This window comes from Arachis ipaensis, chromosome B9 (assembly GCF_059453495.1).
Source record: "Arachis ipaensis isolate K30076 ecotype BB chromosome B9, ASM5945349v1, whole genome shotgun sequence".
Lineage (NCBI taxonomy): Eukaryota > Viridiplantae > Streptophyta > Magnoliopsida > Fabales > Fabaceae > Arachis > Arachis ipaensis.
In genome coordinates this window covers 11,322,875-11,377,653 of record NC_142444.1, presented here as the reverse complement: position 1 = coordinate 11,377,653, position 54,779 = coordinate 11,322,875, and the positions used below count along the sequence as shown (strand labels likewise).

The window sequence follows — 54,779 nt, the reverse complement described above, 5'->3', positions numbered from 1 at the left end:
ATTTTTCTATAGTTAAATTGTACTCTTTTCATTTTTTAATATATGTTTCAAACATAAAACACATGAATTAAGAAAAATAAAAAATATTTACGTAGCAATACAAATTATATTATTTATGACTAAACAAGAGAAGAAAATATAGAAAAAAAAATAATTTTTAATTAACATTATATTTATTCTTATTTTTAAAGTGATATAATTATTAAAAATAAAGATTAAAAAACTAGTGCCTAAATATTGTAAGATCAGACAAATATTTTGAAAATTTAAAAAATATATATTGAATGAAATATTTGAAAATATTAATGATTTTGAATTTTATTAATAACAATGCATGAAATATTATTAATTTAATTATAAATGAAAAGACGGCATTTTATGTAAATAAACACTTAAAAAGAAAGGGGGAAAAAAACTATTCTCCGTCCTATATATGTATTGCTTAGAAGAAAATAAAAAAGTGATATAAACTAAGAGATTTTTTTTTCTCTTGCTTGATTAAAGACAAAAAGCAAGAAAGAAAAAAGTTGTAACCAGTGGCGGAACTTGAAACAAAATTTTGGGGGGCCACATAGAAGATAATTGTCAAAATGTTTTTGATATAGACCCCATTTAAGATAAGTTCGTCTAATCTCATCTCTCTAGTTTGGGTGATATTGCCAAATTTAAAGCCGTTTTTTAGGGTCTCGTTCCAAAAAATTAAGGTCAAACTCATCAGATGTAATTTTTTAAACTTTTGAAGGTTTTATCTTATTTTTTTCGTGATTCATTAAAGTAGAAGAACTACAAGTGTTAATATTATAAAAATTATATGTTCTCCTTCTTAAATATTAGCATTCCTCTTAAAAAATGCATCAATTCTTTGATTTTTTATTATTATTTTATATAAAAATTTGAATATATATCCTGTAGAATATGTAAAGAAAAAGTTAGAATGACAAATATTAAAATTTATAATATTTATTGAAATTTTTTTATCAATTTATACAAATACAATAATATTAATACTTATTGAATATTTTATTATTTTTTATCATATAAAAATTAAATTAAATAAATAGTAAAATATAAAATAATATTAAATTAAATAAATAAAAAATATTTATTTTTTTATATTTGAACTTAAAAGTAAAAAGAGTGCTGCTTATTGAACTTATTAGGTACTTTAAGTCATAATAAAGTATTTAAACCAATTGAATTATTTTTTATCTTTTGAAAAAGTACTATTAATTTTTTTATAAAAAGTTTGGGGGCCATGGCCCCCCCTTGTCTGAACTAAGCTCCGCCACTGGTTGTAACGAAAATATAATCTTTTTTTCAATAATTTTTTTAATGTGTATGGTTATTATTTTAAAATAAGTTTATTGCAAAAATATTAAATAACATTTTGTGGATAAATAAATGGTATATTTTTAGAAACTATACTGAGCTTATAAATTTTATTTATATTCAGATGTAAGATGCATTATTTTGAATTTTTTACTTAATATTTTTAATTTTTAACTGTGTTATATATATTATTTTTAAAGATCAAATTTGTATTAGGTAATATTTTATTGATTGTTCTGAAAATTTTTGTATAATAGATATTGAAATTAAATACGTTAGAAACAGAACTTATTCATTTATTAAATTTCCTTCTCCCTGAAAATAATTTAACATTGTGATTAAATGAGTTAAACGTTAGTCACATCTTTAATCCTCATGAAACTTGACTTTCAAAAACAGTAATTTGTCTGGTATTAACTTTAGAAAAGGAGTTTAGAAATATTTTTGAATTACAACATATGTCCCTTTCTTCTACTCTAAATAGATTTAAAATCTCCCATTTATTGGTACTTTTAAGATTAGTTGTGATGCTAGTTATCTTGGTTCGGATGATAGTATTGGTTTTGCTTGTGTTATTAGATATTGTAATATAGGAGTTGGCAAATGAGATGTTTGAGAATGATTGAGAATAATAGTACTTTTTAAGGGGCATTGTTTGTTATTTGGAGAGGATATCTCTTAGTATGGGATGTGGGTCAACAAGATGTTGTTTGTGAGAGGGATTGTGTGAAAGCGTTTAATCTTGCTACTAATCACCAAAATGGTTTTGGGTTTATTGATCCATTGGTGCTCAAAATAAGAGATATCATGCATTGAAATTAGTATGTTAACTTCCGTTTGATTATGAGAGATGCAAACACGGTGGCAGACATTATGACAAAAATAACGATAAAGCTACAACTTTCTTATGTTGAGCTTTTTTCACCTTAGAAGGAATTTAAAAGTAGTTTTAAACAGGACTATTCATTTATTTAAACAATTCTTTTATTTTATTTTATTTGTTTTGTTTTTTTATTAATTTATTTAAGACACACAAAAAAAAAAAACGAGTTAAACGTTGATTCTGTAAAATAATGTATTGAATTGTTGATGGATGAAGACACTAAGTTGTTTCCTTCTTCAAAGTAGACAAACAAATTCATTTTGTTTTGTCATCTAGTCTTTATATATATATATATATATATATATATATATATATATATATATATATACACGATATAACTCAGCATCATTATCTCATAGTACTAGGGACCATTATGGGATTTCGACGATAGATTGGTGTGTGGTCAAAAATTGCATAGTATTGTCGTCCACATACCTACATAGATTTAATGATAATGAATTTAATTTCAATAAAGTAAAAACAAGAACGATAACAATAATAATAAATAAAAATAAAATTAGTAGAATTAAAAAATATTAAAATTTAAAATTATAAAAAATATTAAGAATTCAATTTTTAAAATTTTAAAGATGAAAATAATTTATATGTATGTTTTTAAAAACTAATTTTACGATAAATAAATTTATGATAAATCATATTGTTAGAGTATGACAAGGTTTTGAAAATCGGACTGGTCATCAAACTGTTTTAGTTACTGATTTTTTTTTGGTGACTGTTTTAGTTACTGATTTATTAATTTATTAGTATAACCATTGTTAAACCGAAAAATCGTTTTAAAATAAAATAATAAATAATTATAGAACAATTTTCATCAACACAATTAAAAACAATCAATAAATTATCAAAACAATAAAAATTATAGAACATAAAACATGTTTATTGCTATAATATAAAATTACAGAATATATTTGTTTAATAATTAATACATTGATATTATTATACGTTTTTAAAGTATTCAATCAAATGTATTTTCAAATGATGGTAAAAATTTATAAATAGAATCGTGTAAACTATGTTTAAAAAGATAGCACAAAGAAATTAAATCTTATAAGATTAATTAATATCAAACAATAAAAATGCACTACATATAATCAATGATAATCGGCATAACTTGAAAACCTGCCATGTATTCTCCTTTTTTTTTTTTTCATAGATACAAGTAACAATTATAAGGGATAGAAAACAAAGAAGTTAATCAAGTCAGAAACATTAATCCTAAAATTTGAAGCAAATGCCTCTCGACTAACTGGCTGCAATTGCACCAAGAATTAATCGAGAAAGAAACACAAGTGGATTAAGAGGCTTCTTCACATCCTCTACCTTTAGACCAAGCTGCATAACAAACTAAATTAACAAACACAAGAAAATATTATTAAAGTAAAGGAGATGAAGAAATTAGGTATTACCTTGAAGGGAGAGTCTCCGCAAAATGGCTTCACACTAATCAGAGAGCAACCCATGATCAAACCATGCCTCCGCACACCACGGTACCACTTTGGACCTATCCTTTTAAGCTTGACGTCTTTGAAGCCAGCATTTTTAAACCATTCAATGTAGTCTTCCTCCTTTGGGACCAATAATGCATGCTGGCGAGATTGAAAATTATCACGTCTGAGCGATTGCTGGTAAGATTTTCATCAACAAAATTTCAAAAAACAGCAACAAATAATCAACAAAAACTAAATCAAAAACCATAACTGAAATCAACAAGGCAACACTGCACTAGCAGCAGCTCTCAAAGGATAAACACAATCAAAAACACTATTACCAACAGCACAACATACTGAACAGAGCCCGGAATCAAGAACAATTAGCAACAAAATTAAAAAATAGCAACAAATAATCACCCTAAACCTGAAATCAATAAATCTATCAAAAAAAAAAAAAATTCAAACACAGCATACTCAGAAATTAAAAAAAGCAGCAGCAGAGTAACAATCCATTTTAACCAATAATTTCAACACACAAAATCAATGATTATATTTACATTCACATTCAGAAATCAGTCTCACTAAACAGGGCATCAAAGGAAGAGCTGAAAAACCCTGTGGGCAGTGACACTAACCTTTGACAGAGAGCAGGACGACAAAGAGACGACAACGAGCGCCGAAACAAACCACAGACGACGAACCACACGACGGCGAGCAGCTTGAATCCTCAAATAGAGAAGCCACGGGAGATGGGGACGACGTGCCGAGCTAGAAGAGGATGGGTTCGGTACAGGGGGAAGGAGGAGGGAGTGGAGACGCTGACAACCACGGACAGCGGCGGCAGAACCATTGAAGAAGCTAGGGTTTTAATTTGGGTAATTTTTGAACGGGCTATTCTGAGTGAGTGAGGTGAATCACGAAGGAGGGGGTGCTGGGGAAGGGGTGGGTGGGTAAGGGTAACGCGTTGGGAGCGTTTCTTCTTCTTTTTTTTTTTTTTAACCTAGACCCAAAGTGACATCGTTTATAAAGAACCGGCCAGTTTTCGATTCGGTTCAACTGTCTGGTTCTCTGTCGGTTTAACGGTTTTTATACGGATTTTAATTCGACGGTTTTAGGTTTTCATTGTCGGTTTCAGGTTGGACCGGTTAAACTAGCCGGTTCGATCCAGTTTTCATAACCATGGAGTATAATTAGGATCAATTAAGGTCAGTTAGTATCATTTATATTTATATAGCATATTTGTGTATTTATTGTAGGATTTTGTACTTTTATTACTTTGATTCTTCTAGCACTTATATATACCTTTGTACATTGTACCTTTCGACTTACACTCAATAATACACTCTTCAGAATACTCTCTTGTTTCTAACATAGTATAAAGAGCATATGTTCTTTTTTTTCCATGAAAATTCATTCATAGTCCTTTGTTTTTTTCTTTTGGCAGCGATCTTTGCCCTCGTTTTTTTATCCTTTCTCAATGTTTTGGTTCGTCACCGACGTTGCCACTGTGTTCGTCTCTCACGATTCCAACGCATCCAGAATCATTGCCGGACTTCGCCGAACATGCCGCCACGCACCGCCTGAAGTCCCCTGTTCGTTTGAGCTAGGTTCTTCTTCTTCCAGACGCCTCCAACATTATTGGATCAACGGCTCTACATCGCACCACATGTCACGCCAGACACCTCCACAGATCCGCTATTCGACCCGCGCCTCTGCTGACCCAACCTGACCAACTTCACGACCCGCGTGCCACCTCTTTGCCGCGTCAGCACTAAAGCGTTTTCCTCCTCCTATCACGCGTTGCCACGTGGCCTTTCCTACTGACATGGCATCTGACATGGCAGACAGTGGGACCTTCCCTAAGGTTTTTTGGTGAGTTATTTCCGATTCTATCCTCCATTTTTTCGTTTTTTACCCCAAATTTACAGTTTTCTCTCATGTCTTTGATCTCTGTATCTATTATTATAGAAAAATTAGATGTTTTTGCTGCCACAGACAGAAAGAATAAATTATGTCGAAACTGTGTCAACTCAAGTATAATTTTTGTCCCAATTTTTCTAAGAATGTGTCTGCTTCTGTTGTTGCTGCTACTACTGAATCTACCAACTCTGCAACCTTGAATGTGATCCACTAGCAAGACCACTGAAAGATAACATGAAGGCATAAATCAGTGCAGTGGCAAGAAAGAAGAGAGCCTTAGACGTTCTTTTTTCCTTGAATGAAAATTGAACAAGCACAGTAATATCTTAAAACCTTTTACTACCAAGTTCAATACATGAATACCATGTATAATAAACAAATCCTTTCTCTTCGTGAAGAGAAATAAACTATGGAGAAGTTTGAAGACCAGGGAATTAAGACAGTGACATAAATATATTCTCTAATTATAAGTCCGGTCATATGAAAAATGATGAAACTCTCGATTACAAATGAAAGAAACAGGAGATCAGAATTTGTTAGAACTCACCAAATTATGAAGCAGCTTCTGATTGCGCGAAGGAAGCTGACGGCGAGACTCGAAGCAAGAAGACGACGAGCCCCAGGATCTGCTGCTTCTGCCACCGGCGATGAAGAGCGCAACGAAGGCGCGTGACTGTGTGCAAGACAATGACGAGACAGAGAGCAACGGCGACGACCACTCTCGGAGACGAGAAGAAGGACGACGACCTTGATTATGAGACCAGAGACGAGAAAGAGAGCTTGAGTGCGACGCCGAGACAGATGAAAGAGATCGAGTTCCAACGGGAGAGAGAGAGAAAAGGAAGAGGAGAGAAGAACATATCCAAGGGAGTGTTTTTGAAATCCAGTTGAACGAACACTTTCGTTTTTTTTTTCCCAAATATGTTTTTGTTTTATTGTTTAAATTATTTAAAAATATAAAGTTAGGATTACTTAAATTCTAAAATTTGACTCATTTAAAAAAATATTTTTGTCTAATCAAATAAAGTAAAAATATTTAAGACATTTTATAAAATTAAATAAAAAATATTTTTTATTTTTATTTAATTAAAAGGGTGTTATAGTAATAAAAAAGATCAATTGAATTAAGAGAAACCATAACATTGGGGCTATGCCGGATTCTTTCCAACATTAGGCCCGTGTGTGATAAACATTTAATGCTTGTGATTATATAGAAAATCATGCCATTTATATGCATTCATTGGCTGCTTTGGCTTATCTTTTGTTGGCCCCAAATATTTTTCTATTAATTGTATAATTATAAACCTAAGAAAATATTTAAGCTAATACAAATACGGTAAAATGCACAAAATAATGATATTTGATCAAATTTTTGTGGATGACTAAAAAGTGTTGTTTTTTCGCATATGCATCATAAGCCAGTATTCAATGGTAGTACTTTGGCTGAAGTCCACGGTGGGAATCTTTTCTGCCAGCAATTCTATAATCTTCTTTGTTCGTCCAAGCATTTCAACTGCATCTCTAACACTATCCTTTCTCTCTGCAACAGTGCTGTTGGAGCACTTGGCCGATATAGCATAGGGTAAGTTAGTGAAATATGCACCCAATATATCAGATATCGTTCCTGTTAGTTCTTCAAACAATATCTCACTCCTAAGATCTTCAATGCTTCCATAATTTAATAAAACAGTTTGGCTTATTCTATACATTGCATTAGATGCCAATACTTCAATAGGCCATGATGAAGGTGGTTCTCTATTGCATATGTCTCTATACTTGGTTTTATACTTGCCATACCTTTTCCCTGCATCTTCAGCTAGTGTCTCTAATGTCTCCCTGGGGCTTTTACTTTGATGGGAGAGTTTATAAAGGTCCACATCTAGCCACTTACCATATAGATCAACTCCATGCCACATAGTTTTCGCTGCTCTCTTGACTTTGATCAATTTCCCTTTTTTGTCAATGTTACACTCTATGAACTTCACATAGTAGAGCCCTTCACTTAGGGCTCCTATGAACTTCTTCACTAAAAGCATGTCCATGTTTGGAAGTGCCCAACCATATGGTGTAGTTTTCTCATTGTGCAAAGAGGAAACTTGGTCATTGTGAAATGTTGTCACCCTCTTAAATCCTTCCAAGATAGAACTCTTCTCTGTTATTAGTTCAATGACATGTTTTGGCTCCTTTTTCTCTCCTACATGAAACAATTGATTAGTTGTTTTGTGAATGTCTTTCATCATCACCTCAACTAATTCTTCCTCTCCTTCAAGATGTAGAACAAAACGCCTTAGATCTGGGCCAGACTGTGGCTCTGTTATTGAGCTAGTACTTGAGACATTACTGCAATAATCACGAGCTGCTAACATAAAGTACAAGAGGATTGTGGAAATGAACTGGGTCACTTTGTTGATCAGCACAATCCCTTTCTGTAGCTTAATTAATAACCGGAACAAAAGCACTTTTGCATCATGGGCCTTCTTTCTGAACCATTTGTTATGAATATGAAAGCCAAGAGGCCTTTCTTTCATTAGAAATAGACTCTCAGTCCAGTACCCTTCTACATGGAATCTCCTATTTGTATTGTTGCTCCTAAGTCTAGAAGCTTTCCTTATATATCTTAGAGCCTTGAACCACGTAACTGTAGTAGCAATAGTTCCTACTACCACTGCGGCAGTCTGAACTATGAGAATTAATAAAGTGGACCATTGGTAGTCGCTAGCCTTGCAGTTATGAGTTAACTATATATGTATGATGGAACTGATTGAACTTGAGAAGGGGGTTGGAATCAAGTTGGCTCAAAACTTAATGTTTCAGGCTCTGTTTTCATGGAAGCTAGTTTTGCAGGAGATTTTTTCGTTTTGTCTCATACTCAGAAAAGAAACAGGGAAGAGAAGAAAAGAAAGAGGCCAGCATGTATCCTGATTCAGATTCTAAGTGCCATAAATTCTACGTCCAGTCTCCACCACGAACCATGGTGGAATTTTCACTATAATCCACTTATTACAATTACCAATACTATTGAATTATAACCTAATTCAACTAGTATCTACCACTAAGCTTTCTTCACCAAAGCTCAGCTACCCAAAGTGATGTCCCAACTTGGAAGGAGAATCTAACCAGATTCAAACTTACCAAGTGCTAACCCAACTTGATAAGGAGAACTAATCCTAGTTCAACAACTCAATTACAAAGAAATTCAGTGGCTCTTTCATGCACCTTTTGCCTTTTCTCTCATGATTTTTTCACTCACATTTTCAACATTTTTCTCAATACAAAAGATTACTTAAGATAGCCATAACAAAGAAAATAAAAAATTTTGCACTAGTAGAAGAAAAAGAATTCAGCTCAAGTGTGAATAGATGATGCTCTGAATTTGCTCTCTTTTTCTTCCCTTCAAATGTAGGAATGAGGTTGGTTTTTTATCTTCAGCTTGTTCTCCAATTTGTCTCTTCCATTTTCTTGTCCCAGCTAACCGTTAGGGCTGTCTCTGCTGGCATGCAGTCCTTCTTCACCTTGCTCCACTAACTCTGCTGGTTGAGGAACCTGTCCACCACCTCTGCTGTCCTTGGCTATGCTTTGTTTTTTGGCATGCATGTCTTTCTCCCTCTGCTCCATTATCTCTGCTGTCCAAGGAGTTACACCACTACCTCTGCTCTTCTTGCAAGTTTGTGTTTTGCTCTCCATTTCTGAATGTTATTTTTGCTATTGTCCTTGGAATGAGAGTTACCCCAGCTGTCCTTGTTTTTATCTTGGTGTTAGAGCTATCCCATATTGTTGACAGATGTCCTTCCTTTTCTTTATTTTGTTCGGTGCTTTCTTCTCTAGGCTCATGGGGATTAATTTGTTGTTCATTAGCAAATAATGGGCTAGAGTGTTAGAGCTGTATCAATTAGAGATGCTAAAGCAATACTAGAATGGGCTGAAGCAACATTTGATTTGGCCTGCATCACTTAGCATACATATTAAACACATTTGGGCTTTAACCCAAGAAATGTTTGTTATCATTTATAAACCCAAAATTCAAACTTAGCTAAAAAATCTCCCCCTTGATGACAAACATGATAAAAGAGGATAATTGAATTTAAAATATTAATTTAAATGAATTAAGAGCACTTCCCTTCTCTGACCATCTGAGATGTGTGTTGTGCTCCCCCCTCACTGTTAGCATATCTCCCCCTTAATCATGGCTTTCCTCTTCAGGTGGATACAATTTAAAACAGCCAAGGCAATATATTATAGTAACAATGACTCTAAACACAAAGCAATTAACACCAACCATAACACACAGCACAGGGCAAATTAAAGATAAGCATAGTAATAAGTAATAAGCATCAAGCTTCTTGTCCTTAACCATCATTGTCCTTAACCTAAGCCAATGCTAACATGCTATCTTTTCTTTTCTCCCCCTTTTGTCATCAAGGTGGGAAAAGAGCCTGCAAAAATTGTTAGTGGCTATCAAAAAAGTCAGTAAGCAATAAATTAGTTTGGTGTTACAGTCATCCAATTGAAATAGGAAAAGTTTAAAGAAAAGCAGTCAAAAGCATAGATGAGATTAAATGTGCTAGGCATCAGAGTCAGAATCATCGGAGGCTTCATCAACATCATCCTCCTCATTGTCAGTAAGGCCAGCTTCTATGTCCTCGACAAAATCCCTCAGAATCCGAATCCTCCCCTTGGTTTTCTTGAGTGCATTTTCTTCCATGACTTGATTCCTGTTGCACTCGGCTCCATGGGTGATGAGAAGTTCTGTGAGATTGACGAGCTCTTGGAGCACATTTTTCATTATGCCGGTGAGAGCTCTGATCTTGGTGGAGTTTGATGGGGGAATCATGGGATCCTCATCATGGGATGGAACATCAGTGCCATCATTAGTGTTGTGGCGCCTGGGTGCTGTTTTCTTTACTGCATCAGCCCTTTTGATGTATGAGTTACATTCCTTAGAAATCTCAGCCCCAAAATCAACATTATAGTATTGAAAATTTTTTGTGAAAAGCATTGCATAGGGTAAAGCATTTTTAGTGCTGATACAAGCATGCATGTACCGCACTAACAAGTAAGCAAAAGAAATTGGGATTTTAGAGAGAAGAGAAAATAAAACCAGTGTATCACAAAAAGATACTTGCTGAAAAGAGCCGCTCTGAGGCAGAATTATATGGTTTATAATCCTATGCAACTGGGTACGGATTGGACCACGAGACTTATGAGTAGGAGTGGTACCTTCTAGGAGAGGAATATTGACGCACACAGTACTTAGGGCTTCAAAATAAGACACATTGAGGGTTTCGTCCCACTTACCCGACGTGTAAACATCAAGTCCGGTGTTCTGATAATCTAGGGCTTTGCTTATGTGATACTTGTCAAGAATGATCACTTTACCTTTAACAAAAGAGGCGATTCTCCCTTCTTTGTAGGACAAGTTACTGTAGAACTGTTTGACTAGGTCAGGATAAATTTTCTCATGAATGCACAGGATGGGAATCCATCCTTGACATGCAAACAGAGGAGTAAAGTTGAGATATTTCCTACGAAGTTTATCTAAATTGACAAGCTTAGAAGGACAGAGAGTATGCTTGTATATGTCTTTGCAGAAGAACAGATTGTTCATGAGGGAATTAAAATGGCGACGATCAAACGACTCTTTGGGAAAGTCAGCATAGAAAGATTTGTAGGCAATAGGGTTGGAAAGTTTTGGTTTAGAAACAGGACGAAGATGAAAGTCAATAACTATACCGTGGGTATGGCGAGCCTGGGAGCAGGGAAGCTCTTCGTCTTCTTCATGAAAGGGTCTCTTACACTGGGAAGAACTGCGTTGAGATGAGCTGGGTTGAGAGACATTTGGAGGAGTTGGAGTGGGGCAAGGAGTAACGCCAGGTCGGTGAGCCATGGTCTTTGTGCGTGCCATTTCAGGAATAGTATTGTGAAGAGATAAAGGAGGAAAGTTGATGGGAGATTGTGATGGTGAAGATTGAGAATGCAGAAAGATTGGAGAGGAATGATCAGGACGAGAGGTATGAGTACCACTGTGAGAGCCTCTGCGGACAGCTTTTTTCTTACGAGCCATACTTATAGAGCATTGGTAAGTTGCAGAAGGTGAAGAAGTGGAGAGAGTGGTGTGTGTGAAAGGGTGCAGGTAGTGGCAAGTTAAAATAGGCCTTGGGTAATGTAAAGGTTTCATCTTGAAAATGGATAAAAATTAAAACTTTGAAAACCTTTTAATTTTGACAGTTGAAACTTCCGCAAATTCAACTTTGAAAGATTAATTAAAATGAAATGCAATTTTAAATCAGGCCCAATAAAAATGAAATGCAAATGTTAGATAATGGGACCAAGAAAATTCATAGAGTGCAAGACTGGAAAGGGCCCAAGGGTTTCAATATGGGAGGCCCATATGAAGGTAGGGAAGCTAGCACTCCAGGTCTAGCAAATCACACTAACTTTCAACAAGTCCAGGAAGCATCATAAGGAGTTAATGAAGCCAACTCATCATCTGCCCAAAATAATCTCATCCCGACCTATGAGAAAAAAATGCTTAAACCAGAACAGCAGAAAAATTAAGAGAAATTAGTTGAATCAAGAATGTTCGGAGCAATTCATAACTTGCAGAACCTCTCTTTTATCAATGGTTTAGTGAAAATATCAGCTAGGTGAATCAAGAATGCTCGGAGCAATTCGTAACTTGCAGAACCTCTCTTATATAATGAAATCTAACTTCAATGTGCTTTGTTCTTGAGTACAAAACAGAGTTTTTTGAAATATTTATAGCACTCATGTTGTCACAAAATAATGGAGTATTAGATACTTTTAGCTTATAATCAGCTAACTGAGTTTTCAACCATAATAATTGATAGCAACAAGAAGAGGCTGGAATATGCTTAGCTTCGGCAGTGGATAGTGCCATTGTTGCTTGCTTCTTGCTTGACCGTACATTGAGTGATTTGCCAAGGAAGCAACACATGCCACTTGTGCTTCTTCTATCAATTCTATCCCCAGCAAAATCTGCATCACAATAATCCACTAATTGAAAAGAATCAGTTTTGGGATACCATAAACCATAATTAGTGGTACCAAGCACATATCGGATGATCCTCTTGACAGCTGAGAGATGAAATTCCTTAGGCTTTGATTGGAATATTGAGCACACACCAACACTTTGTATAATGTCAGGCCTTGAGGAGCTTAGATACATCAAAGAACCAATCATTCCTCTGTAACATGTCTCATCAACATCTCTAGCATGTTCATCTTTGTCAAGCTTGATGTTAGGATGCATAGGGGTTTCCATTGGCTTGGCACACTCCAGCCCAAATTTCTTGACAAGTTCCTTTGCATATTTCTCTTGATGAACAAAAATGCCCTCTACAGTTTGCTTGATTTTTAATCCTAGGAAGAAGGTTAATTCTCCCATCATTCTCATATCAAATTCACTTGTCATTAGCTTAGTAAAATCTGCACACAAAGCCTCATCAGCTGAACCAAAACTGATATCATCAATATAGACTTGCACAAGAATAAAATTATCATGGAAATTCTTAATAAACAGAGTGGTATCCGTGGCTCCTCTTTGAAAATTATTTTTCAATAAGAATGAGTTAAGCCTTTACCCTTGTCTTAAATCATATAAGGCTTTAGCTAGTTTGAAAACATAGATAGGAAAAGTTTTGTTTTCAAATCCAGGAGGTTGAGCCACATAGACCTCTCTATCTATTATACCATTGAGGAATGCACACTTTACGTCCATTTGGAATAGCTTGAAGCTGCAATGAGCAGCATATGCTAGGAGCAATCTGATGACTTCCATTCGAGATACAGGTGCAAAGGATTCATCGAAATCAATCCCTTCCTCTTGATCATAGCCTTGAAAAACCAATCTTATGCTTTGTTTCAGACAATGGTTCCATTTTCACCCAATTTGTTTCTGAAAATCTACTTTGTGCCCGTGACTTTCTTTCTATTTGAGTGAGGTACTAAGGTCCAGACTTGATTCTTCTCAAACTATTGCAATTCTTCCTTCATGGCTAATACCCAAAATGGATCAACAAGTTCTTTTTGGATATTTTGAGGTTCCATCTTTGATATAAGAGCTAAGTTGTTGGATTCAGCTCTTTTCAAAGATGATCTAGTAGATATTTTTTTGGAGGGATCACCTATAATGAATTTTTTAGGATAATTTCTCAGAAATTTTCATTCCCTAGGCCTTCTGACTTGAATTGATGATTCAGGTTCCTCTTAATCTACAAAGGCATCAGCATCAGGATTTTCTACTGCAATAGGAGATAATTCCAAATTGTCTCCTGCAAAATCAGTATTTTCATGCCCAGTAGAAGCAGTTTCTTGAGGACTTGAGATTTGTTGAACTGTCTCAGTATTCTTGGACAATTCAGCTTCAAAACCTAGACTATCATCAATGCAAACACTAGGAACAGAATTATACTCACAGAAAGTGACATGCATGATCTCTGGTGCACGAAATTGTGATCTCAGGCAACGGCGCCAGAAACTCTGTACGCACATCTTAATAAATCATTTTTCATTCACATCTTCGATACAACTAACCAGAAAGTGCACTGGGTCGTCCAAGTAATAAACCTTACGTGAGTAAGGGTCGATCCCACGGAGATTGTTGGTATGAAGCAAGCTATGGTCACCTTGTAGATCTCAGTCAGGCGGATATAAAATAGTTATGGAGTTTTCGAAATTCATATAATAAAATAAGGATAGAAATACTTATGTAAATCATTGGTGAGAATTTCAGATAAGCGCATAGAGATGCTTTCGTTCCTCTGAACCTCTGCTTTCCTACTGTCTTCATCCAATCAATCCTACTCCTTTCCATGGCTGGCTTTATGTAAGGACATCACCGTTGTCAATGGCTACTTTTAATCCTCTCTGGAAAATGGTCCGATGCGCTGTCACTGCATGGCTAATCGTCTGGAGGCATCACCCTTGCCAATGGCTGCATCCTATCCTCTCTGTGAAAATGGTCCGATGCGCTGTCACTGCATGGCTAATCATCTGGAGGGTCTCGATCATACTGGAATAGGATTTACTATCCTTTTGCGTCTGTCACTACGCCCAGCACTCGCGAGTTTGAAGTTCGTCACAGTCATTCAATCCCAGAGTCCTACTCGGAATACCACAGACAAGGTTTAGACTTTCCGGACTCTCATGAATGCCGCCATCAATCTAGCTTATACCACGAAGATTCTGATTAAGAGATCTAAGAGATACTCATTCAATCTAAGGTAGAACGAAAGTGGTTGTCAGGCACGCGTTCATAAGGAATGATGATGATTGTCACGTTCATCACATTCAGGTTGAAGTGCGAATGAATATCTTAGAAGCGGAATAAGTTGAATTGAATAGAAAAACAGTAGTACTTTGCATTAATCTTTGAGGAACAGCAGAGCTCCACACCTTAATCTATGGAGTGTAGAAACTCTACCGTTAAAAATACATAAGAGAAAGGTCCAGGCATGGCCAAATGGTCAGCCCCTATGATCTAAGAACTAGGCGTCCAAAGATGTCAAATACAATAGTAAAAAGTTCTATTTATAATAAACTAGCTACTAGGGTTTACAGAAGTAAGTAATTGATGCATAAATCCACTTCCGGGGCCCACTTGGTGTGTGCTTGGGCTGAGCTTGAATGTTACACATACAGAGGCTCTTTTTGGAGTTGAACGCCAGGTTGTAACGTATTTCTGGCGTTCAACTCTGGTTTGTGACGTGTTTCTGGCGTTTAACTCCAGACAGCAGCGTAGAACTGGCGTTCAACGCCCTTTTACATCGTCTAAACTTGGCCAAAGTATGGACTATTATATATTTCTGGAAAGCCCTGGATGTCTACTTTCCAACGCAATTGGAAGCGCGCCATTTTGAGTTCTGTAGCTCCAGAAAATCCACTTTGAGTGCAGGGAGGTCAGAATCCAACAGCATCAGCAGTCCTTCTTCAACCTCTGAATCTGATTTTTGCTCAAGTCCCTCAATTTCAGTCAGAAAATACCTAAAATCACAGAAAAACACACAAACTCATAGTAAAGTCCAGAAATGTGAATTTAACATAAAAACTAATGAAAACATCCCTAAAAGTAACTAGATTCTACTAAAAACATACTAAAAACAATGCCAAAAAGCGTATAAATTATCCGCTCATCACAACACCAAACTTAAATTGTTGCTTGTCCCCAAGCAACTGAAAATCAAATAGGATAAAAATAAGAAAATATACTATAAATTCCAAACTATCAATGAAACATAGCTCCAATCAGATGAGCGGGACTTGTAGCTTTTTGCCTCTTGAATAGTTTTGGCATCTCGCTTTATTCATTGAAGTTCAGAATGATTGGCATCTATAGGAACTCAGAGTTCAGATAGTGTTATTGATTCTCTTAGTTCAGTATGATGATTCTTGAACACAGCTATTTTATGAGTCTTGGCCGTGGCCCTAAGCACTTTATTTTCCAGTATTACCACCGGATACATAAATGCCACAGACACATAATTGGGTGAACCTTTTCAGATTGTGACTCAGCTTTGCTAAAGTCCCCAATTAGAGGTGTCCAGGGTTCTTAAGCACACTCTTCTTTTGCTTTGGACCTTGACTTTAACCGCTCAGTCTCAAGTTTTCACTTGACACCTTCACGCCACAAGCACATGGTTAGGGACAGCTTGGTTTAGCCGCTGAGGCCAGGATTTTATTCCTTTAGGCCCTCCTATCCACTGATGCTCAAAGCCTTGGGATCCTTTTTATTTACCCTTGCCTTTTGGTTTTAAGGGTTATTGGCTTTTTGCTCTTGCCTCTTGGTTTTAAGAGCTTTTGGCTTTTTCTGCTTGCTTTTTCTTTTTCTCTTTTTTTTTTTGCCTATATTTTTTTTCTGCAAGCTTTGTTCTTTGCTGCTTTTTCTTGCTTCAAGAATCATTTTTATGATTTTTCAGATTATCAAATAACATGTCTTCTTATCATCATTCTTTCAAGAGCCAACATATTTAACATTCTTAAACAACAACTTCAAAAGACATATGCACTGTTCAAACATTCATTCAGAAAACAAAAAGTATTGTCACCACATCAATATAATTAAACTAAGTTCAAGGATAAATTCGAAACTCATGTACTTCTTGTTCTTTTGAATTAAAACATTTTTCATTTAAGAGAGGTGATGGATTCATAGGACATTCATAACTTTAAGACATAGTTACTAAATACTAATGATCATGTAATGAAGACACAAACATGGATAAGCACTTAACATAGAGAAAACGAAAAACAGAGAATAAGAACAAGGAATGAGTCCACCTTAGTGATGGTGGCGTTTCCTTCTTGAGGAACCAATGATGTCCTTGAGCTCTTCTATGTCTCTTCCTTGTCTTTGTTGCTCCTCCCTCATTGCTTTTTGATCTTCTCTTATTTCATGAAGGATGATGGAGTGCTCTTGATGTTCCACCCTTAGTTGTCCCATGTTGGAACTTAATTCTCCTAGGGAGGTGTTGATTTGCTCCCAAAAATTCTGTGGAGGAAAGTGCATCCCTTGAGGTATCTCAGGGGTTTCTTGATGATGAGCTTCTTCATGTGACTGTTGAGATCCATGAATGTGCTCTCTTGTTTGCTCCATCCTTTTCTTAGTGATGGGCTTGTGAGATGAATCTTTCCATCTCCCATGGCTCAGAGGTGGAAGCAATTGTCTTCCCTTTCCTCTTCTTGAGGTTTCTCTGGCCTTAGGTGCCATTAATGGTAATGGAAAAACAAAAAGCTTATGCTTTTACCACACCAAACTTAGAATATTGCTCGCCCTCGAGCAAGAGAAGAAAGAATAGATGAAGAAGAAGAAGATATGGAGGAGATGGAGGGATGTGTGTATTCGGTCATATGGGTGGGATTGGGTGGGAAAGAGATTTTGAATTTTTAAGGTAGGTGGGGTGTATGGATGTGAGTGGTAAAGTAGTGATAGGGAAGAGGGATTGAGGTGATTGGTGAAGAGTTTTGGGGAAGAGTGTTTATGGGATGGTGTGAAAGAGGGGAGAGAAGAAGTGAGTGGAGGTAGGTGGGGATCCTGTGGGGTCCACAAATCTTGAGGTGATCCTGTGGGGTCCACAGATCCTGAGGTGTTCAAGGATTTACAACCTTGCACTAAATTAGGCATACAAAATGCCCTTGCACACAACTCTGGGCGTTCAGCGCCAGATTGGTGCTTGTTCTGGGCGTTGAACGCCCATTTGTTGTCCATTTCTGGTGTTGAACGCCAGAACCATGCTTGTTCTGGGCGTTCAGTGCCAGCTCTTCTCCAGGGTGCAATTCTGGCGTTCAAACGCCCAGATGCTACCCATTTTGGGCGTTCAGCGCCAGAGCCATGCTCTGTTCTGGCGTTGAACGCCAGCCAGGTGCTTCTTACTGGCGTTTAAACGCCAGTAAGGTCTTCCTCCAGGGTGTGATTTTTCTTCTGCTGTTTTTGATTCCGTTTTTAAATTTTTATATTTATTTTTTGACTCCACATGATCATGAACCTAATAAAACATGAAAAACAATGAAAATTAGATGAATAAACATTGGGTTGCCTCCCAACAAGCGCTTCTTTAATGTCAATAGCTTGACAGTGGGCTCTCATGGAGCCTCACAGATGTTCAGAGCATTGTTGAGACTCCCCAACACCAAACTTAGAGTTTGGATATGGGAGTTCAACACCAAACTTAGAGTTTGGTTGTGGCCTCCCAACACCAAACTTAGAGTTTGACTGTGGGGGCTCTGGTTGACTCTGTTTTGAGAGAAGCTTTTGATGCTCCCTCTCCATGTTTACAGAAGGGTAACCTTAAGTTGTAAACACAAGGGAGTCCTCATTCAATTGAAGGACTAATTCACCTCTGTCAACATCAATCACAGCTTTTGCTGTGGCTAGGAAAGGTCTTCCAAGGATGATGGATTCATCCTCATCCTTCCCAGTATCAAGGATTATGAAATCAGCAGGGATGTAAAGGCCTTCAACCTTTACTAACACGTCCTCTACTTGTCCATAAGCCTGTTTTATTGAATTGTCTGCCATCTCTAATGAGATTTTAGTAGCTTGCACCCCATAGATTCCCAGTTTCTCTATTACAGAGAGGGGCATGAGGTTTATCCCTGAACCAAGGTCACACAGAGCCTTTTCAAAGATCATGTTGCCTATGGTACAAGGTATTATGAACTTTCCAAGATCCTGTTTCTTCTGAGGCAATGTCAGTTGATCCAGATCACTTAGTTCATTGGTGAACAAGGGAGGTTCATCTTCCCAAGTCTCAATACCAAATAATTTGGCATTTAGCTTCATGTTTATGAGCTAGAAAAAACACCCAACCAAACCTAGTATAGTCATCTACAATAACCATTCCATAACTTTTTTCTCCAAGACTGAGTCCTAGTTGGTCCAAACAAATCAAGATGCAACAGCTCCAATGGTTTCTTAGTTGAGACTTCTTCCTTGAGTTTAAAAGATGTTTTTGTTTGTTTACCCATTTGACAAGCATCACAAGTGATGTCCTTATCAAATTTAATCTTAAGAAGACCTCTTACTAAGCCCTTTTTAACAAGCTTAGAGATTTGGAACATACTAGCATGTCCTAATCTCTTATGCCACATCCATTTTTCATATTCCATTGAAAAAAAAAAAAAAACACATCACATTTTGAACTTTAAGATCATCTAGTGTGAGACCATAAACATTGTCACTTCTTTTGGCAACAAATAAAATGGCCCATGTTTTCTCATTAATGACCCTACAATCAGATTTCCTAAAGGTTACAACATATCCAAGGTCACACAAATGACTTATGCTTAATAGATTATGCTTTAACCCATCTACTAAAAGGACACTATCAATGCAAGTAGAGAAATCTTTGCCAACCTTACCAATGGCAATTATTTTACCTTTACCATTATCTCCGAAAGTGACAAATCCTCCATCATACTTGTTGAGTTTAATGAAGAAAGTATCCTTTCCGGTCATATGCTTTGAACATCCACTATCAAGATACCACATGTCCAATTTCTTCTTAGATGTAAGGCAAACCTGCATGTTCTTCAACTAACCTTAGGTATCCAAATCCATTTGGATCCTTTGATGTGAAATCTTCTTAGTTGCCCAAGAGCATTAAAATCATGAACAACTTTATATAATTTATTATCATTACCAAAAGACCTTAGAAAGATGAAGCATTGTTGAGGATCATAACCTATTCTATTGCACTTGTAGCAATAGTTCTTGCTCACTGATTTTTAAGGTTTGCTGAAAATTTTTTGTTTGAAAATCTTGGAAGAGGAAGCTTCAGATTTTTTAACATTTTGTTTGTAAACAGCCTTACTTTCCTCTTTGAATCCAAGTCCAGATTTTTCACCACCAAATCTTTGACTAGCAAGTAATTTATCAAGATTTTGGGAACCTTGAACAAATTTTGCTAAGTCTTCATTCAGGTTTTTAACTTGTTCATTCAGCTTTTTATTTTCAGCAATCAAATCAGTGGAGGCAGTGACCGTATGCTTGAGTTTGAATTTGTTTAATTCAGCTCTTAAAACCTTGTTTTCTTCTTTTAAAGAGTTTTCATCACAAGCTTCGATTGCCTTGATTTTTTTCAATAGAAAATCATTTTCAGCTCTTAATGCCTTATTATCTTTCTTGCACTTAGCATACTTATCTAAGAGTTTCTTAGAGTTCACAGTAATGTCTTTGATATTGTAGTGCAATTCATCAATAGATAGGTTAGAGAGATCTACCTCATCTTCATCGTCGTGATCAACCATCAAGCATAGTTGAGCCTCTTGATCTGAGTCTTCTGAGCTGGTGTCGTTCTCCAAGTCTTCCCATGTTGCCATCAACACTTTCTTTTTGTCTTTCTTTGATTTTTCGCCTTTCTTTAGTTGTGGGAAATTTGACTTGAAATGACCTGGTTCTTTGCAGTGGTGACATATGAACTTGGCTTGAACTTTCTTGAAGTCTTTGGTTGAAGAACTTCCTTTGCCTTTGTTTTTGAATTTTAGTAATCTTCTCATTTTTCTTGCAAAGAGCACCATTTCTTCATCTGAAAAACTGTCAACAGATTCTTCTTATTTGGCTGTCATTCTTGATTTCAGTGCTACACTTTTCTTTTGTCATCTTTTTTTGAGACATGTGAGTAGTTTCATAAGCCAGTAGCTTGCTTCTTAACTCATCATAGGTGATTTTGATAAAATCATTCCTTTCAGAGATGGCTGTGCTTTTTACTTCCCATTTCTTAGTAAGACTCCTCAAAATCTTCCTTACCAAGGTTTCTTCAAAAGAGCTCTTCCCCATGGCATCCATATTGTTGATGATTATTGAGAACCTTTCAAACATTTGATCGATGCTCTCTTCCTCCTTCATGTTGAACATTTCATACTCCTTCATCAACATATCAATTCTGGTCTCCCTTACTTGATTAGTGCATTCATGGGTGAGTCTGAGCATGTCCCATATTTCTTTAGCCGTCTTGCACCTTGATACTTTTCTGTATTCTTCAAAATTTATTGCGCAGTGCATCAGGTTGATTGCCTTTGCATTGAGTTCAACCTTCTTCTTTTCTTCCTCTGTCCACTCATTGTCTTCCTTCGCCACAACTTCTCCATCAAAATTTTTCTTAGTTGGAACATCTAGTTCGTTGAGAATAATCTTCCAAATGTTGTAGTCAATTGACTGCATGAAGATTCTCATTCTCTCTTTCCAGTAGGAATAGTTGCTGCCATTGAAGTAAGGAGGTCTATTATTTGACTGCCCTTCAGTGAGTGTGAACGCCATGATATTAGGACCCGTATTGTTGGCCATGGTTCTTTACTCCAAGCTGTGAAGCTTGACTCCTTGAGACCTTTCTTCTGATACCAATTAATGGAACTGATTGATCTTGAGAAGGGGGGTTGAATTAAGTTGGCTCAAACTTAATGTTTCAGGCTCTGTTTTCGCGGAAGCTAGTTTTGCAGGAGATTTTTTCATTTTTTCTCATACTCAGAAAAGAAACAGGGAAGGAAAGAAGAGAAAGAGACCTGCATGTATCCTTGTTCGGATTCTAAGTGCCATGAATCCTACGTCCAGTCTCCACCACGAACCATGGTGGATTTTCACTATAATCCACTAATTGCAATCACCAAGACTATTGAATTACAACCTAATTCAACTAGTATCTACCACTGAGCTTTCTTCACCAAAGCTCAGCTACCCAAAGTGTTGTCCCAACTTGGAAGGAGAATTTAACTAGATTCAAACTTACCAAGTGCTAACCCAACTTGGCAAGGAGAACTAATCCTAGTTCAACAACTCAATTACACAGAAATTTAGTGGCTCTTTCATGCACCTTTTGCCTTTTCTTTCATGGATTTTTCACTCACATTTTCAGCCTTTTTCTCAATACAAAAGATGACTCAAGATAACCATAACAAAGAAAATAAAAGATTTAGCACTAGTAGAAAAAAAGAATTCAGCTCAAGTGTGAATAGATGATGCTCTGAATTTGCTCTCTTTTTCTTCCCTTCAAATGTAGGAATGAGGTTGGTTTTATATCTTCAGTTTACTCTCCAATTTGTCTCTTCCATTTCCTTGTCCCAGCTTATCGTTAGGGTTGTTTCTGCTGGCATGCAGTCCTTCCTCACCTTGCTCCACTAACTCTACTGGTTGAGGAACTTGTCCACCACTTCTGCTGTCCTTGGTTATGCTTTGTTTCTTGGCATGCATGTCTTTCTCCCTCTGCTCCATTATCTCTGCTGTCCAAGGAGCTACACCACTACCTCTGCTCTTCTTGCAAGTTTGTGTTTTGCTCTCCATTTCTGAATGTTGCTTTCGCTATTGTCCTTGGAATGAGAGTTACCCTAGCTGTCCTTGTTTTTGTCTTGGTGTTACAGTTGTCCCATATTGTTGACAGATGTCCTTCCTTTTCTTTATTTTGTTCAGTGCTTTCTTCTCTAGGCTCATGGGGATTGATTTGTTGTTCATTAGCAAATAATGGGGTTGAGTGTTGGAGCTGTATCAATTAGAGATGCTGAAGCAATACTAGAATGGGCTGAAGCAACATTTGATTAGGCCTGCATCACTTAGCACACACATTAAACACATTTGGGATTTAACCCAAGAAATGTTTGCATCATTTATAAATCCAAAATTCAAACTTAGCTCAACAATCTCTCCCTTGATGACAAACATGATAAAAGAGGATAATTGAATTTAAAATGTTAATTTAAATGAATTAAGAGCACTTCCCTTTTTTGACGATCTGAGATGTGTGTTGTGCCCCCCGCCCCCCACTATTAGCATATCTCCCCCTTAATCATGGCTTTCCTCTTCATGTGGATACAATTTAAAATAGCCAAGGCAATATATTACAGTAACAATGACTCTAAACACAAAGCAATTAACTCCAACCATAATACACAGCACATGGCAAATTAAAGATAAGCATAGTAATAAGTAATAAGCATCAAGCTTCATTGTCCTTAACCATCATTGTCTTAAACCTAAGCCAATGCTAACATGCTATCTTTTCTTTTCTCCCTCTTTTGTCATCAAGGTGGGAAAAGACTCTGAAAAAATTGTTAGTGGCTATCAAAAAAGTCAATAAGCAGTAAAATAGTTAGGTGTTACAGTCATCCAATTGAAACTGAAAAAGTTCAAAGAAAAGTATTCAAAAGCATAGATGAGATGAAATGTGCTAGGCATCAGAATCAGAATCATTGAAGGCTTCATCAACATCATCCTCCTCATTGTTAGTAAGGCCAGCTTCTATGTCCTTGACAAAATCCCTTAGAATCCGAATCCTCCCCTTGGTTATTTTGAGTGCATTTTCTTCCATGACTTAATTCCTCTTGTTCTCGGCTCCATGGGTGATGAGAAGTTCTGTGAGATTGATGAACTCTTGGAGCACATTTTTCATTATGCCGGTGAGAACTCTGATCTTGGTGGAGTTTGATTGGGGAATCAGGGGATCCTCATCATGGGATGGAATATCAGTGTCGTCATCAGTGTTGCGGCTCCTGGGTGCTGTTTTCTTTACTGCACTACCCCCTTTGATGTGTGAGTTACATTCTTTAGAAATCTTAGCCCCAAAATCAACATTATAGTAGTGAAAAATTTTTGTGAGAAGCATTGCATAAGGTAAAGCATTTTTAGTACTGATACAAGCATGCATGTGCCACACTAACAAGTAAGCAAAAGAAATTGGGATAGTTGACTAAGCAAAAGTCAATTGAAAAAATTCTTGGTCGGTGAAAATCTTCTAATGAAATTTTTCCTGCATGGTTTAAAGCAATGCATCAAAAAGAGCCATTTACAGCTGTCAAGATTGAAACTATACCTGCCTACTATGGGAATGAGCTGGCTCATGGTTTTTGGATAATGCATAGAGTTTTTTGGACTTTTTATCCTTGTATTAGAGTATTCAGATATTGCAAACCACTTGTACAGATAGATAGAATATTTTTTCAGGAAATATAAAGGAACTCTACTTGTTGCAATTTCACAAAATGGCAATCATAATATTATGCCTATTGCCTTTGCTATTGTCGAGGGTGAGACTTCTAATGCATGATACTTTTTCCTCAATGATTTGCGAAAATATGTGGTGACTCGGGATGGTGTAGGCTTTATTTCTAATCAACACGATTCTATTAAGTCAGCTATAGCTTGTAGTAATGGAGCATGAGAGCCTCCAAGAGCTTTCCACATGTTTTGCATCAGACATGTAGCATCCAACTTCTTGAAGAGGTTTAAGTTACCGCATTTAAAAAAGTTTGTCATCAAAATAGGTAAATAACACATAATAATATAAGATTGTTAGTACTATATTTGATCAACTCTATGATTGATCTGTATTTGCATTTTTATGTTAATTTTTGAAAGATTATTCTAAGACAGTTCATGAATACAACATGCGTTACCAAGAGTTACATAAGCGGGGCGAAGTTTACACTAATTGGCTCGACGATATACCCCGCTCACAGTATACTTTGGTATTTGATGATGGGCATCGTTGGGGTCATACGACCACAAACCTAGTTAAGTGCACCTATTCGATTTTGAAGGGAGTGTGCAATCTTCCTATCACAGCACTTGTTAATAACAAATTTTACAGACTAAATGAGTTGTTCACTAGGAAGAAGGCTAAGGCTGATGCTTGAGAGGATGTTGGACATGCATTTTCTGAATTTGCGACCACCAAACTTCAAGCGAATCAACATGCTGTGGGAAACATTCAAGTTAATTGTTTTGATAAGCAGAACGAGGTCTTTGAGGTGTATGAAATGCACAGTGGTGTGGAGTATATAGTGAATCTACGTCAACGACATTGTGACTATGGTGATTTTTAGATAAATCGAATTTCATGTCATCATGTTTTTGTTGCTTGTGCGAACCAATCCCTTACTTGGCAAGTCTATATTATTGAGGTATATAAGATGGATGAAATTCGAAAGGTATATAGAGCCAAGTTTAGGTTATTGGAAAATCCAACAACATGGCTTGTGTATCAAGGACCAAGAATGGTACCTAATCGAACCTTCAAGCGAGTGCGCACAGGCTGTCTCAAAAAAACTCGTTTATTGAATGATGAATGAAAAGGACACGTGTGAGATGCATGATCCATGACGTTGCAGGCTTTGTAGAGACAAGTAGGGGTGGCAACTGGCGGGTAGGGGCAGATTTTTACTCTATCCGACTCCGTCCCACCTTACAATAACCTGCATAAAATTCGCCCCGCTCCTACCCGCGGGTAGTAAATGGTTGAACCCTAACCCGCCCTCGCGGTATTCGTCCCGCCCCTACCCGCCCCTATAATTATTAAAATCTAATAAATAAAATTAAATTTCAAAATTTATATAACCGCCATCACATACATAACATAAATTAAAATAAAATTTTAAATATGATATAATATTATCAATCATTTTACTAATTATTTTATATATATTATACATATTATATATTAAAATTATATATTATATATATACAGGGGCGAATAATACCTAAACTCGGTCCTGCCCCGCCCCGCCCCGCTTAAGAACCCGTCCCGCTAAAGACTCGCCTCAGTGCGGGACGGATAATTATCCCTACCCGCTCCGGGTGGATACCTGCAGGTTCGGGTGGTGTTGCCATCCCTAGAGGCAAGTACCATAGATGCAGTAGATGTCCTCACGATGTTGGTCAAAACACGGGAGGCTTAGCTCCAAATTCGGTTTATGTTGGTGTATTTTTAGTTGTGTTGATATATCATGTGCACGGATTAGTTTAAGTAGCTTGGTACATTTTCATGTATTATGTGTTGGTTTACTTGGTGTGTGTACTGATTTATGTATTTCCTTTATCGTTGAGTTGGTTTACTTATGGAGTGGTTAATGTTAGAAACTGAGTAGGGATGACAATTTTCTTCAGCGAGGTGACTATCCGCGAGAATTTGTCTTCCAAGAGACAGGTTTTGGAGTCATTTTCTCAATCACTTTTTTCATTCATAATTTACTTTGAATATTTTATATTTAATTCGTCAATTTCTTCTTAATTAATCTCATACAATTCTAGAGTAGTTTTGATATTTTAACTATTATTGTGGGTAGGGACGGACATACGAGGGCGAGTGGAGGCTTCGGTCCCCAATTTTTTTAAAAAAAGATTAATAGTAATAAATTATTAAATTTGATTTAATTTTTTAAAAAAATTATTTAATATTTAGTCTAATATAAATAAAAGTCCAGTCTAACCTAAATACTAATAATTTCTAATATCTAAAAAGTAAGTAACAGTATTAAAAAATCTGAAAAGATATTATTACTAATATTTTTTAATTAAATAAAAATTTTTAAATTCCATAAAATAGATTTTTTTCTTGTGAGCGTCCTTCTTGATTCATTTGGTATTAATTCTCTCTGTTTCAATTACTACAACTGAGAGATCTTTTTCAGTTATGAATATTGTGAAGAATAACTCAGAAACAAAATAAAGATAAATTTTTTACTAATTATTTTTTAATTATATTAAAAATAAAATTGCTGAAAAATTTGATCAAAAATTCTATTATTGATGAATTTTATGATACGAAGAATCGACTACTTTGTTAATAAAAAGTACATACATATTTTTTGTACTTTAAAATATATTTTTTATCGGTATATTTTATAATACATTTTATATTATATAATTTTTTACATAATTTTTTAATATTATATATATTATTGGCCCCACGATAATATTTTTGGATCCGTCCTGGCTGTGGAGTTGACAACCTCTTATTGTGATACCAAAACTAAAATAAAGTAAATAGATACTCATCAATCTTTGCAGAAACACAGAATAGAGAATGATAGTGTGTCCTTAAAGGATAGTAAACTTCTCTATTTACCAGTTTCACTTTATTGGAACCAAATATTTTTAGCAAATTTATTTTTCATAGGGTATTTTTTAATTTGTCAAGTCAAAAATTAATCTATCATAAATCTAAATTCTATTTAAAAATTTGTGATTGACTAATAATTTACTGCATATACAAAGTATGATTAGAACTATCTTTCATTTATTAAAGTAGATGAGTAATTAAGTTGACCACTTGATTAATTCAAATTAATTTTTTTAACAAAATATTTAATAATAATAGTTATTAATATAAAAATATTTTTATATAAAAATAAGTTAAAATATTGATATATCTATTAATATATAATGGTTAACTAGCCAAACAGTAAATTCACACACTATTTAGCACTGTTAAATGATTTCTAAGAGAGTGACAACTGTTCTGTAGTTTTGTTTTTTTCTTCAGTGACATGCAGTGGATAATCGTAGCATTTGATTGGCTGATAACACCATCACACGGATTGCCTTTCACTGATCAGCCAAATGTTTTTATTTCAAATTCTAAACAAAACTCATGAGCGGGAATTTTCTCGCAAAAATTTTTGAATGAGTTTTAAACTTTTAATCTTCTTTAAAAAAATTTTGAATTCATCATTTCTCTCTCTTTCCCTCTCTCTTTTTCCTTAATTTGTTTATCTCTCAATTCAATCTCACAACCATTCACGATTAGAGAAAATACAGAAGCAAAAAGGAAGACTGGAAAAGGCGTGAGTTGAATAAGAGAGAAAAAGGAAAGGTCTACGAGTTTGACGGTGTTGTAGTTGGTTGGTATGCATGTTGAGGTTGGTGAACGAATCCTTCTGTGGGAGAGGAGGCTGAGACCCTGCAATAGCAGCGGCGGGTTTTGCCTTAGGAGTCGTGTTTAACCGAAGCACGACGCTGTGTTTCTTTTGATTTTACATACTTAGTGTTTCGGTGGAATAGCTGCTGCGTTTTCAAACTTTGGTTCGGGTTATGGATCTCTTGGTAATGTGAAGGCTGATGAGATTTTCGAAGACACTGTTGCTGTTGTTCATTGAGCTTTGAGAAGTTCTTCATCACTCAAGGTCTCTAAAGATGGTCAGTTTTGGGTAACTTAATCACCTTATACAGTTTCACTCTTTCTTTTTTAACACTATTGGGCTTCAGTTTTCAACATTAGAGTTCTTTTCTTTTGCTGATTGCTTCAAGCATGATTTTTTTTGTCATTTTTGTTTTGCTGTATAGGTTTTGCACATATACCAACAAGTTGCAGCTTAAAGAGTTGTTGTAATTAATTCTGTAATTCATGGGTAAAAACAAGTAAGCATAGGATTCTTGCAGTTTTCATCTGATTTCGTATTTATGTTTATTATCATTCTACATTGCTTGAATACCAAAACCGAAGCTAAAATCTCTTGGGGATAATATGGGTGTGTGCTTAATAAGCATGGTATTTCATTATAATAACATAACAGTGATAGGTGGTAATAATATGTAGTGAGAGTGGTTCCTATTTTCCACAGGCCATATCAAATGTCATGATAAGAAAAATGATCAAATAGTTCTGGCAAAAGAGCAAAACCAAATCAGGTTTGATCATTTAATAGTGGCAAAGGTGGTAGTGTCTCTTTATTGTTATATTAATGGTGAAAGTAGTATAATTTGCTGTAAGGCAAGAATGGTCCTTATTTAGATTATTGCATTGTTTCTATTATTTTCTAAATTTCCTTTTTTGAGTCTTCTCATCATTGTTGATTTAAAATAAAGAAAACAAATTTAGCAATTGATATGTGCGAATTTACGGAATAAAAAAAGAGAAAGAGCACTGGCCACCAAATAAATAATGTAAGTATACTGTTATTTTGACCTCCCCAAGACACCTAAAAATTTTGACATAATAGTTTTAAAAGAAAAAAAAATGATATTTTGGCTCTCCAAAAATGATCTCTATTTGATAGAAAGTACCAAATATGATGTTTTTTTTTTTAGAATATATTTGTGTAGTTTAATTCCTTTGCTTTTGCAGTGCAAAGTTTTTTCCTTAGAATATATTTTTCTTTGCACTTTTTTGCTTTACCTCTTTGGTGAATAGTTTGAAAGTTTGTGTATTTGAATGAGTTATAGGAGAAGCTAATATTTTTTGTTTAATCCTATCATTTGTTTTGAAAGAAAGGGATTTCGATGTTGAGCAATCTGCAAGGGTGATTGATGCATACTGTACGCTTAGCAAGCCTTTGGCTACTAATTATATTGTTGTTATCTTCTTTTGTGGAATTATTTGCTGAAGATTGGTAATGAATTGTTTGATTACACTTAATGATGACCAGTTAATTTTTTTTATTATTGAGTACTAATTTTTTCTTTTTTCTTTTAACTATAATAAATGTTTGATATCTATATTTTAAAGCAAATGTCATTGTCCCTTATATTTTACCCAGTGTTTTGCAGATTTTTCATGTTTGGTGGACAGAGTAATAGAAAAGAATTGGGTTACTTTGGTTTCATTCGGTGATAAATTACAATGGTGAGTGATTAGATGTAAGTGTAATGGTGTCTATTGCATAAATTTTCTGTGTATAGATGTATTTGCACATGTTTTATCCCTTTTTTTTTCTTTTAAAGGAAATGTAAGTGTGTTTGTTTGAGTAACATTTACTTACTACACATGATTCTTTGAGGCCAAGTTTATCCATTTTCCTCCATCTCATATATATATATATATAATTTTAAATCATTTTATTGTGTTGAAAATGACTTTAATTCTTTTTATTATTTATTTATATATATATATATATATATATATATATATATATGTGTGTGTGTATGTGCATTCCTAAAATTTTTATTTCTTAAAGAGATAAGATACTCTAAAGAGTACTTGGGTACTTTAAGGAGTAGTTAGCTATTCTAAAGAGGCAAGATATTTAACATTTATGAGAAATATTTCACTCAGTTTTTTTGTTTTGACCACTTCTTTTAAACATTCTTTATTTTTGTTGTAACACATTTTTTTTTGTGAGAGAGTAATTAAATTAATTGTATCCAAAATTTTTATTAGTTCTTCTCAGTTCTCACAATAGCTTAGTATTTTTTCTTTCTTTCTTTTTGCTTAGTGTTTTATTTTTATTTTTCTTTAGTATATAAAGTGGATGAACATGATAAGATATGTTGTTATATGATGTTTGTTTTATGCATAAAAAAAATTTATATCCAATTCTGTGCTACATAAGATAAGTGAGAAGTGAGGTAAATTAGTTTAAAAGAGCAGAATCTGTTATTCGCAAGAGGTTTAACATCCTTATATTAATAAAAGTGACCTTCTTTATCCTAATTAACTCACAATTTGAAGGTAAATGTTAAAAGAGTTTGCAACTGGATGATTCCTTTCATTTAAATCCCGACGAAAATAGTTTTCATAAGTATCATAGAATTTCTAATTCTAATAATTCACTTGATAATTTTTATTTTCATTTCTTCAATTACAACAACAGAGGAAAGATTTAGTCTTTTCCATTTGAGAATAACTATTACATGACTATAATTCAAGTAATAGATTACTGACTAACATTAGAGCAGGGGATGTCTGTATCTTGACCATAGCAGTTAGTTGTTCACTAGACCCCATTTTTCTTCTTCTTCATATTGGTTTATAGCTTTATTGGATCAGTAATTGAAATTGGGCAAACTTATAACGTATATTACTATATGCTTTTTTAATATAATTGAATTCACCAATTTAGTCAGCATTTGGTTCTGAGTTTAGTTGCTGCTTCAATTGCAAGTCTTCTTGCGGAGGGAGAAAACATTCAGTCAAGGCAGAAGAAGAAGAAGCAGTAGTTAGAAATTGGCCGGTGACTCAAAGGTTAGTCCATATTTTTATTTTTATTTCTTCAATTACAAAAGGATTAAAAAAGATTTAGCTTTTTCTACTTCAAAATAACTATTGCATGACTATAATTCAAAGTGATAGATTACTGACTAATATAAGAGCAAGCTAGCAGTGGATACCTTTGTCTTGACTCTAGCAGTTAGTTGAACATGGAGTCCTTTTTTTCTTCTTTTTTATATTGGCTTACAGCTTTATTGGATCAGTAATTGAAATTGGCCAAAACTTATAATTAATGTATATTTCCATCTTTTTTTTCACTAATTTAGATTATCGTTTGGTTCTGAGTTCAGCTGCTTCTTCAATTGCATGTCTTCTTGCGGAAGGGAAACGGATCGGCCAAGGCGGAAGAAGAAGGGGAGACAGTTGGAAGTTGGCTGGTGACTCTTCAAAGGTTAGTATAAATTAGAATCTCCAATACATGATTATTTTGTGCACCCTGATTTCAAATTCAAAAACTTTCCCACACCCAACCATTGAAGATTCTATTCTTCTCTCTTTCCTTCTTCAATCAAATTATCTATTTCATGTCTAAATCTTTGTGATTGTTTTAGTGACTAAAAGAGAATTAGAAGCAAAAGAAGAAGAAATAGTCTTGCAGGAAGGACAAATTATTATTATTGCACTAATTATTTAATGATATTTTTTAAGTTTGGGAGTGCCATATTTGTGATTTTCAACTCAGTTGACAAGTTACATTGCATTTATTATGTCATTGTGGTTGCTCAGCCTGAAACACTTATCAAGTATGTTATTTTATCCATAGACCCTTTTTTTATAAAATCAATCTTCCATTTTTTTTGTGTGTTTTTTTTAAAGATCAGCTCATAAATAATTTTCATTAATTATTTATATTTTATGTCAAATAGATACATTCCAATCAAAGAGATTCTAATTTAATATGATGGTCTCAAGAGGGAAGATGACACAGTTCTCTTTTGAAGATGATGCTATTTCAGAATCCACACTCCCTCTGCATCAACTCCAACTTTTGAGATTTCTACATTGGAGGTACCTACTACTACTATTACACTTACTAAATTGAGACATTGGGAAATTAATCTATTACATGAAATTTTTTAATTAGTTTCCAATGGATTTGAAGGTGTGTTTTATGCAAAAAGAATTTAAAATGACTTATAAGAACTCCTTCTTTTGTTCTGTAATAGCGTTTTTTTTTATAGTGACTACTAATTTTATTATTGTCATTTTTTTTTGTCAAATTATTTTCTTCAAAGTCAAAGCTCCATGCCTCCTTGAATTCTTTCTTTTTTCAGGGGATGACGATAAGATTAAGCCTACATATAAAGACGTAAATGTAGTAGTGTTTCTAGAGTTTGTTTAAGGATTCAGTGGGCAAATTTAAAAATATTAAAACTAAAAGCTCATTTAAAAGGGCTGTTTTCTTGCTATATTTTCGAATCAAATATATCATTGATTTTTTCATGGGATTGAATCTATTTTTGCTTTTTAGAAATTTAGTTGTACACGTATATTTTTCTAATAAATTTACGTAAATTGACTGCTATAATGCAAACCACAAATTCTTCGAATATGTATGAGTTTTTTAAGTGATAAGGATGATTATAATTAGAAAATATGAAGATGAAGATTACATTCAATTTTATTGTTTAAAAAATTATTGAATTATTACATGGTATTGAGAATTTTAATTTTCTATCTTTCAATCTTTACTTAAATTATTAATTTCAAGTTTGAATATTTGTGGTTGTTTCAGTGGCTGAAACATAATCAAACACAAAAGAGAGAAGATGGGAGAGGTGAAGGTGTTGAACAAATACTACCCACCTCTGTTGTAGCGCTTGACCTGAAGCATACACTGGGTAAGACGAAATTTTGTTTTTACTACATGTTTTGCCTTCATCAGAGCCATATTTTAGTGAATAACAATGCTTATTCCGATTTTCGAATTGTTAAGTCATTGCTAAAATTTGTCTTTTTCCCTTTTAGAGGGTAGTAATATATGTGTGCAACAATCTCATAATTGTTTGTGATGAATTAATCCCCTTACTTATAAGATGTTTGTATATTTGTCTATGTGAACTTTGGGGAGAAATTAATGCCAATGTTTCATTTTAAATCATTAATTTTCTTTCTTTCTTAGATGCTGAAACAGTGGTGCATATTGGGGGTTGCTCTTTCAGGTGTTGTTGGTTAGGAATGCAACTGCTCTAACTCTTTCATGAGAGCTAATATCCATTCTGTTGTGTTTGCTACCCATTAAAAGAGAGGCTCAGCGGCGTTGGTGTTGCTGCTATAGTGTTAAGGCAACAGCTCTGTAACAAGATGGTGATGCCAAAAAGCTGATACTGGATAAGTATTCTCACTACATTTTTGTAGACCAAGCATTTTTTTTCTATGCAATTTTATATTTTTTGTTATTGTTTGCCGGCAATTTTAATTTGATTTTCAACATTTGTTGCAATTTGCTGAAGTCATTAAAAAAGATTATCTCAATGAAGATTGGTTACATTTTACTGCTCATCCATGGTACATTAACTTGGATATTCTTTTCAAATATTCTTTTTGTATAAGCTTTGCTAAAAGAGCAATTAAAAATCTTCATCATAAACAAACATATTTTTATTTCTTCTAATATGGTGAATCCCGCTTGCTTGGATGAGTTCCACTATACATGAAACTAAGCTTTTCCTGTTTACTAAGAGAAACATCTCATTTTAGATCTATAGGAATTTACAAATGATAGTTAATTTATTTCAGATTTTGAAAAGATTCTTCTCCTTCCATAATTTGGTGAAGTTCCTCAATGGGCTGTTGTTGGTGAGCATTTCTTTTTGTAGTACTTCAAAAGGTTTTGATATATATATATTACAGAAAATGCTAAAATATCATAGGAGAAAGGTGGTTTTTTGTGTGTTATTTTTCAACTGGTCTTTTTTAAGACTATTCAATTGACCTTGAGAAAGTAGTAATTAAAATTGTCCATAATAAACGGTAGTTTTTCCATTTTTTGAGAATATTATTGAATGAGGTGACTTATTTAAGGGTGATGAAGGGAGATGGCAGAGGAGAAGGTGGTGAATAAGTACTATTAACTTGATCTGTTGAACTATATATTGGTAATATGAAATGAATTTAATTTCATTAGTATCATCTTACATCCATTGAATTTTTCAAATGATGTAAAATAAAAATAAAGTCATTGAGTTTAGGGTTTAATTTGAAGTATTTTGGTTAATATATTTCCTATGAGAAGTGTGAATGTGAATATCTTTTAGATACTTAATTTGTTTTTGTCCTTAATTTTTAAATCTGTAAGCTATTTGTGGTGGTAACTGTTATGATAATTTGTTCTCAACTTTTGGTGCTAATCAGTAGCGCGTGGTTTTGGATTTGGCGATGCAATTGTAGTGGAAGTAAGTCTATCACTTTTAAGTAGTAGGAGAAATGGAAAAATCATGATGTTTTTTCTTTTTTTGAATTACTTGCTGCCTCTGGATTCGTCATTTTATTTTAAGTTTAGGACTAGGTGTAACAAATCATAAGAAACTATGCAGTTTATTATCTATAATTCTTTAGAAAGCTATATCATTTCACATCATGTAATGACTTTAAAAGCTTTGACTCCAATGATATTATGTTTCTAATTCCAAGTTGTTCAACTTGCAGTTAAGTGAGTTTGTAATGGAATTTTAGAACAAGGAGAATTACACAAAAAAAAAGTATAGAGCAAAGAGGATAATATATTTAAAGAAGGTTACTCATGTACAATTTTATATTTAAATTCCATGCTTTTACAGTTTTTATTGTATAGAATTTGTTAGATTCTTACTTTTCTTATTTTTACTAGAAATTGTTTTCTTAAATTTTGAATAATTTTCTTTTTCATTACTAGTTTAGGTGATTGAATATTTACCTAATTTGCTTTTAATTGATCTAAATTATAATGAATAAATACTTTGTGCAAAGAGATCTGTTATTATGAATAAATTGTTTATAAGCTGGCTATAAGGGACTTTTATAATGTAGTAATGAGATTAAGTAACAATTTAGATCTTCAAAATAGTTTTACATTCAAGTGAATTTTTGTTTTCTGTTATTATTTTCGCTGTTTTGTACTGGACAACAATATGCCTTCAAATACTATTTAATATACTGTTATGGATTTATGATTCAAAATATAGTGTATTTGCTATTTTTAAACCTATAAAAGTAATAGATGGTTGAGGATAACTAGGCACCAGCATAAAGTGGCGACTTTGATTTTTTTTAACTATGATGAATGTAACCCATGTATGTACAAACTAAAAGTACTATATTCTTTTTACAAATTCATTTTCAATTAATTTCAGGTAAGCAACAAGCCATATAACTTTTGTTGAGATGCTGATAAATCACATTAAAAGTAAAGGCTATTGTTTTTTTTAGTTGTGAATTTCACATATGATGATGCAAATACTATCGAATATTTATTAATCGAGTAAAGTATTGTTTTTGTCTCCAACATTTGGAGTAAAATCTTATTTGTGTTTCTAACATTTAAATTGTCTTATTTGTATTACTAACATTTATGAAAGTGATTTAATGTTATCCTGTCGTAAATTATACATCATGAATTATAGTTGGAGTTTTGAGAATCTCTTCTTGAAATTAATAGATGTTTTGGATAGAACTGATAATTCACTCTGAATAATAGCTCATCAAAAGTATCCCTAACTTTTAAAAGTTGCAAGTATAATCACATGAGCTTTTGATTTATCAAATGCAAAATGAGGTGCTTATGCTTTTGAAAAGCAGAAGCATCTCTTCAAAAAGTTTTACTAAATTAAGTCTAAGTCTGTTTAAAATTATACCTTCAAAATTTTCACAAATACAAAATCAAATTATTAAAATAAGTATTACATTATATTATCATATGTTCAAATTCTTCCTGTGATAACAAATGAATTTTGACAAGATATTATTAATGCATCAATTGGTTCTTTTTATCTATGGCATGAATATAAGTTATTAACTTTAGAATATGAGATTAAGGTTTTCAATAGAACAAAGAGAATCTATATAATGGATCCTTGATTTGATAGAAAGAAAGCTTGCACATTCAGAAAATGAATACAATGAAATGTCTATACGTCTTAAACTCTTAATTACAAATTTTGATTACTCAATTCATGCAATCGTTGAATTAAGCATGTTTAATTAATAATGATTTAGAATTATTAGTTATATTATTGTAATCATATTTCCAAACTCAATAAATGTATATAATAAACGTATTATTATCTAATTTCTATATGTTATTTTTATATTTTTGTTATTAATTTTATAAACTCAATCACCCACCCGCGCATATACACGGACCTCTTGCTAATTTTATATTAAATAGTTTATTTAAATATATTAATTATCATTTTCACGTAAAAATATCTTTAAATAGATAAAGATATCTTCACGTAAGTCATCTCTGTGATTATTCTTACAAGAGTTTATTTTCATCTTGCACATACATAATATCTTACCCGCTAGATAAGAAAGCATATACAAGATTTTTTTCACCCATGGCTTAATTACTTGCTTACTATTATGCATGGATCTTCAAGCAGAATAAGACGACGACGTAGCATTCTTAAACACAACCACAAAAGGGTTATCTTCCGTTGCAACCAAAAGCCTATTTCCCTCATCATCACGTTTAACCCCAATATCCATGCAATTATTATTTGAAGAAGCACAGAAGGTAAGTTTATGGTCATCCAAGTGTTTTCTTATCTCAAACCAACCCTGCATCTCGTTCTCGTAAAAACCGGTGAGTTTCACCGTGGCTCCTTCTCCTTCTCGTAGACCCCTAACGAGGGTCCACTTAGAAGGAGTAGGAGTACACAAAGGAACAAATGAAAAGGATAGGTCCAAAGGAAGTCCTTCATAGAGAAAACCGATTCTGAATGGAGATGAAATTATAATTGGTAATCCGTTGTCCACTTCGGAGCGTTGTTGGACAACGGTTAGTGGACACGTTTCATTTCCGGTGGATGTTCGGCCTATTCCACCACCGTTGCCTCGAAAAACTGGGAGGATGTAGTATAAGCCGCCGTTTCGAATAAGGTTGCCGTCTGTGTCGAGCAACTCAGCCGTGGCTAAAGAAGGTAGGTGGATGGAGATGAATGCAAAGAGAATGAAAATGGCGAAGACATTGGTGGTGGTTGTAGCCTTCATTTTTTTTTATATATTTTATTTAGTTCTTGGAGAGGTTTTGTGAAGAAGGATCAACATGAACTATCAATTTATAGGCTACAAAAAAAAGGATAATATAATAACTCCTAACAAAAATGAGATATTTTAAATTACACCACTACATGAAATATATTTTTTTATTGATTTTTTTTTATTGAACATGCAATATAATTTAATTTATTTTTAATATATATTTTATAAAAATAATTAATTTTAATTATTGATTTTAGTAAGCATTTATCAGGATTTTTTTGAATCTAATGGAAGGAAACATATGTAGACAAAAGCGTCGGATAGTAAGGTGTAGTTTTGTTCATGTGATTGAAATTTGTTTGAAACATATGTAGACAAAAGCGTCGGATAGTAAGGTGTAGTTTTGTTCATGTGATTGAAATTTGTTTCAATAGAAAGAGCTGCATACAATGTATGGCTTTATTCCACTTATTACCGGAGAGGATTTTTTTAGGTTATGATTTTATGTAACTTGAGGTGATAATAATTAAATAATTTTCTAACCACATGTTCTAACTTCTAGTACACTGTTTATATCACTCTTGCTTGAATTTTGACATGCACTCATTACTTTAATAAATTAATAGTAAAAATTCACGTATAATTATTTTGATGTGAAGTTAAAAAAATAATTAGATAATTTAATAAATATAATTAAATTATTATTTAATAATTCTTAATTATTAACTTCAAATAAAAATAACTATATATAAATTTTTGCCTAAATTAATTCTCGATTTCTTTATAGTTAAGTTGTACTCTTTTCATTTTTCAATATATGTTCCAAACATAAAACACATGAATTAAGAAAAATAAAAGGTATTTCGGTAACAATACAAAATTATATTTATGACTAAACAAGAGAAGAAAATATAGGCCAATGAGTAATAGCTCAAATGACATAATCTCCCCATACTCAATTAAGAGGTTGCGGATTCGAGTCTCCTATCTTTGATAAAAAAAAAAGAAGAAAATATAGAGAAAAAATATTTTTTAATTAACATTATACTAATTCTCATTTTTAAAGTGATATAGTTATTAAGAATAAAGATTAAAAAACTAGTGCCTAAATAATATTGTAAGATCAGACAAATATTTTTAAAATTTAAAAAATATAATGAGACACATTATTATGAAATAAAAGAAATATTTAGTATTCATAGAGTTATAATATAATGGAAACAACTTAATTAATGTTCTCCAATTTTTTAAATGGATAATTAATGTGGTTTAAATTAAATTTAAAAAAAGCCAAATTAAATTCACTGTTCGGAAATTAAACACAAATATTAAGGTGTAAATATATAAAAATATTATTTATATATTAAAATTAAATATTAAAAATAATTATATATTATATATTTATTTATAAATATATATAAGTATATATATTATTTAATATATTTTTAATATATATTTTATATTTTAATATGTATTTTATGATTAATTTTGATTAATATCTACTTAATATGATTGGTTAAAATAACATTACTCATCTTCAACTAATATTTATGTACAAAAGATATCTTCAACCAATATTTGCCATGTGTTTTTCATGGATAACAAAAGACAACGACTTGGAGAGCAACATTAACGAATCAACACATTCGGGTTCTCCTAGCTAAAACTTTTCGGGATAAAATTTCTCGCAGTTTTAAAATTGATCTCAAGTATTTTATTTTTAATTAAATAAATAAACATTTAAGAAACATATCATAATATAATATTGAATGGAATTTTTGAAAATATTAATGATTTTGAATTTTATTAATATCAATGCATGAAATATTATTATTTTAATTATAAATGAAAAGACGGCATTTTATGTAAAATCCCATAAGTGTGCCAGCACACATCAAGAGAAAATATATAAACCCTTAAAAAGAAAGGGGAAAAAAAAAAACTATTCTCTGTCCTGTATGTGTATTGCTTAGAAGAAAAGAAAAAAGTGATATAAAATAAGAGATTTTTTTTTTCTCTTGCTTGATTAAAGAAAAAAAGCAAGAAAGAAAAAAGTTGTATGGTTATTATTTTAAAATAAGTTTATTGCAAAAATATTAAATAACATTTTGTGGATAAATAAATGGTATATTTTTAGAAACTATACTGAGCTTATAGATTTTATTTATATTCAGATGTAAGATGCATTATTTTGAATTTTTTGCTTAATATTTTTAACTTTTAACTGTGTTATATATATTATTTTTTAAGATCAAAATTGTATTGGATAATATTTTATTGATTGTATTAGAACACTCTTCCACCTTAACCTATGACAACAATAAAAAAATTTTGTGACCCACAAATTCAGCCCAACAAAATACATAAATTCAGTTACGATTTTAGTCTTTATTTATTATCTTATCCTATCTTATCTTTACTTTTATCTTTTCTAGGCAATGCTCTCTATATATTTAGTTTTACTCTCATAATTCAATCAATCAACAATTAATAAAATTTTTTCATCTTTTTCTTTCATAGTTTTATCATGGTATCAGAGCTACTGTCCACAAATAGTTCAATTCCACATTCGAAGATGAAGAAATTCTTCACCAAATTAACATCGTGCTACTGTCCACGTCCAACTACTAATAAAAAAAAGCTATCGAAGTCTCTGCCGTTCAGCGGTCGCATCACGAAAGATCGTCCTAATATCAGCGTCGACCACAACCAGGTTGTTGTTACCAAACCACAAAAGAAATCCAATGTGGTCTTACCATCCGACAATTACAAAAACAACAGTCAGTGGTGGAAGTCAATGCCGATTGTGATTTTAGGGTTCGCTTTTTTCATGTCTTGAACTCCAGATTCGTATAATGTTTAAGTATTATGATGTATTTAAATTTGTGTTGATAACTGATAGTTAAATTTTTATGCTAATAAAATTGCAATTGTACATAATAGAACAATTAATTCGACTTCTATATTTATACCTTTCTATTTCAGATAATTTTCAAAAGAAAAAAATATAATATTCTTATTTTTTCTTGTCTCATTGTTTCATAGTTTTGTTAGCTTATTCTAAAAAAAATTTTATAATAGATATTGAAATTAAATACGTTAGAAACAGAAATTATTCATTTATTAAATTTCCTTCTCCCTGAAAATAATTTAACATTGTAATTAAATGAGTTAAAGGTTGATTCTGTAAAATAATGTATTGAATTATTGATGGATGAAGACACTAAGTTGTTTCCTTCTTCAGAGTATACAAATAAATTCATTTTGTTTTGTCATCTAGTGTTTCATATATATACAATATAACTCAGCATCATTATCTGATAGTACTAGGGACCATTTTGGGATTTCGACGATAGATTGGTGTGGGGTCAAAAATTGCATAGTATTTTCGTCCACGTTCCTGCATAGATTTCATGATAATGAATTTAATTTCAATAAAGTAAAAACAAGAACAATAACAATAATAATAAATAAAAATATATTAAAATTTAAAATTATAAAAAATATTAAAAATTTAATTTTTAAAATTTTAAAGATAAAAATAATTTATAAGTATATTTTTAAAGATTAATTTTACGATAAATAAATTTATAATATATCATATTGTTAGAGTATAATTATGATCAGTTAAGGTCAGTATCATTTATATTTATATAGCATATCTGTGTATTTATTGTAAGATTTTTTTATTTTGTACTTTTATTACTTTGATTCTTCTAGTACTTGTATATATACCTTTATACATTGTACCTTTCGACTCACACTCAATAATACACTCTTCAGAATACTATGTTATTTCTAACATGGTATCAATAGAGCATAAGTTCTTTTTTTTTTTATGAAAATTCATTCATAGCCCTTTTTTTTTCTCTTTTGGCAGTATTCTTTGCCCTCGTTTTTCGATCATTTCTCGACGTTGTCCTCCTCCTATCACGCATTGCCACGTGGCCTCTTGCTGACATGGCATCTGACGTGACAGACAGTGGGATCCTCTTTAAGATTTTTTCACTACAAGAAAAACACCCATTCAAGTACATTTGAAAAGTGTAGCCAAAAGTGAAAAAAAATGATGCCTTAGGCTACGGCTACGCTTTTTGGGCTACGGCTACACTTTTTGGGGTGATTCCTATTCGGCCGTTGCCTATTCTCAAAGGCTACACTTTTCTGCACCAAAGGCTACGCTTTTGGCATTTGAGAATAGGATACGCTTTTCAAGTGATGCTATCCAGGACCAAAGGCTACGCTTTTCAGCTTCCATTTTTGCCAGAATAGGCTACGCTTTTCAACACTACTGCATCACCTGTAAAGTGTAGCCACATTGTATACCATGGCTACTTTTTATAAGTGTAGCCTTAGGTCTCTCTTTTTTTTTGTATACCTATAACTACTCTATATAAGTGTAGCCTTTTGTTCCTCTTTTTTTTTTAAATATATATATATAAACAAAAATTTCTAATAGTTTTTATCTAAAATATAATATTTGAGAATATAATTATATGTAATCCTATATTTTTAATTAAATTAGTTAATTATTATAAAATAAAAATATACATATATAATAATACCATACAATAATTTTTAAATAATAAAAATTATCCTGAAACAAAATATAATTATATAATGAACCAAAAATATTGGGATAATCATAATTTTGAGTATTCATATATCTCAAACTAGAATAAGGATACTCATATAATGTACTTAGAGTTTACTACTAATAAACTAGGAATGACCAAAATATTATATCATATAAATGTATCTTCTAATAAAAGACATCATCATCAACCATACATCTTTTAATTTCGAACACTCTATCTTTGCCAATAAACTATCATGATAAATATCTCAATCTTCATTCACATCTCCAAAATTATCCTGCATAATTATATAAAAAAATGATTATCATTTGAAAAAAATGCAACAAGAAAAAAATAATTAACATATTAATCTTCTCACTATAAGAAAATCACTCATTCAACTACAGTTGAAAAGTCAAATTGCAACTTCAAACATAACAAAACAAGCAAAGTGAATTTACTCATGAATTCTGCACTCTAACAATCAGAATTTTCGGCATCATCATCATTCAATTAGTCACAACCTCAATTCTAACATCCTAATTCTTACCTCTTTTTGTCAATTTTCAACAAAATTCTGACAACACTTTAATCAAATTTACATGATCCACCATTGCAACAGAGACTTTGTTAATAATAACAAAGAACAACATCTAGAAGATTATAACATGTCAATAGATATTTAGATCAAGCAAATGGATCAATATTCAAATTAATCTTAAACTTTAACATCATTAAAAGTTTTCAGGTATTTTGAATGCATATCACTTACTTATAAAGGCAGTGACGAAGACTGGGCGAGCAGAGAGCAGATCAGCATTGGCGGTGTTCCCAGTTCCAAATGGAGACTCAATCTGAATCATTGGCGGTTACCATTCATGGAATGCATCAGATGCAACTGGATCTTAATGCTCAATCTGCAGCAAATCAATAATTCATCATCATAATAAATAACTTCAAACAAATTCACTACCAAATCGAGAATCAAATAAACATGCTAATTGTGTACATTCCAAAAATAATGTAGAAGCCATGTCACACCCCTAATTATTTCCTGCATTCATATTACATTACATATAATACTTTTGCAACTCAATCAAACTCAGTTCATTAATAGAGAACTATGATTGGAATCTTAAATTGGAATGAACAAATTAAAATAAAAACTGGACATATCAAAGCTGCATCCTCTGGTAATTATTAGAACCAATTGACCAACTCTAACTATGCCAACAATGGCCTCAACCATTAAAATTTGAAGGACTTTAAGCAGTGAATAGCTTTGGTTGTAGCTTTCTTCATTTCCCTTCAAATAAAATATCATTCAATTAAGTCATTTTCTGAAAATACTAATTGCAAGTCTTCATTGTCTCTATAAACTTGAACTAGAACTGCAGCCTTGTACACAAACATCCCAAATATGACCGGCACAAGTTGAAATGAACGATATATTAATGCAAATGAGAATGTGTTCTGTCTAGTAATGTGCACTTCAAATATTTTATAGCATAAATTTCAAATTTTACCTGAAAATCAAAGAAATCATTGGTAAAATACTGATGGGACAGAACCAAAATACCATTGATTGCTGCTGGAATCACAAGCCTTGGAAATGAAAGGGACATGCTACAAGCCTTTATCAACAACTCCAATGAATCTTCTAGGTCCTCACTTCTTATACCAAGCTGCTATTTTCTTCTCATCCACATAGAGAAGCACCTACTTGAAAAGAAATCACATTCGCTATAGAAAATTAAATAATGCAAATCAAACCTGAAAATGACTCCAATCTCATAACTCACAGCAGCCTCCACATCATAAAGCAACAATAAAAATCATTGAGAGATTCAAAGTTACAATAAATCCTGCCACAAAGTATACTAGTAAAAAGGTTTCCTTTTAGTCACAATTTAATATACCCTTCCCAATTCCCAAAGACGCCCTTCCTATAAGAAATATACTAGCAAATTCAAAGTTAAAAAGTTACTCAATAATCCCTAAAGACAACTCTAAAATTGGAACCAAAACTCCAACTTTGTTTGGCACTAAGGAATCAACTTGCTTTACTTGTAATCAAGCATTTCTTATAGCTGTCTTGTGTAAAAAAGTTAAATTAAAATAAGGTAGGTACATAGCTTAAAGGATTCCAAACCAGCTAACATGCTCGATAAGCTTATCAGCAAAGAACATAAAATTAAATGCAGGATAGCACGATGAACCTAAACAGTATTAAGATCATTACTGGATCATATCAATCCTCAGAGAAAGTAAGCAGTAGGCTGATCTTATGCTACCAGACCAAGACTAGCAGCGGCTATTGGCCGATCTTCGAACTCCCTAAACAGTAAGCTAATGGAAGCTCCCAATTCACTCTCAATGAAGCTTTTTGCTTTCTTTGGAGAGAAGGCAGGGACCTTGTCCTGTCAAGAACAATCTTATATTCAGAATACATTGATCTAAGAATCAACACTTACCATTTCATGTCAAAGAATCTATACCTGCAACTTTGCTAGCTCATCCACAAATTCACGTGGAAATAGATCTGACCTTGTTGATGATAACTGCCCAAGCTTGATGAAAGTTGGACCAAGCTGCAAAACCTTGAGCTCCTCCAGCGGTGGAAGTTCTTCAGAGGTTCTTGATTTCACTGCCTTGGTTAAGGGTGGGTTAACATCTCTTTTTACAATAGTTGCTGCTCTATTAACATTTTGTTTTGCACCATTCACTGTCTTCACCTTATTATCTGACAGTGTGCTTCTCTTCACTACCTCACTTGAGGGTACCATTCTAACAGCTTTTCCATTGGTACCATACTTTGAATTTGATGCAGGCAATTCTGTCTGACGCATTACAACCAGGAACCTGGGATATGCATCATTCTCTGATGAATCACGCTGTCCCCTTTTATTCTTTGGAAACTTGGGATTCGAAATGTAGGATGAGAAGCTGAAGGAGTTTGGTGTTCTTCTATGATTTGTCAACTTTATATGGTGACAATAGCAACCATGCAAAGCCATTCTTATTGATGAATTAACCCTTCAAGAAGCATCAGTATAAACAAACAAGACTTAAAAGGATGATTAGGTAAATGCATCAAAATCAAAATCCAAAATAATTTAACAAGACAGAATTTATCATTAGCTGAATTTTTATAGCATATTTTTATTCAGTGTCGCAGCAACAAGCTTTGTACAATTTAATTGGGGTGAACATGATTTTGGGGTTATAAGATAGAACATGTAATCAAATAACTAAAAATAAAAACTCACTTATTACTTAGCTAAACTAATATACCATTACTATTTGATAATAATAATAATAATAATAATAATAATAATAATAATAATAATAATAATAAGAAGGTTATTCACGTTGACTAAAATGTTAATATAAGATACATGTGTCCACATCTTAATAACATGATACATAACAGATATTGATTTATTTAGAATCCAGCAATGATGTTTACCAGCTAACTTGTTCCATCATGGACACTATTCTTTGCTGATAAGCTTCTGGAAGTGATTCCAAACCAGCTAACATGCTCTTATGTCTTATCCATAATTCAATTCAATTTAACTCAACCTAGTGTTCTTCATTCACATTAATCATATATGATCTGTTAAACACGATTTTACAATGAAATAATATGTTGAACTGATTATGGTGAGATATATGATCTGGTATTAATCAACCCAATTAATTAGCAGATGGATCAAAATCGAATTGAGAAAAGTAATCCAAATAGAAACCGGAACCTGAAGAAGAGGTCTGGGGAGATTGCAGCAGAACTTTTCAAAGGAGAGAATTGCATCCGCACCCTTGGCATCGAAAACGGCACTGATGAAACGCTTGCAGAGACATCGAAATTGAAATTGAAATTGAAATGAGAATGAAATGAAAGTTGGAGAGAGAGCGGGGTTGGGAGTACGAACAGGAAGTAAATCGTAGAAGCCGAAAGTGAGGACAGGAGCACGGCAAGCCCTAGCAGCGGCGGCGGCTTCAATTGACCCCAGGAGCGACCATAGTGCACGGTGGAATAGCCTCCTTCTCTCTCGCGTCGCGTCTTCGTCCTTTCTCTCCATTTAGTCTGCGAATCATCTTTCTCTCTCTCTCCTCTGGACTCCCTCCTCCACGACGGTGATGGCGGCGTTGCGGCGGTGACCCCCTCTCACTCTCTGGTCTCTCGCTCGCGCTCTCATCTCTGTCTTCCTCCTCCCCTCCCTCTGGTTCACTCATTCACTCGGATCTGGGTGTGTGTGTGAAAGGGTGCGTGGCGAAGGTGAGTTAGGGTTAGGGTGAGTTGCGAAAGTGAGGGTTCTGCCGTGCTGGAACGTGAATGTGATTTAGTGATAAGGAGGAAAAAAATTACTAAGTGTTGTGGGTGTATTTGGCTCTAGATACATTAGGCATCACTTTTAAAACGCACCCAAAATTTAACAAATAGGCTACCTTCTAAAAGCGCCCTCTTTGATAGAAAAAGTGAATCTATAGATATCAACCTACGGCTACGCTTTATAAGTGATTTCTATAATATCTAAGGCTACACTTTTTAAATGATGCCACAATTATGTATCATTTTCTCTTATAAAAAGGCAACACGGAAAAAAGCGTAGCCTATTCATAGAATAGGCTACGTTTTTCAAATGTAGCTTAAAAAAAGTGTGGCTGAATGGGTATTTTTCTTGTAGTGTTTGGTGAGCTCTTTCCGATTCTGTCCTCCGTTTTCTCGTTTTCTAACCCAAATTTGCAGTTTTCTCTCCTCTCTTTGATCTCTGTATCTATTATTATGGAAAAATCAGATGTTTTTGCTGCCACAGACAGAAAGAGTAAATTCTGTCGAAACTGTAACTGTTTTGGACACCTCTTCTCAGACTGTCCTTCTATTGAAGGTCGCAAATGCCAACAGAAAGGTCACATTAGCTACAATTGTCCACATCTGTTCTGCCATTATATTACATGCTCTCGGGATATTTGATTACTACCTGTCCTACTCTCCCACCACGTCCTGATCAACTCAAGTATCATTCTCATCCCAATTTCTCCAAGAATGTGTCTATTTCTGTTGTTACTGCTACTACTGAATCTACCAATTCTGCTCCTCTCAACCCGTCTCCTGTCTCTCTATCTGATATTGCGACTCTTCTTAAGCATCTTCTCTCCCGTTCTGAAAATACTCTTGCTTCTTTTTCGACTCCTTCAGGTAATTTTAAATGGTATTTTGATTCCGGTTATTTTCATCACATGTCTCCTTTGCGTTATCTTTTCTTGGCTTTGTCTACCACCATAAATGCACCTTCTGTCAATGCTGCTGATGGTTCCCTCTTGCACAAGACACACATAGGTTCTATTTTCCAGTCAACTCTTGATATCCCTAATACTTATTATATTCCAAAATTAAACTTTAATCTTATTTTTATTGGTCAACTTGTTAATCTCGGTTTTGATGTCAAATTTTTCATTTCTAGTTGTTGTGTATAGGATCGTCGGACGGGACAAATCATCGGGACTGGACATAAGGTCGAAAGGTTGATGAACTTGAGACTCTTCATATTCCTCCTGTGTCAAATATCTATGCTGCTTCTTCTCTATCTACCTTTCACTTGTGGTATCACCGTCTTGCCCACAGCTCCTTAGGAAAATTGCACCCACTTGTGTCAGGTGTTTTAGGTCAGGTTAATAATAAGTCTTTTGATTGCATTTCTTGTTAAACTACCAAACAACTTACTTTATCTTTTCATAATAATTCATCTCTTGCTTGCTTTCTTTTTAATTTTATCCACTCTGATGTTTGGAGCCCGCTCCCACCACTTCTATGGGAGGGTCTCGATATTTTATTATTTTTATTGATGATTATTTATACTTTACTTGAGTTTATTTGAAGACTAATCGCCATGAGCTACCTCAGATTTATATTAACTTTGCCACTATGATTAAAATTCAATTTTTTAAGGTCATTAAAATTTTTTGACTCAATAATGTTATGAAATACCGTGACTCTAAACTTTTAACTTTTCTTGTAGAATAGGGTACTTTGTCTAAGTTTTCTTGCCTTGGTACATCTCAACAAAATGGACGAGTTGAACACAAACACCGTCATATTTTTTACTCTGTTCGTGCAATAATCATTTCTTCTTCGTGTCTTGAGCGTATTTAGGGTGAAGCTGTTTTTACTGTTGTTTATGTTATCAATAGACTTTCTTCTTTTGTCTTTGATAACATTACTCCCTTTGAAGGTTTTTATCATATCTCTCCAGATTACATTTCTCTTCGAGTTTTTGGTTGTGTTTGTTTTGTTCTTCTTCAGCCTCATTAACATAGTAAACTTGAACCTCGGACTCGCATGTGTTGTTTCCTTGGTTATGGTACTGAACACAAGGGTTATCGTTGTTGGGATCCTCTCGCTAAACGTATTCGTATATCTCGTCATGTTGTATTTTGTAAACATCACATATTTTCTACGTTCTCCTCATTTGAGTCCATTCTTCCTACTCAGTCACCATTTTTCACTAATTCCAATGTTAATTTTTCCTAGTGATGATTCTATAGGTTCTATCTCGGGTCAACCTCTATAGTCTTCTACTCTACCACTTTCTCCATCTCCCAATGATTCTAGACCGGATGATCATTCTGCTCCTGTTGTCATGCCTCCTCCTTCCACTCGTTCTTCTACGGTAAAAAATTCACCTCCTCATCTTCTTGATTATCATTGTTTTTCTACTATTCTTCATCACCATGAACCTAAGTCATTCAGAGAAGCCTCCACAAATTCAAGTTGGCAGCAAGCAATGCAGGAAGAAATTCAGGCACTTAAAAAAGTACACATTAGGACTTGGTTGATCCTCTTTCTGATCAGAAAGTTGTGGGTAGTAGATGGGTATACAAGATCAAGACTTGCTATGATGGTTCTATTGACCGTTATAAGGCATGATTGGTTGCTCAAGGTTGCACGCAAGAGTATAGTATTGATTATAAAGAGACTTTTGCTCTTGTTGCTTGTCTCACATCTGTCCGAACTCTCCTTGCCATTGCTGCAGTCAAAAAATGGTCTCTCAGTCAGATGAATGTGAAGAATACTTTTTTTTAATGGGATTTGAAAAAAAAAGTCTATATAAAACCACCTCCGAGTTATCTTTGTCCTCCTAGCAAAGTTTGTCTCCTTCGCTAGGCACTTCATGGTCTTAAGCAAGCTTCTCGTGAATGGTTTGACAAGTTCAACACCACTATATGCAATCTCGGTTTCACTTGCAGCTCTCATGAGAATGCTCTATTTATTTGTAAAAGTGAATGTGGAGTTGTTCTTCTATTTTTTGTATGTTGATGACATGATCATTACTAGAGATGATGTTGATGGTATCTCTGATCTCAAAGCCTCCCTTCACCATACTTTTGAGATGAAAGATCTTGGTTCTCTCGGTTATTTTCTTAGTTTAGAGGTCATATCCATAGATGTCGGTATCTATCTCTCTCAAGATAAGTATGCTTCAGATCTTCTTACTCGCGCCCGGATTATAAATAGTCGCACTGAGTCTACTCCCCTTGAGCCTAATGTTCGATTTACCTTTATGGATGGCACTGTTTTGGATAATCCTACTGTTTATCGGCAGTTAGTTAGATGTCTCGTCTACTTGACTGTCACATGCCCAGACATCGCCTATCTAGTTCATGTTCTTAGCCAGTTCTTGTCAGTTCCTCGTACTACTCACTATGCGGTCGTTCTTTGCATTCTTCGCTACATCAAAGGCATTCTGTTTCATGGACTTTATTTTTCTGCCCATTCATTTTTATCCCTTCAGGCATACTCAGATGCTGATTGGGATGGTGATCCCACTAATTGTCGTTCTACTACTAGTTATTATTTGTTTCTTAGTGACTCTCTTATTTCCTGGCGAACCAAGAAGCAAATGTTCACTACTCCCTCAAGCACAAAAGTTGAATATCGTTCTCTCGCTGACACCACTGAGATTGTTTCAATTCGTTGACTTCTCGAAGACTTGGTTGCTCCTCAGTCGTCCCCGACTGATATTTTTTGTGACAACCGCAGTGCTAATCAGATTGCCCATAATAATTTCTTTCATGAACGCACCAAACACATTGAGATTGATTGTCACTTTGTTCGGCAACGTCTCTTTATTGATGTTGTTCGTCTCATAGCTGTTGGAACTTTGGATCAAACTGTAGATATCTTCACGAATACTCATCATCCTACTCGTTTTCGAACTCTAATATCCAAATTTAGGATGGTATCTTTAGCTCCCACTTGAGTTTGCGTGGGGATGTTAGAGTATAATTATGATCAATTAATATCAGTTAATATCATTTATATTTATATAGCATATCTGTATATTTATTGTAGGATTTTGTACTTTGATTACTTTGATTCTTCTAGCACCTATATATACTCTTATACATTTTACCTTTCGATTCACACTCAATAATACACTTTTCATATTACTCTCTTATTTTTAATATATAACAAGTGTAATAACCTGTGCCATGCACGTGATAAAACTGAAATTATAATTTTAAATTATTCTATTAAAATTAATTTGAATTGTAATAATTTAATTAATAAATAAATAATATGATGTGCATTGTTCGTATTTTTTTAAATATAGTATTAAATGTATTAACTCGAATGTAGCTATTAAGTGTATAAAAATTATGTTTGAATTATGGATTCTCTAAATGAAATTATCCCGTTTAAAATATTTAAATTATGATTTCAATCATAAATTACAATTATGATTAAAAAAATTTTTTTGATATAATATTACATTTTTTCTTCATTTTACTATTATTAATATGTTGATATTGCAAGTCTAAAATACAGTATTTTACTTAATCTTGACTGAAAAAGAAAATAGTTGCGTGTTTCTATTATTTAATTTATTTAATACACAATGTGCTAACACTAACGATATTTTTAAAAAAAATATATTGATAAAAATAGATATAATATAATTACAAATATAACATAAATAAATAAAATATATAAAGAAATGCGAAATCAATATGTTTACCAATGTCTTTGTTAAATTTTATAAATTAGAGAATAAATTATGTATTCGGTTGCTTGGCGATCACATAGATGATCAAGTAATTGGATTGTAAATTGATTTCATAGTATACATTAAATTTTTTTTCTCATTTTTGAATGAAAGCGAGAATTAAGGGAGTAAGTAGTAATATATAAAGAAAAAAAATTGCACCACAACACATAATTATAACCTAAAGAAATATTCATATTAAAATTTTACATACTGCAAATCATGAAGATCAATCACAATGTACTGGTCACTTCTCTCTATTTTTGACCATGATATAAGTTTTTCTTTTCTAGTCAAGAATCTAATAACATCTAATTGAACAAAAAAATTGAATTAAAAGTACCAAATTAAAGACAAATGAGTGAATAATATAAGAAATTATAACTTCGAACGTGTATAAAATAAAAAGAATTTACTGATTTATTTTATATTAAACGATAAAACTAACAATAGTATATTAATAAAAGAATATACCTTTAAAAAAAAGTCACAATACAATTTCAAATATTTTCATAAATAAACTGTTAAAATTTTTGTTATCGATAAAATGATGTTATTATACAATTTTTTGGCAAAACTTAAATCAAAAGAAAAATAATTTTGTGTGGGTTAATATAAATTAATTACGTACCAAATAAGTAGAATCGTTCATTTGTTTGTTTCAATATATCAGCATGATCAAGCAAATTAAAATGATTATCCAAAATTTTACGATCATCGACCAAATGTACTATACCTAACTCCATCTTAAAAGATATTTTGCACATGTGTACGTACAGTCAGAAGATATATTCCGCTTGATTTCTCAATCTCAAAATTTGAGAAGACATAGACTTTCCTTTCTACCAATTCATTCTCAAATATTTTTGTCAAATAATTCTTGATTGAAAAATGAATTTTATCGTATTGCAAAACAAATTAAATATAAAAGCTATTAGCATTTACAAAGCTATTAGCATTTACAAAGCTATTAAAAAGAATTGTCTTTGACTTGATTGAACAATGAATTTTATCGTATTGCAAAATAAATTAAATATAAAAGCTATTAGCATTTACAAAGCTATTAAAAAGAATTGTCTTTGAGTTGTAAAATAGTGTACTTATAAAATTAACTTAAAATATGAACTACAAATATTTATAAGAATTTAATTTTGATGCACTGAGAGTGTAAAGTAGTTTTACACGTGTATCCAATTACGTAATGACACATCAATAAAAATAAATACATTTCACATTGACCGCGTGAATGGTCATCCAAAATAACGGATATGATTACACGACTATGTAAAACGCTTTACACTGTCAGTGCATCAAAATTAAACTCTATTTATAAATTGAACTTAGCATTACTTAAAAAAATTTAGTAAATGAATCAATTAATCTTATCATCTATCAGAACTATTTCTATGTAAACCGTCTTATTTTTGTCAAATTTGAATAGAACTTTTTATAGCCTTATAATTCTTGTCTTTATTTTTCATACTTTCTCTTTGTATAATCTACTATAGGTGATACTATTAATAGGATCGTAGTCAATAGTCATTAGGTATAAAAAAAAATAGAATAAAAACTATGTGAAAATTATAAATTTTTTAAATAATAAACATAAAAGAAAATTTACTGCTTATTATATATACTAATAATATGTCAATAATTTTTAAAATTTACTAATAATACTAATAGTTTAAAGATAATTTTACTATAGTTATAATAAATTTAGTTATTACTCTAAATAAATAAAATAAATAATATATTTGAAAACTAAAAAAAAAAAGATTAGCAGTAATCATGTTTAGAATGTTCCCATATTTTTTTTAAATTTTTTTTGCTTGCTATTTTTTCACTGCAATGTTAGATCAAAGAAACTCTAAATTTAAAATATAATAATAAATATATCATGTAATAGAAAAATAACAAACTAAATATATATATATATATATATATATATATTATTGCTAGATAGGGAGTTAATGCACAAAGATATGTTATCGTAATAAAATATCACACTATGAATAATTATATTTGTCAAGTAAATTTATTTATATACTATATCTATTATATTATTTTATGTAAAATTAAAATCTACTCCTCTAATTTAATATTATATATATATTTGCTTCTTACATTGTCTAAAATTAAATTGAAATTATGTCTAAAGGCTTAACATGGTAAACAGAATATAATTAATATCTAATATTTTAATAATTAAAAACCTAAAATAAGTTAATAAATAATAATAATTAATACCTAATATTATATATATATATATATATATTGATATTGTCCAAAATTAAATTAAAATTATGTTCAAAGTCTTAATACTGTAATTGAGGTATAATTAATACCTAAATTATTGAAAAAGAATTTTTAATAAATGTACGGAATAAAAGTAAAAAAAATTAATAAATAATATTAATATTTAAATGAAAGAGTTGATAAAGAATAATAATTATAAGTAAAAATAGTATTTTTATTTTGGAAAAAAAATACATGAGAAATGGTTTAATAATCCGTGCCATGTACATGATAATAAATTGTTCAATAATTCGTATTATGTACGTGATAAGTTTGAAATTATAATTTTAAATTATTTTATTAAATTTAATTTAAATTGTAGTAGTTGCGTTTATTTTTTCTTAATCTAGTGTTATGTGTATCAACTCTAATATAGTTATTAATCGTTTTTGTTAATCTACTTTTTCTTCTCTAAATTTATGATTTAAAATAACAATTATAAATATTAATAATTAAACAAATTATTATATTATAATTATTTACGTTTTATTCCCAAAATTGAAAACATACTATTTCTTTTTTATTTAATGATTTTTTATTTATACTACCAGTATATATTAATCGATTAGTCAATATTTTTTTATTCTTAGGATATATTTATTTATTTTGTTTAAATAATTTTAAATCTTTCCTTATTTAAGTACACATATATTAAGTCACATATATTAATTATTTTTTGATTTTTTTATTATAAATAATTTTTTTAGCCTACAATAATTATACTGATTTTGTTATTCCATTAATACCATCATATGCATAATAATATTCATAAATCATACTAATTTTCGTATATATATATATATATATATATATATATATATATATATATATATATATATATATATATATATATATCAATTGTTTAGTTAATAATTTTTTTATTTTTAGAATATATTTATTATTTTAAATAATTCTAAATACTTCATATATATATATATATATATATATATATATATTTATTGTATGTAAATATATTTAAATCGTATATATTAATTAATTTTTTTATCATAATTAATTTTTTTTGAGTCTATAATCATTTAATAATTTTTTTATTTTTTATTATTAATGTTATCGTATGTGCAATTTTTATAAATTATAATAATTTTTTTATTTATCTATACATATATATTAATTTTGTTAAATAATTCTAAATATTTGTTTATATATATATATATATATATATTAATTGTACATATAAAAATTTAAGTCACATATGTTAATTATTTTTTTGTTATGATTATATATATATATATATATATATATATATATGATTATTTTTTATTCTACAATTGAGTAATAATTTTTTATTTTTTATGTCCATACATATTCCCCAATCCCTTTTCATATGTATGATTAACAATTTTTTTTAAATGGTGATATTTTAATTTTTTTTCTTTCACGTATTTTTATATATTAGCAAGAAAGCAAAACCACGTATTGTGACTCTTTTTCCTTTTTCACGCCTTAATCTTAATTAATCAATCTTGTGTCCAAAACAGATGTTAGTTAATCTTAATTAAACTTTTAATCATTCTAATTTATTGATGAATTACATTTCTCTTAATAATTGCATTACTAATCTGAAATACAAAAAAAAGGTGATACATATATAAAAAAAACAAACTTAAAAAAAATCATATTAAAAAGTTTAAAAATAACATATCCATAAAGAATAGTCATAATATATAAATTGAGACAACAATTTAAATTTCTCTAAAACTAATTTAATCAACTACCAATATTAGAACTAAATTATTTAAATAATATTTAATCTATTCTAATACTTAGATATGTATAGATTAGAGTCATTCTCGTAACAACCAACCGAAATAATATCATAAGATCGAATACTTAGAATCGGTACAAATTCAGACTATCTTCTTGTT

At 32.4% G+C, this 54,779-nt stretch overlaps 4 protein-coding genes and 1 long non-coding RNA gene across 5 annotated transcripts; 1 reads left to right on the top strand and 4 right to left on the bottom strand.

Moving 5' to 3' along the window:
• Positions 1-6,810: 6,810 nt before the first annotated feature.
• Positions 6,811-8,300, bottom strand: LOC107614987 (uncharacterized). Its single transcript, XM_021111742.2, has one exon. The coding sequence runs from the start codon at positions 8,109-8,111 to the stop codon at positions 6,966-6,968; it is 1,146 nt and encodes a 381-aa protein (XP_020967401.2). The 5' UTR covers positions 8,112-8,300; the 3' UTR covers positions 6,811-6,965.
• A 12,335-nt stretch (positions 8,301-20,635) lies between these two features.
• On the bottom strand, positions 20,636-21,382 carry LOC148543729 (uncharacterized). The gene has a single exon (XM_088498686.1). The coding sequence runs from the start codon at positions 21,380-21,382 to the stop codon at positions 20,636-20,638; it is 747 nt and encodes a 248-aa protein (XP_088354812.1).
• A 9,315-nt stretch (positions 21,383-30,697) lies between these two features.
• Positions 30,698-33,073, top strand: LOC110266356 (uncharacterized). Its single transcript, XR_015899280.1, has 5 exons — positions 30,698-30,761; positions 31,079-31,179; positions 31,655-31,796; positions 32,524-32,629; positions 32,951-33,073. It is a non-coding gene; the product is annotated as an uncharacterized LOC110266356 (long non-coding RNA).
• A 3,065-nt stretch (positions 33,074-36,138) lies between these two features.
• Positions 36,139-37,031, bottom strand: LOC107619751 (factor Xa inhibitor BuXI). The gene has a single exon (XM_016322040.3). The coding sequence runs from the start codon at positions 36,978-36,980 to the stop codon at positions 36,363-36,365; it is 618 nt and encodes a 205-aa protein (XP_016177526.1). The 5' UTR covers positions 36,981-37,031; the 3' UTR covers positions 36,139-36,362.
• Positions 37,032-43,833: 6,802 nt separating this feature from the next.
• LOC107619514 (protein ACTIVITY OF BC1 COMPLEX KINASE 7, chloroplastic-like) lies at positions 43,834-45,091 on the bottom strand. Its single transcript, XM_021111162.2, has 3 exons — positions 45,018-45,091; positions 44,047-44,584; positions 43,834-43,968 (listed from the first exon to the last, which is right to left on the bottom strand). Exons 1-3 carry the CDS (start codon positions 45,089-45,091, stop codon positions 43,834-43,836), a joined length of 747 nt encoding a protein of 248 aa, XP_020966821.1.
• Positions 45,092-54,779: the final 9,688 nt, after the last annotated feature.

Coding starts and splice junctions, on each gene's coding strand:
- LOC107614987 (XM_021111742.2), bottom strand. CDS start 8,111: ATGAAAGAAAGGCCTCTTGGCTTTCATATTCATAACAAATGGTTCAGA.
- LOC148543729 (XM_088498686.1), bottom strand. CDS start 21,382: ATGGCCAACAATACGGGTCCTAATATCATGGCGTTCACACTCACTGAA.
- LOC107619751 (XM_016322040.3), bottom strand. CDS start 36,980: ATGAAGGCTACAACCACCACCAATGTCTTCGCCATTTTCATTCTCTTT.
- LOC107619514 (XM_021111162.2), bottom strand. CDS start 45,091: ATGTTAGCTGGTTTGGAATCACTTCCAGAAGCTTATCAGCAAAGAATA. Junction 44,585..45,017: donor ATGATGGAACAAGTTAGCTG/GTAAACATCATT, acceptor TGCTTCTTGAAG/GGTTAATTCATCAATAAGAA. Junction 43,969..44,046: donor ATGAGCTAGCAAAGTTGCAG/GTATAGATTCTT, acceptor TGTTCTTGACAG/GACAAGGTCCCTGCCTTCTC.